We start from the raw sequence: 72089 nt of genomic DNA, 5'->3' as shown, positions 1-72089 counted from the left end.
GAATCAGAGAAAAGCGAAAAGTCTTGTTTTAAAACAGAAATGCTCTGTTTTTGTACCATGCCCATTCCTCGCATTTGTTTTCTTCTTACAGAATTGCAAGCTTTGCGTTGAAAACGATATTTGTGGACAATTGTATTTCACTACAACTGGTTCAAAACTCACCATTTTTCCTGTGCTGCTCGTTACTTATCCCCAGCTATTCAGCCTCCAGACAAAACTGTAAGTGGCGTTGGATTTGCACGCGCAGTATTACTTTAGCGTTTCATTGATCCCGCATCACTACATTGATAGGGCTATTCACCTGTATTAGCTAAATTCTTCCAAGGTATTAACAGACTGGACATATATTCTTTTATTTGGCAAGAATTTTAATTTCAAGTCTATGGAATGCACCGAAAATCACCAGTACAGCCTTTTTATGGTATTTAAAGTTTGCAATATTTGGCTACATTGTTTAGCAGGGGGCTTGCCTAGAAGAGCAGTGCCCCAAATATTGACCGCGTATCTGCTCACTTCCCTCAAAATGTCGCTAAAAGACTAAACTCTCTTGCCAGCATGGCGAAACATGTGTCTATACCCGGTTACAACTTAAGAACGGCACCTCGCACCTCATCACCGCAACCGGCTGTTCCTCCGCTCGGCGCAAAGAGTGCGTTACTGCGAATGTTTTTGGAAGCACAAAATAAAAGAACCACCCAAAACAAAACAAGTAAACTTAATGTTCTTGGGATTTTAAAATTTCAATGTGAGATACATTACCACAACTACCGTGTATCAAAACGTAAAAATATTATAAAAAAATGCCATTCCCAGTGAAAACCCGGTGCAAAAATGACAAAACAAAACATTATTAAGAAAAAAATAACAAAGTTCAGTTTACTTTTTATGGCTTACGTGTTGTATTTTACACACGCATGCATTATTCACTAGCTTTTAAATTACGATGTGTTAGCGTATAGTGGCCTCTTTGCTTCACGCATTGTATTTTTGTCCCCACATTTTACACCATCTCATTCTCCAACATGGACGTCTCGTACGAGGTCGATTTTTTGGCGGAGCATGACTACGCAGTACCACCTGCAGCCGCATTTGTTACTGTTTCTTCGACTCCAGATTCTTCGTCGCGTTTGCGGTCTGGATTGAGTTCACCGCCCCCTCAGAGCCCATCAACGCCGAAGCATCTGTACAGGAAGAACTGCAGCGGCATTGTTCTTTGTAGCCACGTTCAGCAGACAGTTTTGAACGTCTACATGAAGCTGCGAGGGGAGCACCAGCACGTTGGCGTGAAAGAGACTTGCCGCAAGACAAGTGAGTACACCGGTGTCAGTTTTCGGAAGGTTTTGGACATCAAATCCATAGCGAAGGCGACGGACGGGAAGCTGACAACACCTTCGCGGAAAAGGCCCGGAAGCGAGAACCGCAAACGCCGCACTGCGATGTATGACAGCTTCACTTTGTGCGCGCTGAGAAACATTGTGCACGACCTCTTCCGGAGCAACGAGCCTCCTACTGCACAGAAGATTGCGGAAGAATTTCGGAGGAGTGAGCATCTTCCCAGCCTTCGAACGTGGACCATCCGCCGCCTCCTGAATGACATCGGCTTCGTCTTCGAGAAACGCGAACGAAACTCGATGATGATCGAGCGTCAGGACGTGCTGATTTGGCGGCAGCGGTACCTTCGTCAGGTCGCTGAGTACAGGCAGCAGCACCGCAAGGTGTTCTACACAGACGAAAGTTGGGTAAACGCTGGCCACACCGTGACGAAGGCTTGGGGGGACGATACAGTGAAAACGTCTGAGGACGCTTTCCTGCGTGGTTTGACGACTGGGCTCAAACAGCCATCCGGAAGAGGAGCGCGGCTGATAGTCACCCACATCGGTAACGAGGACGGCTTTGTTGACGGCTGTCTGTCCGTCTTCAAAGGAACGAAGTCGGGAGACTATCACGAGGAAATGGACGGCGAGCATTTCGAGGCTTGGTTTGACTCTGTTCTCCCTAAGCTGCCCCAGGTTAGTGTTGTCGTCATGGACAACGCGTCCTACCATTCCAGGCGGCTGGAGACTGTCCCGACCATGCCCTCACGCAAGCCTGACATACTAGCCTGGCTGACATCAAAAGGTATCCCGTGTGATGCAACGATGACAAAGAAGCAGCTTCTTGAACTGGTGGCGCCAGTGAAAGACCAGTTTGTGAAGTTCAGGGTTGATGTCGCGGCAGAAAAGGCTGGGTGCGTCGTTCTGAGGTTGCCACCATACCACTGCGAGTTTAACCCCATCGAGCTGATCTGGGCGCAGATGAAAGGTGAAGTTGCTAGGCTGAACACTGACTTCAAGATTGACATTGTGCGGAAGCTCCTCATCACAGCAGCTGAGAATGTTTCTCCAAGCAACTGGGCCAAGGCTGTTGAGCACGTCATTGGCATTGAGGACAAGTGCCGAGAGGCGCGTGGGTTCAGTGACCATGTGGAGCCAATCATCATCAGCCTTGGGGAGGAGGAAGACGACGACAGCTGTGGGAGTGCAGATGACGACCTCTCCGGCATCGAGCAAATGGAGTGAGGCTTACCATGCTGCAGTCTTCAGCTCCGAAGCTCCAAACGGCTCTTTTAAGAGCCCACCAAATGTTGAATAGCGGTCTGGCCTACAGCGAGCTTGCCACCTGTGTATGCTCCCACTATGTTTGCTTTATGCAGCAGAATTCAACTTCTTTTCTAGAACAATACCAAGGTTGTTTACATGGCTGGTCAACAATGTAGGGCTGAGGAACATGAAACATAAAACTAAGGGGGATGGTGACACAATCTTGCATTATTGAAAAGACAATCTTGTATTATTCAGGCAACGCTCTGTAACTTTATGCTCGGCTGCCTTCGCCTACCTATCTTTGTGGCTACCCGCTCAAATCTTTCCTTAAAATATTTTCATGCGGCCACGTCTGCAGTGTTGGTTTCAAGGTTTCCAGTGGTCTTGTTTACCTTTTCAACGAGTTGGGGTTTGTGAACAGCGTCAGGATTCGTTATCCGGCGATTGCTGGTCTTTCTTTCCACACGAGCCAAACTGATTAATATGGAGAAAGACACTAGTCCATGGTCAGAAAAGACGTGTGACACCGCATCTAGCCACCCACTGCAAGAAGTCCCTGGTAACGCAGAAGCGGTCCAGGTGAGCTTGAGACGTGCCATGCCGCCATGTGTTGCGGGGCGGCACCCCACTGACGTCCCGGGTCCGCATGGATCCTATCACTGTCCCACAAAACGAGCATTAGTGTACAAGCTGAGAGTGTCTGGCTCTGCTCTCCCTTGTCACTGACACTTTATGCAGTTAATATCCCCTCACAAAGAAGAAATAAATTTCCCGTTACATTATGTGGTACTGTTTGTGGGGAAGCAAACAGGTCAGTACGAGCTTGCGCCTTGTCGGGGGAATGCACGCAAAGAAAACAGAAAACCTTCCCGCTCATTTTTACATCGACCAGGGAGAAACCACCATCTGCCCAAGCTTGCAGTCAACAATTTTAAGGAAGTCTCTTTTTTTATAAGAATGGCTGTTCTGCCTGCACGACTACATTTAGCAGGCTAATTTACTGTCGAACCAAGAAATTTGTTGACGTTGCTACCATGTGTGCCCTACCTTTCCACAATACACTCTTCTGCCCTTGGAACGAATGCCAACATATTGCAACAATGCACAAGATAAGCTGAATACCACCAGGGCAAGACTGTCAGATTAAGTTATCGGACTGCCTGAAACTTTCAGCGACAAACTTCAACGAGAGGACTGTGCCTCGCGGTAGTACAGAATTTTTTTTTAAATGGCTGCTACGATAAGTGGCTGCTGTACAAAATGTGCTCATGTCGTTTTGTTCTCTTTGCATCTAATTTGTGGCGTTGTGCCTGATGAATAGGAACCTTCTGCACATAAGCTTGAAATTGCCTTGCAGCATTATGTGACCTGCAACCATATTTCTCGTTGTTTGCTGATTTTATTTCATTTGAAACTGCTGGCAATGAAGAGTTGCCGAGGTACTGAGGCAAAAAACGATTTGTATAACAATCTCACTAAGCCCCTTTGCACCGGAAGCATTTGGAAGTTCGGTATAAGGGAAATCACTGCAGTGTTCTAAGTGGCATCATATGCTACTTATGTGCTTGAATGGACTTCTCATGGCAGCGCCACGTATGGGATGTTGTGTTTTCACTGAGGATGTGTACTTTTAACTCTGACTACAGGTGTGCTCTTATGTGATTTCAAGTCAAAGCTTGCAGTGTAATTCAATGTATGTAATATGTAATTAAAAAATTACAATTTACGGTGCAGTTGCAATTTCTCAACACATCCCTGGCTTGGTGTCGTGTTGAATGGTATCAAAAAAGCAGCCGTTGCTATTTTTGTGCGTGTAGAGTACACTGCTTATAACGAAAGCATGTATAATAATCTCAGGCTCATTGTAAGACACGATAAAATGTGACTCATATTACGGGCATTGGGAGGTCATTGAATGCAACTTTGTTTTAATGTGATAAAGAGGACCGAGTTTCAAGTTTCAACATCTGGACTGTAAAGCATACTTCAGAGAGAAATGTCAGATATCGAGGTTCTTAGCAGTGCGTTATTGTGATAATGTGGAGGAAACATTGAACAAAACTGTGTACGGGCACTGTTAATGTCTTCATACACCTGTGGTAGTGCCCTAGTGGTAAATCCAGATGGAAGGCCTGCAGGGAATCACCTGTCGCACTCTGCATTCTGTTGTTCAGTGAAGCTCCATGTCAAAACCACACAACACGTTTTAGCCCAATTTAGTTTGGGGGGGCGGGGAGGTGGAGGAAGCGCCTGCTAAGGTTTCTGGGTTCTAACCTTTTCATATTTGTAAATTGGTACCTCAAGCTCGTGTCCATGATACCTCAAGCTCGTACGCATGAGTATGCCTGCCAGTGAGACTGTCTGCATCATGCCCTTGTTTTGGCACTTGAATTTGCGTAGAAGACACTACAACTTTTCATTCATAAACATTTCAGCGCAAAAGGGAATAAAAACAAATGCTGTTTATAAGTGGCGGCTCTCTAGCCAAATTATAAGGGTGAATAATTCACTCCCACATATAATTAAGAGAAAAGCAAACTTTTTTGCTATTTGGCCTGCGATTTCTTTGAGCTTGCCCCAGCAGATGTAAATTCAAGCAAATGGGCATAAAAGGGTGAGCTGTAACAATGACGCCAAAAAATTTTCCCTGTACAGGCATTTTCCCCAGTTTCGTAAAATGATACTCCAAATGCCGTGTGTTAGGGCGTATAAAAATCTGAAAGAAGTGATCGAAATAGCCTGTTATAACCTACATTGGCGTTGTCAAAATCGCAATTACCATGGCAGCTGCGAAAGAGCATTTTTCAGGAATGGAGAATTTACCATCCATTTCGAGACTCGATCAGAATCGCAAAAGCGCTTTTTCCCAAAAATGTGCAGCACCGTGAAGCACGGTTTTTACGCGCAGACACTTCATGGTCGCTTCCTGTAAACCGCAGGCTTTCTTGTCAAGACTGCGTAAAAAAACGCGTAACAGTGCTATATTAAGGACAGTCGTAGAAATGACGGCAGTGCTTAGACAATGCACATGTAAGGAGCAATAACCAGGAAGAGACAGTAATAAACTCACGCGTAATAATGAAGCAGAAGCGAAGCTATTTTTCACGCGTGATCTGAAAGGAGCAATTCTGTTATTTTTTTTTTCCTTTTTACAAACAACGCGCTACCTATGTGCACCTCCGATTGGCGTGGCGTTTGTGCACACATTACTAAACACAAGAGTGTTTGATGCAATTGTTATTAACCATCAGCATAATCTAAAAATCTGAAATCGTTCTCCGCGTCGTTGTCAAACACGCATAATGTTGCGTACCTCGCGAAATTAATGCTTCAGCACATCGAGTACTTCACATACGCATAACTGCATCGATCTTTGTAACATAGTGAGTCATATAAATTAATGACGCACTCGCTCTTTTACGTCCTATATTAAAACCTATTTGTTCATTCGTATGTCATAATTACGAAATCTCGCGCCGTTCACGAATAGGTGGGGTGAGGTGTGGACAATCGATCAGTTCTGAAATGAGAGACGCAAGATAAACAACCGATAGCAATCACCGCCAGCGCACGCACACATTAACCACACCGGACACGAGTCGTTTCCATGACTTTTAGGACTTAATCTGCCTATAAATTACTGCAGTGACGACAAACAAACTCGGTGAGAAAAGCAGATGATGTCACGAATTTAGCGCGATCCTCTTTCAAAATGCGCGCGCACTGACGTCACGGGTCCGGAGCTTCGGCGGAGTGATACACTACATGAGGTGGTGCCGTTCTTAAGTTGTAACCGGGTATAGTTTTGCCCCAAACTATAGTACACGAGCATACCCAAATCTCATTTTTTCTTTTGAAATTATATTCTACTAGAGGGCTTTGTCTGAATAACAAATTTCTTTTCATAGCCGTAACCTAATGACTTTCCCTGTTCTTTCCATGGCCCACTGATTCGACAATTGTATGCATTTCAGTTGTTTAATAAGACAGCGGGTTTCGCTCCATTAGGATAAGAAAAAACTTTATTTTTGCCTGCAAGACGACTGTTTTTAAGCCCCGCGACGCGGGCACGGAGAAGTCCTAGGGTTTGCTGTTACTAGGCGCCGCGCCAACGTGTGCCGTGGCCGGGTCGCCTACTCTGTGCTTTTTGAACACATCCTGGATTTCCGGGACGGAGAAGTGTTCACTCTCCATGTCGTTATGTTGTGCTGCGTCGTGAAGCTGCAGTGAATAAGTCCTTGATTGAGCTCTGTTTGAAAACCGGGCACATTCCCAGAAAATGTGGCAGTGCTGTGCAAGCCCCACACCACACACTTGACAGAAACCCGTCAAATAAAACTCTGGATGAAACCTGTACAGCCACTGCCAAAGCGCAGACGGAAATGGTCTGGATCTGCCATAGTAGCACTGCATCCACCCGGCTCAGGCTCTGGTATGGGGGCGGCCTGACCGGCCCGCCACAGAAGGTCGGTCTCGAAGGAGCGGAGGGCAAGTGATCGCGTCTCCGACTCTGCCGTCGCGTTGTGGTTGAGAAAGTACCGGATTAGCCCCCGGGCGGCGGAAACCACTTGACACGAATTTCTCCTACTAAAGTCTCGCCTTGCCGTTGATGGTGGCAACCTTGGCAAAAACGCGACCTCTAGCTTAGTTGCGTACGGCTATGCTCGAGGCACACAGCCCTGTGCAGCATATGTCATCATGAAAGGACGCACTGGTGGTGTAATCTCTATAATATTTCTAGAGGTAGCTGGCGTTTTATTATTTCGGAGTATTTGCGAAGTCTCCGGAGCCCATACGTATGTGCGCCATCGCGCACGCTGCACCTTGTGTATGCAAGGTGGCAGCACTGGTGACAACGCAAACCCCTACGATCGCCCCCCCTGCATAGGCTGCACCAAAATGACGCAATTTAATCAAAGCCGATCATAACGAACCCGGATAGAGCTAATGATGCTATATATCGAGCACACGCAAATTCGTTACGAAAATGCATGGGAAGCATATTCCTTATAACAAAGTTCACAACCTACATATCGAACTCTTTGCGCCGACAATTGCCACGGAAATGCGCGGTCTCGGAGAGGCGATTGACATGCTGTTTCGCCGCGATTAGGACGTTCAGCCTCGCTTCAAGCGACGTGACGCCTGACACCTTTGATCTGTTTTCGATGCACGGGATTCGTGACGTGCACATTCAGTCACCGAGTCCGGACCTAGGCGGCATGATCGATAAACTGCGCGAAGAGCTCGCCAACGTTCCATGATATGTACAGAAAAGAGTGTCCGTTGAGGATTCCTGAGTGTCTTTTACCAGTCTGCGTGCTCTCCCGATATTACTCAGATACTGAAGGACCCGGTCTTCAGCTGGCGCAAACAACGCCTCCCTCAAAACTAAAGTGAAAAGAAAAATAACCGCGCTTTTTTGAAATAGGCATCTAAGACGGAAAGAAACATTAGCGTATGCAACAAATGGATTGTTTTGTGTGAGGTAAAAACATAAATTAAGGGTTAGTTTCTCTTCCTGGGGATGGCAGGGGGTCCCACGTGAATATGAACTCGTAACAGAAACCGTTAGAGACGAGTTCGGCAATAGAAATATTGGTTATATAAAACTTATAGCGGTGCATATTACAGTTGGTTATACCCTGGTTTGGCTGTATGTTGATGCCGAGATTACAATCCTTGAAGCTTGTCTGCCGGAAGCATTCCCAAGCTACGGCCACTCGACTCATTGTTTCCCTGCCAAAAAGAGGCTTTAAGATGTCGTTGGCCTCCGTATAAGGTCAGCGAAGAAGTACCCTGCCTCCCTGATATTTTCGTATTTTTTGTGGTAAAGCGGAACCTGTCACACGAAACACGATCGGCCGCTGAAAATTTACCGCACCAAATTATAATTTAGGCCTAATCTGCAACCATTGTTTCTAAGCCGGACACATATTTATGAATTATTGCGATCGAGCCAGTTGCAGAAGCATAACCTGTTTTTTCAGTGTCTATATTCTTGGTAGCAAAATTCATGAAAACCACCGTAGACAAAAAGTAGACCACCGTAGACTGAGCACGGCAGAAATTGTCGTCGAAGTGAACACCGGTAAACAACTAGTCAACCTTGTTGCCAACAGCCGCATCCTCGATTTGGACCACAAGATCAAAACTCATTGGAGCCTGCACAGTTCCTAGAGTGTCATCTCTCAGCCCCACCTGAAGAGCAAAACAGAAGCTAACTAGCCTGAATGGCAAAAGACCCTGCGATACAGTTGCCCGGTACATCACCATAGGAAGATAAAACATTATCTCCCAGAAACATATTGTTGTTAGACGACCTAGCGACACCGCGTGACAATTTAAATGTATGGTATTGTGGAAGGAAAAGAAGCACACTGAAGCCGGCTGAACAGCCATCCGTACATAGTTACGCTCGTGGTAACAGCGGTCAGCAATTCCTTAATATATATTTTGGAGCAGCTCAAGGGGATTGGCCATGGTACAAGAAGAATGAAGAAGCAGCGTGCCGGACAGTAAGCATCGTTGACGTGGACCGCAAGAGGAGCACGTGAGAGCAGCCGAGTGGCGCCCTTGTTCTCGACTGCCTCTTTTACGCACCCTGCATGATACTTTTGTGCTATAAACACAACCTACAGTTTGGTGGAACTGCGGGTCCTGTGTCTGAGCCTCAGCCTGTCGACCCACGAGCTGGAGCTCCGGAGTCGCACCCTGCCTTCTTTAGCTGAATCAGCCATTCCTGGTGATGCCCAACACACGGCGTGAACTTTTCGTCCTGTGGTCACCTGTTACGGAGCGACCCGCTTCGTAACAGCGTGACCCCCTGATGTTCAGTCACACAGACGACCGCCTTCTGAGATATTAAGCTCGGACAATCGGTGGGACGATGTCACGAAGCTCAGTAACGTTGGTTTCTCCTTGATGGGGTGGCCAAACAACATTATCAGGACTATTAACATGATACGTCATTCTGGCCGCATTTAAAGCGAACTTTTCGGGCATATTCTACCTCCCAGATGGGCAAAAGCTTCGTACGGAGCAGTACTAAAGAGAGCAGGTTCAACACGGCGGTGAGACCTTTACCAGATACATTAAGGATGTGGTAGATCTCTTCTGGTGCATGACCATGTTGATGCTTGAGCAAGACGCCGCCAAATACATCATCAAAGGAATAGACGAAGGCATGTTCCAGATGTTGCTTGCGAAAATTCCCCCAAGCATAGGCGTAGCTAAACGCGTGCGCGAATATTATGATGAGTTCCGCAGACAGCGCATCTTGACTCGTCGCTGACCATAGGACCGTGACGACTCACTCTGTTCCCGTACCTACTGCCTCGCATCAAGGAGCTTGCTCTGAGGACTTCGCCCGGCAGATCTCTGTCCTGTCTTGTTTATTATTGCAGTCGTCACAGGAACAATGTAATGCCCTGTCGACGCCGCTCATTGAAAATATTCGGTATCATGTCGCCGAAACCATACCAGCTGCTTCCGAGCCCTGCCATGTTGCAACTCTACTTTACTACGCTGAAGCTGCGGACCCGGTTTTACCTACCCAATACGTGCCTTTCTGCCACCCACAGTCGCTGCACACCTTATTGAGGTACCCTCGCAACCGCGCCAGGCCAAGCCATGGCGAATACTTGATACCAGGCCGATACATTTCTTGTGCAGAATTTATGGCCACGTCCTGTGCCATTGACGCCGTGGGGTTGCGCCGCCAGGAGACTCTGACCGACGGCCAGCATACTCAGTTAACGCGTATATTCCTAACCAGTAATAAAACGATGCCCCTTTTGAGGCGGCCTATCCTCCGCATTCTCCTGACAAATTCCCTTACGGCTCCCGTGAGTCCTTCTCTCCTCGACCCTGTTCCATCTCGCCACTGCGGCATCATCAGAATGCCGAGGAGCAAAAATGATCGCCGCAGTTCCTGAGACGAGAACGGCGGCGCCATCAAACTACCGAAGCACTTTTCTGTCTCCTTCAAAAGCACTTTTCTGTTTCCACTCGAGTTGAGGTATCAATTATGGACGAAGAGATTTGCCGTAAAATAAGAAAAGTAACAATCCCTATTTCCCGTTTCCATAACCGCAATGCCACGGCACATCACGTCGAGCGCCTCGCAGTTTGCACCGCCCGGATTCCAGCAGAAAAGGAGCTGTGTATTATGAAGTTTCTCGTCCTGCCCGATTGATCCCATCGCATCATCATAGGGTGGGGCTTCTTGCCATTGTCGTGGGCCGCGAGAAGAGCACGTGAGAGCCATCCGTGTTTCCCGCTTGCTCTGAGCTGCCTTCGCTAAGCACCCTGCTGCCTATTCTTTGGAAATAAACCCATCTGGCAGTATCTACAAAATGGGAAACCTATGACAGGTAGTGGCCTTTCAGACGGCGAGCTTAACTGAGCTTTGAGCGTGCTCTTCGTCATCGTTCCGAAGCCATCACACCATGCGCTTTAAACATTGTTGTTCCTATTATCGGCGATGTTTCCTCCGACAGGGTATGTTACATGAACCTCCGGGATGTAAATCGTTGTCTCGGCGCAAGCTATGGTCACGGTAGGCAGTTTTAATCGGGTCTTTGGACAGAAATAGTCTTAGATGTACGAAGTGGACGATGTCACCAGGCAGGTACAAATGAAGCCGGTGCTCCAATAGGAACAAGTTCATGCGTCATGGCAGTAACTTGGGGAACGATGCCATGAGGGTGAGCGTATCAACAGAGAAGCTTCTCAAAAAGGCCAACACGGCGGAAAAAGGGCACAGCAAGACAAGAGATCTAGGAGACAAGTGGTCCGGGCGGTGCTGTAATCGTATTACACTTTTCGACAGCCTATGATGCAGAAAGACGTTCCCGGGGAGCTTGGCGGGCCACGTCAGCTTTTGCTATGATTTGGAGTGCATACTCGGTGGATGGTGCAGTTGATCAGTAAACGGGAGGTGCATAGACAAACTTGGCTCTCAGCGAATGAAAGGTAAATTGGCGAGTCCCCAGCCGTATGGTGGCGTGGAGAATTGTTGGTGAATATCACACCTGGCTCTGGAGCGTCCCAGCCATGGTGATCGGACGATACACACAAAAACAACCTATTGGTGAGCACCGCTTTTAGCGTTTCCGTAAGTCTACTGGTTTTGGTATGACAGGCGGTGGTCTTTTTGTGTTTGACAGAAGCAACTGAAGAGGATCGCGCGATGACGTGAGAGAGGAATTAGCGACGACACTACTTAGGCAATTGTAAAGGTGCCCCGTGATACAGAACTGCGACATGTTGAAGAAATTGCTACGTTCATGGCACACGCAATGCGGTATGCCCGCGTAACGGCATAGCGAGTGGAGTAACCTGTAGCGACCTCGATCCAGCAATTTTTATATGTTGAGAAAGGAAAGGGTGCAAGAAGGTCCGAGCTAAAGAGATAAAATGGTTCTAGTGGTATCTCCATCGGTTTAAGAAGACTGGTAGGAATGACTGGGGCGTTTTCCCACGTGGCCACAGCTCAGAAGATTACACGCAATGGGGGAATGATGTGATAATACCTGGGGTAAAAGAGACAGTGACGCACGTGATCGCAAGTGCGAGCCACTCCTCGGTAACCAGCCGCGGGCTCGTCATAAATCTTATAAATGACGTCGAGACCCACATGTGCGAGAACCATGAGAAGTGGCGCCGATCAGCTGAAATGTCTCAATGGTATAACACACCATTGCGAAGAACGAATGCAGTATTGCTGGAGTGACATGACTTGACAAAGAGACGGTAAATAAATGAGCGTAGCGAAATCTTGCAGCATTGTTCGGCGATGATGTGGGGAAAATCAAAAATTGCAAGCACACAGGTGTGAATATCTGCATCGGCATTCTTCGGTGGATAGAGCAGATGTTGACACAAGGAGTCCGCAACCTTTAGGAACCGGATACACTTGTAGGCGACCACGAACGCATACTGTAAAAGGTGCCGCAGCAGTCAATTGGAGGTTTTAGCGATGAAAGCCAACATGCAACGTGGTGATTAGTCACATCGGTAAATGGCCTATCCTATATTCAGGGACACGATTTACTCATAGTAAACACATGGGCAATGCACTAAGGCTCTGTTACTGAATACTTGTGTTCCCGCGAAGACAGGAGACGAGGGGTAACGAGGCCATCTTTAGTTACAAAGGTTTCCGGTGGGTTGCCGTACCCGAAAGGCCTGACCTTGAGTTCATAAAAGAGCTCGGGTGTAATGACAGCCGTCATTTCTCTTTCCATGTCTTCTACAGTTATCTGCCTTAGGGCACATCAATCGACGATAAATATGTTGTGCATGCAGACACTCGAGTGCTTGTCGACCCTAGATAGTATATGATGATGACGTTTCAACTTTAATAATGCAAGGCTGACTGCGGGCAACGAGCACTAAACGATACTAATTTCATGAAAGCGGCATAAATACACCTAAAATATTTCAGTAAAAATAAACGTAAATGAATTGAAAAGAAGTGAAGATGACTGTTGCAAACGGCAAGGTTGTCAAAATACATATGAAATGATTTGTAAAAATGTAACGTCTTTGAGGGAAGTAAAGACGCGTTTGTTGAAAACGTGGGCTCCTCACTTAAAATGTACGACGAGTTTTGGGGCATGTACTGTCTGTGTATTTTATTTATTTCGTAAAGACGATAGTCACCGAGTTATTGCAACGGACAATCTCCTGTTTGGGGTATGCGCCTGTGCGGAGACAGTGCAACGGGCAATCTTCCGTCTATGGGCATACACCAGGTTCAGGACACTATCATGGTCCAGTTTTGGTCACGCCCCGTAGCACCCGCTTGTCTCGTGCTCACCCTGTTCCGAAGAGCAAAAACGACCGCTTGGTTTGGCCCCGCTCATCGTCGCACCATATCTATCGTCCCAATAAATACCACTTCGTTTGGTGGAGTGTGCGGGTTCACGCCATCCTGACCCCAGCTTGGCACCTTCGCGGTACACGCCACTCGATCCGCCAGCCTGGAACTCCGCAACCGGACACTACCAGCACTCTCTGCTCCCGCCATGCCTGATGACAGCAGAACCGCACCACCGCCTTCGCCACCGGCGATCGTCTGTTCAGGCGCTATTCGACAGCGTGATCCTGCAATCTTCAAAGGCACCGGCGACCAGGATGCTGAAGACTGGCTTACCTCTTACGAAAGGGTAAGTGCGTATAATCGGTGGGATGACGCGATGAAGAGATATAACGTCGGTTTCTATTTTCGTGAAGTCGTCGAACGTTGGTTTAATAACAACGAAGCCAAGATGAGCACGTGGGACGCATTCAAGACCGATTTTATGGATGTCTTTGCCCGGCCAGCCCTGCGCAAACTTCTCGCACAGCAGCGTTTAGGTGAACGGGCACAACAAGCTGGCGAAACCTTCACCAGCTACATCGAGGATATTGTCGATTTGTGCAGGCGCGTCAATGCCGCAATGCCCGAAAGTGAGAAGATCAGACACATTATGGAGGGCATTGAAGAAGACGCTTTCCAGATGTTGCTGAGCAAAAACCCACGAAACATCGGTGAAGTCATCAGCTTATGTCAGAGCTACGAGAGGATTAAGGACCTCGTGCGCGAAGAGGTAGCCCGGCAACTTTCACTTCTCTCGTGTACAATACCGACTTCGTGTGCTGAAGTGCCTGGCGTGGCTTCACCGCTTCATCAGATTATTAGGGAACAAGTCGCTGAGGCTCATCCTTCGACCTGTCAGCAGACAACTCTGACGGTACCCCCGTCTTATGCCGACATTACAAGTGCACCACGCCACCCAGGTTTGTCCACGGCTATTGCTTATGACGGAGGTATAGCCAGACCTCGTTACACCTTTGGTGCGCTGTACCCCGACCCCAGCACGTCCTCCACTTCTAGTCACAATGTCCGCCAACCCTAACCCCTGGCGCACTGCGGAAAATCGCCCAATATGTTTTGCTTGCCCCATCCCGGGTCACGTTGCTCGTTTCTGCCGCCGTCGTGTTCAGCCACCCGATTACGCCTACCGTGGTCCCCCCTACGACAGAAACCCCTATGTGACGCGCCAACCCTATGAACCCGCGTCTCCCGGGCAGCCGCGTAGTTCTTTGGCTTCTCACGAACACAGCCGCCACCGGTCGCCTTCGCCCCATCGCTGTTCCTTGTCGCCGATGCACCGTCGTCTATGTTCACCGCCCGAGGAAAACTGATGAGCGCAGTTCCGGACTCAAGAAATGCGGCATCGTCGAACTACCGAAGTCCTCCTGTTTCTCCTACGAATGCGATCGAATTCAATGTTGAAGGAGTCATTACGTATGCCCTTGTCGATACAGGAGCTGCCGTGTCCGTCATGTATGCGAAGCTCTGCCGCAAAATTCAAAAAATAACAACTCCGGTACCTGGCCTTCGTCTGCGCACTGCCAGCGCTCAACACGTGGCTCCTTTGGCTGCGTGCACGGCCAGTGTGGTAATTGAAGACGTTCTTTACATTGTAGAATTTTTGGTGTTGCCGTCATGTTCACATGATATCATATTCTGCTGGGACCTTTTGTCGCGTCACGAAGCCGTCATCGATTGTGCCCGCGCGGAAGTTGAACTGTTTCCACTGTGTACAGCGCCATTGGCCGATATGCCGCCTGTTATTCCTTCTAAGCTTGTCGCCGCTACGTATACAGATATTCCTCCTTTGTCTGCCGTTCTGGTTCCCGAGTCATGTGCATCTGTCACCGACTCAACGATCCTCTTCACGCCTTTCGAACTTTTTTAGTGACGCAAGAACCTGACACTTCCTACTGCTGTTCTTTGCCTCAAGAATGGGTTTTCCACCTTTCCCGTCTGCACTACTTCCGTATCGCCACTGACGTTGAGTGCAGGAGAGTGCCTTGGATGCGTCGAAGTTCTAGACCCCACTTTCATCGCGGACGTGTCTGACGATTCCCCTCCGGCGGCTGTCAGCGCTCTCACTACAACCTCTGTATCGACATCAAGTGTTTTTCTACCTTCTATCGACCCTGGTCTCTCCTCCTCGCAGCGCGATCGCCTCATCACGCTTTTGAACCCGTTTCTTGGATCACTCGACCATGAACAAACGTCATTGGGCCGTTGTTCGAATGTTCGTCACCACATTGACACTGAAACTCATGCTCCTTTACGTCAGCGACCATACCGCGTCATACCATACCGCGTCCTTTAAGTCAGCGACCATAGAGCTAGTGAGCGCAATGTCATTGAAGAGCAAGTGACCGATATGCCGCAGCGAAATGTTATTCAACCCTCCAGCAGCCCCTGAGCATCCCCGGTTGTCCTGGTCAAAAAGAAAGACGGCGTCATTCGATTCTGCGTCGATTACCGACGCCTCAACAATATTACGCGCAATGACGTATTTCCCTTACCGCGTATAGACGACGCTCTCGACTGCTTGCAATGCGCCGAGTTTTTCACATCCTTAGACCTGCGATGTGGCTACTGGCAGATTCCTATGCCGGACGCCGATCGCCCCAAAACGGCATTTAATACACCTGACGGTTTATACGAGTTAACGTCATGCCGTTCGGCCTCTGCAACGCTCCAGCCACATTTGAGCGCATGATGGACAGCATTTTGCGTGTGTTGAAGTGCAAAATATGTTTTTGTTACTTAGACGATGTTGCCGTGTTCCATCCCGACTTTGACACGCACCTCCAACGTCTGGAACAAGTTTTGAAATGCCTCCCTTCAGCTGGGCTTCAACTTAATCTAAAGAAATGCCACTTCGCTGCCCGCAAGCTTACATCCTTGGCCATGTGGTTTTTAGAGAAGGCATTTTACCGGATCCTCCTAATCTTCGAGCCGTCGCAGTGTTTTCCAAGCCGGGAATTATGAAGAAGCTGCGCAGTTTTATTGCGCTCTGTTCTTATTTCCGCCGTTTCGTTCGTGACTTTGCCTCTATTATTTCCCCATTGACACGCCTTCTCGGGAGTGGCACTGACATCACTGCTTGGTCTCCAGCCTGCGACAATGCATTTGCCCGGCTGCACAAACTGCTTACAACACCACCTATACTTCGACACTTCGACCCCTCTGCCCCTACCGAACTCCACACCGACGCTAGCGGTATCGGCCTCGGTGCTGTTCTCGCGCAGCGTAAACGGGAATCGATGAATGCGTTGTCGCATATGCCAGCCGCACTCTTACGAAAGCAGAATCTAATTATTCGGTAACCAAAACAGAGTGCTTGGGTGTTATATGGGCCATCAACAAATTCCGCCTGTACCTTTACGGCCGCCGTTTCGATGTGGTTACGGACCATCACGCCCTTTGTTGGTTGGCGTCGCTGAAAGAACCTTCTGGCCGGCTGGGCCGCTGGGCTGTTCGCCTCCAAGAATTTGACATTAACATCGTCTACCGCTCCGGCCGGAAGCATCACGACGCCGACGCCCTATCACGTTCTCCTCTATCCATTGATACTGCTTCGCTCGATGAGTCGGATGGCAACCTCAACACCCCCTCGTTCGAAGACATGGTCAACGAGCAGCGCAAAGACCGCTACATAGCTTCCATCCTAGCATATCTTTCATACCAAGCTACTGCTCCCGGGTCCAGGGCACTTCGCCGACAGGCCTCTCACTTTTCCGTTCCTGGAAGGCCTGCTTTACCACCGCAGCTACGTCCCCAGAGGCCGCAAGTGGCTACTAGTCATACCTCGCCACTTGCGTTCCACTTTTTGTGCTTTCTTCCACAACGACGCCCAATGCGCCCATGCCGCCATGCTGAAAACGTACCAGCGCCTCCATCTAAGGTACTACTGGCGCGGGATGTACAGCTTCGTCTGCAAATTCGTCCGCTCATGCCCTGACTCTAAGCGCCCAAGTGTCCGCCCCAAAATCAGGCCGGCCCATTACAGCCCTTGCCTTGCCCAGAGCGCCCCTTCGATCGTGTGGGCATTGACTAGTACGGCCCACTGCCTTGTACCGCTGCCGGTAACCGTTGGGTCATTGTCGCCATTGACCATCTCACACGCTACGCCGAGACGGCCGCATTACCGGCTGCCACAGCACGGGACGTGGCGTCTTTTGTTTTAACATCGCTTCATCCTTCGCCGTGGTGCCACTAGGGAATTACTCAGCGATAGAGGCTGCGTTTTCCTGTCCGAAGTTGCTGAAGCTCTCCTTACTGAATTGCGCATCGTTCATCGGACCTGCACGGCCTATCACCCGCAGACCAACAGTCTCACTGAGAGATTTAATCGCACTCTTGGTGATATGCTCGCCATGCACGTTTCTTCAGACCATACTAACTGGCACTCAGTCCTTCCATTTGTCACGTACGCGTACAATACCGCAACAGCGTTTACTACCGGCTTCTCGCATTTTTTTCTTCTGTACGGCCGTGAACCGACTCGCCCTCTTGACACCATTGTCCCGTACAGAGCTGACGCCGCTGAGTATTCGACTGTATTTCAAGTATCCTCGTATGCCGAAGAATGCCGTCAACTTGCCCGCTCATTCACATCCGACGATCAATTCACGCAAAAGAATCGCCATAACAAGGAAATCCCAGACGTCTCTTTCCTCCCCGAATCGCTGGTGTGGCTGTGGGTACCATCCACACCTTCTGGACATTGCAGTAAATTTCTCTCTAACTACCACGGCGCATACCGGGTCCCGGAGCGTACCTCGCCCGTTCATTACCTTGTCGAGCCAGTACAGCCTTCACCCGACCAACGCCGACGTGGAAAAGAGAGCGTTCATGTGCAGCGCCTGAAGCCTTACTACTACCCTCTCGTTTTATCATGCCCCTAGGCAGCCAGGGTGGCTGCTCTTCAGCGGGGGAGTGATTGTAAAGGAGATAGTCACCGAGTTATTGCAACAGATAATCTCCTGTTTGGGGTACGCGCCAGTGCGGAGATAGTGCAACGGACAATCTTCCATCTATGAGCATACAACATGTTCAGGACACTATCATGGTCCAGTTTTGGTCACGCCCCGTCGCACCCGCTTGTCTCGTGCCTACCCTGTTGCGACCAGCTAAAACGACCGCTTGGTTTGGCCCCGCTTATCGTCGCACCCTATCTATCGTCCCAATAAATACCACTTAAAATTATTTATTTATTTATTTATTCAAGCTACCTTGCATACCAGCAGGGCATTGGATAAGAGGGTTTGTAGAAGAAATCACAGCAAAATAACAAACAGAAGTTATAAAATAACAGTCATATCCTATACAGACATCAGCAAGTCAAGTAGGCTGTGCAAAATTAACTTCAACACGTCATCATAACATCGCCAAGAGAATTATACAAGAAAGGAAAGCATCAAGTAAAACACATTGCGAAACTAAGAAAAACCGATTAGAACGCCATCATTGCTGTTCAATCTGATAGATGGATCTGCAAGTGATGACGGAGTATTTTCGGGTTAGTCAGCGACGCGATGCTATTAGGAAGATCTTTTCACAAGCAGATACCACGTGAAAGAGCGGATGAATTATATGCGTTCGTGGTGCAGTGTATGCGTGTGTAGTTACGTTGGTTGAATAATTTGCGTGATTTAAAAACAGGGTAAAGTGCGGAATGGGGAATATCAGTGAATCTAGTGGAACATCGTGTTTTATTTTTGGTATGCTTATGCGGACGTCATATGGCCTTGTTGTAAACCATACCGCTCGATTCTGTTCTGCTTCTATTTTGTCGATTAAACAATTTTGTTAGGGCGATCGAACATATGAAGTGAATTGTAGCTGTGGTAATACGTAAGTTATATAGGATCGTTGGCGAATGTTAGACGTAGCAGCACGCAGATTTTGACGTAACTATCGCAATTATCGGGAAGCTTTAGCGCATATGGCATTAATGTGGTTGGACCATGAAACGTTTGCCGTTAAGAGCACGCCAAGGTATTAATAACTTCAACCAAGAGTAATAAAATGGTAGATTAGGAATTACGAAAAATTGGCGTTAAGTCCTTTTCGGGCGAACCACATTTTTTGACATTTAGACAAGTTCAAAGACATTTGCCACGTATTGCACCAGTCGCAGACAACATTTAGGTCATTTTTAAGCGTTACATGGTCACTAGGGTATTTATTTTCCCGTAGAATTTGCAATCGTCAGCAAAACGTCGCATGCAAGATGTTACGTGGGAAGGAAAGTAAATATTAAACATTAAAAAGTAAGGGGACGAGAACGCTACCTTGGGGCACAACCGAAGTGACAGGAGGAAGTCGCGAAGTAAAAAAATTAACTACCGTAAACTGTTCACGTATGGAAAAGTTACGAAGCCTAGACAACGTTAAAGAGTCTAATCGGAGGGCGGATAATTTAGAGAATATATAGGCTGCACTATCAAACGCTTTGGAAAAATCCAGGAAGATACAATCAGTTTGCTAGGTACTGTCCATGATATTGTGTAAGTCTGTGGTGAATTCAAATAGCGGCGAAGCACATAAAAAACCCTTCCTAAAATTGTACGGGTTAGCAAAAAAGAATATTTTGGTCCGAAGATGAAAGTAAATGTTAGAAAAGATAACGTGTTTTAGAATCTTACTGATTTTGCACGTTAGCGAAAAGAGACGGTATTTGTTTGGTGAGTTTGTATTTCACGATTTACGCATTGGCACGATTTTAGAAATTTTCAATTTCTAGGAAACTGCTCGGAAGATAATGACTGCTTATATATGTAATATAAGGTCATCCTTGAAATTGATTTCGTGCTTTTTGGATGTTTAAAGTTTAAGTTATATATTTCTGTGTACGTAGATTGTTTTTGGTTGCTTATTTGCTTATTACAGCTTCATTACCTTTCACAGTAATAGAAATTGGTTGCATATATGATCAATGAAGTACATCAAAAACGGGAATCTTGGAATAGTGTGGCCGAATACAAACTGACCAAAAGAGCGTGTTAGAGGCACTAGCCCAAGTAACTTCGCAAATGGAAATGTGGTTGTCACTATGTTCCAAACTTTATGACCATCGTTTCAGGGGCATATTTCTTGCCAAACTTTTCTGGGATTTCTTTGAGGGATTGACACAAGGTTGCATAAAAAATATTTATTTTTAGCAGCTCTTAAAGCAGAAACGTATTTTTGAAGGCATTCTTTATACTTTTCTTAAGACTTAGGAGTACCTGCGCACCTGGCGTATTTGTATATTCGCTTCGTTTTGTTTCTTTTTTTGTGAAGTACCCGATCAAACCACAGGTTTTTTCTATGGTTTGAGATAGAAATGAGCGGTACGTATTGCGTAAACACAACAGACATTTTGTCCCTGAAAAGCAATCAGTGGTCACCAATTGAACGACTCTCAAAGGAATGGATTAATATTGTGCTACAAAATATAAGTAGTTCTTCGAGACTTCAACGTAGTTAGCTATATTGTAATCGTAGATCTTCTAGACATAAAACCCGTGGATGTTAATTGTACGTTTAGGTTAAATATCACCATGTTATGATAGCTCAATCTATCGAAGTTTGATACAGACTGTGTGATTTATGGATTCAAATGTGAATACTATATCCAATATGTTAGAGCCACGGGTAGGTCAATTAACAAATTCGAAGATATTAAATTCCTTGTTATGTTGATTAGTTCGTCGGAACCATGACAAGAAGGTGTTAAGTTACCCAATCGAAATCTGAGAAGGTAATGTCGCCAAGCAGATATATTTTGTCTACAGGGCCCAATTAGTTTGCTGTTGTCACATTGGCACGCATGTCAGTCATAAAGGAATAAGGAGATCCGGGATACCGTAAGAAACACCTAACAAAATTTTTACACAACCAGTTGAAACAAGCGACCCATCAAATTTCGCCAACAGTGTGGCATGTTATCACGTATGACGAAATAGTTTTCTTGATTGACAGGAGAAGGCTACCGCGCCTTGTATTCGATGGTGATGATGATAGTTGAGTTTTATTGGCGCAAGGCCGACTATGGGCAAAGAGCGCCAAAGAAGAAGTTACTGAATTGTGATGAGACCGTACATACTAAAAGATGTGACTAAAAGTAAAAGTGATGCTAAACAAAAGACAATGGAGATGGCTGGTGTATAGCGCCAGGATGATTACACGTGATATGACAAGAGCTGCAGAAAGTTCACCTCAGCTAAAAACTTAAAAACACGCTGTCTAGAAAACATTGGTTCGTCGGCTAAAAAATATGATGGGTGCAAAGGGATGTGTCGTCTGTATAATTCAGGGAAATGTTTGTGTCGTGTTGTGTCAAGTGCCTTGCATGTGATTAGTATGTGGACTACGGATAGGCCCTTTCCACACCTGCTACACGTGGATCCCGAAGTTCCAGTGAGCAGGTGGGAGTGCGTCGCATGTGTGTGGCCTATCCGCAGCCTAGCCAGGGCGACTTCACTGTATCTGTTGTGTGAGTCAGTTATGTTGCGTCCCAGTTGTGGTTTTATTACGTGTAGTTTGTTGTCTGTTTGTTGACTCCAGTGTAATTGCCATGTGTTACGAAGCTTTCGTCTGATGTGTGTCTTTAGGTCGGTGTAAGGTACTGTTGTAATGTCAACCGTAGTCATGAGAGCAGCATCACCAGCCATTTGGTCGGCGGCCTCATTACTTAGGATTCCACAGTGCCCTGGTACCCAGCATATAGTTATTTCAAGATTTGAGGCATATGCAGACATTAGTACCTTGAAAAGAGCATTTATAACACAGTTTTTGGATGTCCTTCCTAATGACAGTGCCTGTACAACACTTTGAGAGTCTGTGTACAAAATGGACCTGGGAATTTTATGTTTGATGATGTGGTTTGAAACGAGTAAAATGCCATATGCTTCTTCCGTGTAAATACTGTTATGAAAATTGATTGTTTTGCTTACTCTAAAATTTGGTCCGTGCGCTGCACAAGATACTGTAGAGCCAGTTTTCGACGCGTCAGTATAGAATTCTGCACACCTGTACTTGTTCTGCAGGAACAGGAAGTGCTGCAGAATTGCATTCCTGGGCGCCCTATTTTTTTCTACAAGAGTGAATGACAGGTCTCATGATACAGAACGAAGATGCCATGGTGCGATGAAATTATGAATGGGTGTCTTGTGCGTGTCAGAAAGGGGGACATTGAGTGCAGAAGCCTCCTCCCTAACTCTGAGAGAGAACGGTAAGAGAATAGATGGCCTGTTTAAAAAGAGTTGTAAATCTGATGTATCGTTCATGATGGGATTAAAAGGATGGTTGGTCAGAGACACGATCTGGGATGCATATAACAGGTCAACATACTCCCGCTGATGCCCTAGGCACCATTTGTCGCACTCGACATAAAGACTTTCAACAGGGCTAGTGCGGAATGCGCCACATGAGAGGCGAAGGCCAAGATGCAGCATTGGGTCGACCATTTTCAGTAATGTTTTTGTAGCAGACCCATACACGACACTGCCATAGTCGAGCCGAGAGCCTACCAAGGCCGTGTAAAGGCGCAGCAGGAGTTGTTTGTCGGCCCCATAAGATTGATGTGAGAGGACCTTAAGAATATTCATTGTTTTTAAGCATTTGCATTTCAGCTGTCTGATATGCGGGATGAATGTAAGCTTTTCGTCGAATAAAATCCCTAAAAACTTGTGTTCCTTGTTCACAGGAATCGACACGCTGTTAAGAGTAATGTCTGGGTCTATATGGACCCCGCGCTTCCTAGAGAACACAACGCAGGAGCTTTTTACAGGATTCAATTTAAAACCATTCTTGTCTGCCCAGCCGGCAAGCTTCTCGACGCCGAGCTGGACTTGACGTTCGCAGATGGACATATTACATGATTTAAAAGATATCTGCACGTCATCTACATACATGGAGTAAGAAATTGTAGGCGGCAGTGCCTTCCCAAGGGAGTTCATTTTTACTATGAAGCGAGTGCAGCTTATAACTCCGCCTTGCGGCACGCCATTTTCTTGCACGTGTACCTTTGACAGTGCAGAACCAACTCTGACGCGAAAGGTTCTCTCCTACAAATAGCTAGCAAGGGTGTTAAACATATTACCAGAAACACCGAATGACTTCAGGTCAGTAAGGATCCAATAACGCCAAGTGGTGTCACACGCCTTTTCTAGGTCGAAAAACACAGTTAAACAGAACTGTTTGTGAATGAAGGCAACCTTAATATATGACTCTAGTGCCACAAGTTGATCATTTGTGGATCTCCCTGCCCTGAAGCCTGCCTGGCAGCTCTCGAGAAGGCCCTTATACTCCAAAAAGTACACGAGCCTCCGGTTTATCATCTTCTCGAGAAGCTTGCACAGGCAGCTGGTCAGGGCAATGGGTCGATAGCTAGCTGGAGAAGAAGGGTCCTTCCCTTCTTTCAAGAATGCTACAACTATGGCATCCCCCCAAGACTTTGGATTGTGCCCCGAAAGCCATATCTTGTTGAAAAGGTGAAGAAGTGTTACAAGAGTGTCTGTGTGTAAGTTCTGTATTATTGTATATGTATTGTTGTCTGGGCCTGGAGCTGAGGGTTTACACGTGCTCAGAGCACCCCTCAGCTCATGAAGCGTGAACTACGAGTTATAAGAAGTGGCTGACCTGTCATTGTCATGTAGATGCTTCTTTTCGGCCACGAGTTTGTGTTTTATTAAAGTGTTTGTGTAGTGTGCTGAACGGGAAACGTGTTGGAAGTGTTGTGCGAGTGTGTCAGCCTGGTCTTCGAGTGTGTCCCCTGTTGTACTGACCAGAGGCAGGCTGTGTGTTTGATGTCCCTTGAGTTTGCGTATTCGGGTCCATACTTTCCGTTTGTCTGTGTAGGAGTTAATTGATGCAATGAATGTACACCAACTTTCGCGTTTTCCTCACGGCGCACACGTTTTCCTAATGCCTTGGCCCGTTTGAACAAGAGGAGGTTTCCCGACGTGGGGTACCGACGAAGGATACCCCACGCCTTGTTCTGGGCCTCCCGCGCAGGCCTGCAGTCCTCATTCCACCACGGCCTCCGCTGGTTGCGCGGGGCACCAGAGGCGTGGGGAATGGACTTTTCGGTGGCGTCGAGGATGTGCGCCGTGAGGAATTGACCGGCTTCATCCACGTATAGGTGTCTGATGGTTGTGTAGTGTAGTTTCGATGTTTCTGTAAATGTGTTCCAGTTAGCTCGTGCTTCATTGAACCTACTATGGGAAGATGAACTGCTTGGGCCTTTAGCTATATATGTTAGTGAGGTGGGGAAGTGGTCACTGCCATATGGGTCAGTTCCCACACAAACTCGAGAAGAGGAAAGAGAACTGCGGAGCCAATAGCCAAGTCAAGGTATGAGTATGTGTTGTGTCCTATGTTATGGTATGTAGGCTGTTTATTGTTGAAAAGGCATGCTTCTGAAGACGTAAGGAATTTCTCTACCAGGCGACCTCGGGCAACCGTACGAGTAGAGCCCCAAAGACAATTGTGTGCATTAAGGTCGCCTGTTAGGATGTATGGTTCGGGCAGCTGGTCGACCAACGCCTCGAAGTCAGAGCTCGAAAGTGCAAGATCAGGAGGAATATGGAGCATACCGTTATCAACCTATTAGGTATTATTGTTCGAATTGCTACAGCCTCAAGGACAGTGTTCAAAGTGACAGGGTGGCATGCTAAAGATTTCCGGGAGAATATGGCCACACCCCCAGAAGAGTGTGTGCACCCATCCCTGTCCTTTCTGTATACCAGGTAACTATTCAAGAAATTTGTGTGTTTAGAATTCAAATGTTTCTTGAACACACATTACACTTGGCCAATTAGCATGCAGTATTTCATTTACATCGTCAAGATTTTTAGAGGCCTCTGCATTTCCATTGTACTATGTTCTCTCTTCCCATTATGAAGTGTTTGGAGCTACTGGACTGTGTTGTTTATGTGTCGTCTTTCGGAGCTGTGATTCTCGTCTTTTTTGGCTTGTCAGGAGGCTTTGGCGTCAGGACGCGTTCCTTGCGGTGCACCGCAGACAAGAACGGACCGACGTCCATTTCATCCTCGGTTGTCCTCGGAGCGCCTGAGGGATCAGGCTCCTTGGACCGCAAACCCTTTGGGGTGCGCTTTTCCTTGCCCGCAACCACCGAGGGATTCAGGAACGCCTCGGATGGTGCAGGCGGTGTGGTGGTGGTGGGAGCTGCCGCTGGCTCCCCAATGTCCATCTCCTCTGTGCCCTCGCCTGTGGTTTTGGACGGTCGAGTGGAAGTGGAGGATGCAGCATCGCTTCCACCAGACGTGGTTGCGGCCACAGCCGCTGCTGGCTCAGCCAGCGGTGGTGCGGAGCGGGTTGGGCTGCCTGAGGCAACCCCGTGGGAGGCGGGGGCGGGACCAAGTCCGACTCGCGGTACTGGGTCCCCGCAGAAACCAGACGCCGCTCCGCCCCCCGGCGAGCTGCGTCGGCGTACCTCCCCAGACTCCCCAGAGGGAAAGAGGCGAACCTCTTCCGCCCCTCTGGGAGGTGATGTTCTCGGTTACTTTCACGTGGATTATCTTCTTTTCCTGGTTGAATTCTCACATTTTCAAGAATAGGCGGCATGGGGTCCCTGGCAGTTGGCGCAGGTGAGGGTTGACGATGGACAATTGTCAGATGAGTGATCATGCTTGGCGCACTTTGCGCAGGTCAGACGGCCGCGGCAAGAGTTGGTGCTTTGCCCGAACCGCTGGCACTTAAAGTAGCGGCGGGGGTTAGGAATGTATGGCCGAACCGAACATCGAATGTATCCTGCGTTAATGAATTCTGGTAGTGTTGATCGATCAAATGTTAAGATGAGATGTTTAGTAGGAATTTCTTTGTCTTCTCTGTGTATCGTTATGCGCCTCACTGCTGCTACGCCCTGACTTTTCAGGCCCTCCAGCAGATCGGTTTCAGTTTCAGTCATGAGGTCAGGTTCTGAGATCACACCCTGTGAGCTGTTAAGGCTTCAGTGGGGCGTGACCGTGATGTCAAGATCTGCAATGCGTGTCTGGCTCAGGAGATTTGTTGCCTGCTGCTGGTTATTGACTTCGACCAACAGTTCTCCCGTTCTCTGTTTCTGTGCTTTGTAGGATTTTCCTTCTATGAACTTTGTGGCCAAGAAGACGGAAAGAGAGGCAACAGGCTTTTCTTTTTGAACGGATTGAATAATCAGGAAGCGGGGATAGTTGGCTGGCTTTGGGGTTGAGATCGTTGGTAAGGACGGAAATGATACTTCGGTGCGGCCCCTTTTCAGGGACCGATCACGTTTGGAGGGGGGGTTTGATAATACCATACAGCATGCATAGAAGCAGGGGACGGGGGTACTTTCTTCCACAACCTTACCCTGATAGCTGAGGAGGTCCCGGAGCTCCCTGCCTGGTAAACAGACAAGGAGCCCATCCGCCGGAGCTTGACCTGGGCTCCGACGGCCACCGTTCGTGGTTTCTAACCCTCCACCTGTAAACACCTTGGCACGGTTGGATCCAGCTTATGTTTGGGGGCTCGGCGTCCGCGGTATCGCCACTACCGTCACCAAGATTGCTCAAGGTGCCCCGTGCGGGGCCCCTTCTATTCGTCCTCTCATTCAGGCATATTCCATACTTGTCTATTCTGGCCGGAATGTTGTTGTCCATTATGTCACACTACAACCACGTTTCTCTTAAAGCAAGAATATGAATACTGCTTTCACCTAAAAAAGAAGAAAATTTCAGGTGCTTGTGTAGTACACTCCGTATCTTGGTATAAGGCAGTGATTGTAACATACCTGGATGGGTAAGAGTACACTGCATAGGATCTTGTTCTCGCGAACCGCTATTTAGTAATGTGTCAAGCAACACGATATTTTAGTTGTAGTGTTTTAAAGTAGGCTTTCTTCTTCATTTGAAGCTTGTCTGTGGCAAGCTTGAAGGGTTTATTTATTTCTCGTGCAAATGCTATCAATGTACTTCTATCAAGACGAGAAGTCTTCACCGTTGGAAAAATTCGTGCATTTCAGTTTGTGCGCGGAACCCAAGATATTATTCTTGTCTTTATACGAAGCAAACTTCGCAATTAATGAACGGATCTTATCCTCCGTAACTTTGCACAGTCTATGTACGCGTTTCAACTGTACACTGCTAGCTGGAATTTTTAAATTTTGGAGCAGAATGTGAATATTTTTCGGTCTGATGCCGTGGAATCTTCTTTTTATCGTCTTCTATTTCGAAAAACAGCAAAATAGAACACCAAATCCATTTTTCAGCGTCGCCACACCTTATTGTTTTTGTGTGAATCTGGGTTGTAATTCTTTGAAAGGCATTATCAATTGTAGCCCTGGAATAACAACTAGGTGAATAAGCATTTGCCCGAAACGCTGCAACCTGCAGTGTACGAGCTTCTATTTCGTTCCGTGTAATTTTCTAGTTATCGGTTACTGTCTCTGGGCCCGATTCGTGGTAACGTATCACTGTTAACGCGGCATCAAAGGCGTCGGATTCAATGTTGCCCAATAGTACGCGGAATGGATTCCACATCATCCGAAAGCATAAGTAGCATACTTGACGGAGCGGATGACCCACACGATGATAGGCTAAACACATGCTTTTTCACATTAAACAATTGTCGTGGACGGAATACTGCTGTTAAACGACGATTGCTGCTCTTTGCACAAGCGGCACATTTGAGGTAACTAACCTGAAACAACAGCCTGCGTGAGTATTGCATCGTCGCAGTGGGGCCGTGCCCGAACAGGGCAACCGAAGATCCCTTCTTGTATTCCGCTTCTCTCTAGACGAAAGTTGTAGTAGCGAATTCAGGTTTCCAGACGTAGGAACAGAGTCGCGTCCTACGTGGGCGGGAAGAGCTGGTAAGTATTCCTGTTCGAAATCGGTTCTTCGGATGCAGTCAGCCATACTCCAAGTGGCCAGAAAGAAGCAGTCCACAGCAGGAAAGCCTGAAACAACAGCCTGCCTGAGCATTCCATTGTAGCAGCGTTACCGTGCGCCAGAGTTCAGAAAAATGTTTGTTTCATGTTGTGGCGAGCGCCTTGTGTGGTACTAGGATGTGAACTACGGATAACGCCTCTCCGTACCTGCTAAACAGGGGTCCTTATTATGCCGTGAGGAGACACCAGCACGTTGTATGTATGCCCTCTCGGTAGCCTAGCCAAGGCGACTTCGGCGTATTTGTTTGCGTGTCAGCGGTCTATGACCCCAAGTGGGGTTTTATTACGTGTCGTTTCTTGCCTATTGGTTCACTCCAATGTATTTGCCATCTTTTACACACGTTGATGTGATGTGTTGCTAGAGGTCAGTGTAGTTTTCCGTGGTACCGTCTATGTAATATCTGCGTGCAGCAGAACCGGCCCTCTTATCGGCCAACTCGTTGCTTGCACTTCCACTGTGTCCCACCACCCAGCACAGGACCAGTAAATGTGTTGTGCATACAGAGACATGATGGTTGTAAAAACCAACTTAACTACGTGGTTTTTGGTGCGCTTGTAAGATCTCAGTGCACAAACACAATGAATGTGCATAGGTGGTCTTGGGAGTTTGGTTATAGAATGTGCTGCAAAAAAGTTCATACGCTCTTGCTGAGAAAATGGTGGTGCGTACGCTCATGGTTCTGCATGCCGATTATGATGGTTGCATTTTAGTGGCGCAAGACCAGCTAGGGCAAAGAGTGCCAAAACAGGTGGTTAGTTACCACAGAGTAAACGTGAATACTATAACTGAATACTAACAGGGGTAAAAACAAATAAAGTCAATGGAGATAGCTGGTGTAGAGGGCTAGCTTGTGATTATTTAGGATGCGATATGAGATTCAGAAAGTTAACTTCAGATAAATACATAAAAACACGATTCACAGAAAACATCGGTTCATCTCCTAAGAAGTGTAATGGGTGGAATGGGATTTGTCGTCTGTAGATTTCTGCAAATTTTTGCGTCATGTGGTGTGAAGTGCCTTGCATGTGATTAGAATGTGAACTACAGATAGGCCCTCTCCACAACTACCGCACAGGCGTCTCGAAGACCCAATGAGCAAGTGTGAATGTGTTACATAAGTGTGGCCTAAATTGTAGCCTGGCTAACGCTACTTCCGTGAGTCTGCCTCGTTTGTCTGTTCTATATCTACCTAAGCGGGGCTTTATAGTGTAGAGTTCGTTCTCAGTGTTTCATATGTTTCGGGACAAGATTTGCGCAAGGCTATCCATACGAGTGGCTTCAGGTCGAGGTAGGAACACATGGTATATCTACGCTACTGCGGAGGCAGCCACAGCGGCACTGTTGTCAGCAATTTTGTTCCGCAGAATGCCACTGTGACCCGCAAGCAACCACACATTTACTTGTAGTTTTGAGTTATCAGCAGAGGTTAGAGCTTTGGTTAGTTGCTTGAGGTCAATGTTTTTTGTAGGTTTGATGCAATGTAAGGCTGTTACCACACTTAGTGAGTCTGTAAAAATAACAGAGTTTTCTGTTCTGGTTCGTGTAAGGTGTACTGCTAATACGATGTCATGTGCTTCTGCCGCAAAAATGGTGTAATTGCTGCCGTTAAAGTGGTGGAAAACTGGTGCAGGAAAATTTGGGACCGTGTGCAGCACATGCGACGGCTGAAGAAGACATCGAAGCATCGGTCTAGAAGGCGGTGTGGGAGTATTTGTGTTGTAACTGAAAAAGTGCTGTAGCATAAGTTCTCTGGGCGCAGTTCGTGTGTCGATATGTGTAAAAGAAATATCACGTGATATTGCTGACCTCACCCATGGTGAAATTAGGTCAGCAATTGAAGGCTTCATGCTCTTCTCAAACGAATTCCCTAGTTCCTCATCGAGGGCTCTCACTCGTGTAAAGAAAGGAGCGGGTACCAATGACCGTGGCGCAAACAGCGGATCGCATGAGATCTTGTTTACGATCAAAGTACATGATCAAACCTTGAGCCAATAAGGCTGGTAAAAACGCGGGGGAGTATTTCATTGCACTCTCCGTAGGAGCAATGCAACAGAACCTTCAGGATAGTCATGGTATGAAGGCATTTCTGTTTCAGGAGTTTTATATAGAGAATAAATGTCATTTTTAATCTAGTACCACGCCTACAGATTTGTGTTCCTTTTTGGGAGGAATTGAGACACTTTTAAGCTTAATATCAGAATCAGCATGTATTCCGCGCCTCCTTAAAAATACAACACAAGTACACTTGTCTGGATTAGCCTAAATGCATCCCTGTTTGTCTAGGCAGCGAGTTTTTTTACACCAATCTGGGCTTTCCTCTCGTAAATGAACGAATTAAAGGATTTAAAGAAGATTTGAACGTCGTCTACATGTAGAGAGTAAGAAATGGTTGGTTTGAATCCTTTTCCAAGCGAGTTCATTTTTATAATAAACAGCGTGCAGCTCATAACACCCCGTTGAGGCACACCGCTTTCCTGGGCATGAACTAGGGAATGTGTATTGCCCATTCTCACACGAAATGGTCTTTGCGACATGTAGCTTGCAAGCGTATTTAACATGTAGCCGGAAAAACGAAAAGACAAACCAAAAGGTCGCTGAGAATTCCGTAGCACTATGAAGTATCATACGCTTTTTCAATATCGAAAAATAGTCATACAATACTGTTTATGAATAAATGCGTCTTTGATGTAGGGTTCTAAGTCACCGAGTTGATTATTTGTAGATCGCCCCGTCCTGAAGCCTGCCTGGCAGCTCTTGAGAAGTCCGTTGTACTCCAGGAAGTTGCTCGAAAAGCTTGCACAGGGAGCTTGTGAAGGCGGAGAGGACGGGTGCTCTTGCTTCATTGCACCTATTATGGGAAGGTGAACTGGTAGGGCCTTCGACTATGTGTGCTAATGAAGTAGGGAAGTTGTCATTGCCATACGGATTCGTGTCCACAGCCCATTCAGGAGATTGAAGAAGTACTACCGATCCTATGGTCAGGTGAACGTGTGAGTAAGTGTTGCGTCTTACAATATAATGTGTTGCTCGTTTTTTGTTGAAAAGGCATGCACCCCAAGATGTTAAGAATTTCTCAATGAATGACCTCGGGCATCAGGGTGGGAAGAGCATAAAAGATACTTACATGCATTGAGGTCGCCTATCAAGACGAAGGTTGCAGGCAACCGATCTACCAGCCCTTCGAAATGTGAGCTCGAGAGCTGGAATTCAGGCGGTATGTAAATGGGGCATACTTTTATTACTCTATTAAATACTGTTCAAGGAGATGGTATTACATGGAATGAATTTTTGAGCTGCAATAGCCACACTGGCAGAAGAGCGTGCTCTGTCTTTTCTTAATACCATATAAATATTCAAGTTGGTGCTTTTGCTGCTAAGATGAGTTTCCTGAAGGCAGTCTATACTTGGATGCTTAGTGTGCAGTATCTCATATACATCGTCACGATTTTTGGTGAGGCCTCTACAGTTTCAATGTACAATACATTCCCTTCCCATTATTTGCAACAGTGACTGCAAATATGTGACAATGAGTTTTTAGGTGTTGTCTTTCTGGTCTGTCACTCTTGTTTTTTTTTTTTTTGCTTATAGGATTGTTTGGACGATGGGACCTGATCCTTCCGCTGCAATGCAGACAAGTAGGGTCCAACGTCTATGTCTTCGTTGGACGTCTTCGGAGTGCCCAGCGGATTGGGCTCCTTCGACCTGGCAACCTTGGGGGTGCTCTTTTCTGAAACCGCCGCCACCAATGGCATCGGCACTCTCAGAAGAGTGGTATAGAAGGTGCGGGAGGGGAGGAAGTTGCCGCGGGCGCTCCCACCTCTATATCCTCCGTACCCTCACTTGAGCTTTGGGCAGGTGGAGAACACATGGTGGATACAGCGGCTCCCCCAACTGACTCAGTGTCCACCACAGCCGTTGTTAACTGGGCAGGCGGCTTGGTGGCGGGTTGGGCTGCAGCGCGCAACCCGTGGGGCTAAAGGCGGGACCAGGTCCGATTCGTGGTATTGGGTCCCCGCCAAAAGCAGAGGACCCCGGTTTGCTGCGACCTCCCCAGGAGAAAAGAGGCGAACCTTTTTCGCACCTCTGCGAAGGGGAGGTTTTCTGTTACTTTCACACTGAATATTTTCGTTTCTACTTTGAGTTTCTCACATTTGCGGGAGTGCGCAGTGTGTGGTCCCCTGCAGTTAACACAATCGAAGGTGGCGGAGTTGCAATTATTTGTCGGGTGGACCTACGCCGCGCATTTGCACAGGTCGTTTTGCCACGGCACGAGTTTTTCCCATGCCCGAACCAAAGGCATTTGAAACAGCGGCTCGGGTTTGGTATATGCGGTCGGACTGGACATCGTATGAAACCTGCATTACCAACTCTGGGAGCGCTGAACAGTTAAATATCATTGTGAAGTTTTTTGTACGGATGTTGGTGTTACTTCGAAGCATGGTTATTCTTCGCACTGCCGTCATGCCGTGGTCTTGAATGCCCTCGAGCAGATCCGTCTCTGTTTCGTTCATCAGGTCGGGACCGGAGATTCTGCCCTGGGAACTGTTGAGTGTGCGGTGGGGCGTGATCTTTATGTCAGTATCTACCATGCGGGTTTGTTTGAGTTGGTTGATAGATGGCTGCCTGTTGTTAAGTTCCATAAGGATTTCCGCTGTTCTGAGTTTCTTTGCTCTATAGGATTTCCCGAAAATGCCCTCAAGGAACATGGAGATGACCAAAATAGACTGTGCAGTGCCGGGCTTTGACTCGTCAAGAGATTTCAATATTAAAAAGCGTGAGAAATTTTTAGGGTTTGGAAATGTGAACTCTGGCAAGGAAGGAAAGGAGACTTCTCTACAGTCCCGTTTCGTAAGCCGATCACGGTCTGGGGAGAGGAGGGGGTTGAAGGACCCATATGGCATAGTAAAACGCAGGTAGAAGGGGGTAGTTTGTTCGTCAGCCTTACCCTGATATCTGTAGAGGTCCCGCAGCTCTCTACATTGTAAACAGACTGGGAGCACATCTACAGGAGCTTGACCTGGCTCTGACAGCCGCCTTTCATGGTTTTCTACCCTTAACCTTTAAAAACATCACCACGGTAGGTCACAGCTTACGTTGGGGCGGCTCGGGGTTCGCGGTGTCCCCAATACCGTCACGAAGATTGATCAAGGTGTCCCGTGAGGGGATGATTGTGCATGAATTAAAATTCGTACCGAGGTTTTAGAAGAGTCACTGGAAAATTGTACAAATGAGTATTTATACTGAAGCGAAAGAAAGTGTTGTAATATTGCAGTTCTTGGTACCCTATTTTTACCACCTATACCTATAAAATTGTGCCCGACTGACTGACTGACAGACGCATTAACTCCAAGCCAAAACTGTTTGGTCTAAAGACTAAATTTAGCGAGTGCATGGGCGTATTAGCGTAGAGCGGGACTTTCGGAGATTCCATTCCTAACCGATGAATAGGGCGAAATTTTCTTTTCGTAAATTCGTGATTTCTTCTGTCATGCATTCACATATCAAAGCGCTTTTTGCTGGTATGTTGAAGCTTTAAGAAAATCTAAAAAGTAGTTTTAGGATTTCGCATCAACCAACGCCATCGAGGTGATTTCGCAAATGGGGGGCTAACTGAAGCTCCCCATAAATCTTTCAGTGTATAATTTATCATATTCATTTTTGCTGTTATATGTTATTCAAAGAAATGAAGAAAACCGATATTCATGACTTCGTCCAGCGACGCCCGTAAATGGGCCAAATGTTTAGTTACATATGACACACCTGACGAGCCAAAAAGACCTAAAACGTGATGTCCACGCCTTGCGAACGGTCTGGTTCACACGGATTCAATTTCATGAGCAAATTGTGATTACGGTGTTGAGCTCATTATTGCGGAAAATTTAAAAAAATACACCAATGAGAGATTGAAAACCAGTGAAAAACATTTTGAGATAATTTTTTCTGCTGCTTGCCAATTCAGATATTGAACTGGTTTTTGTTCATATAAGTAACCTCAGGTAGCGTAAAACTACTCTATAACAATTCTTTATGACACCCACATATTCGAGACAATAAGGATTCCGGAAAACGGTGCTTTACACATTCCTCCATAATCGCTCAGCGCGTTGATATATCTAATTGTTTTTTGCCTGGAAATGGGCCCAGTACCAATTCCCGGAAATCAGTTTGAGAATTTTGCCCGCACATGCCAATAAAAAGGCAATTATAATTTCTAAATTTGCATCCCGTCAGAGGTAAAATTGAATTCAATTTTCCTGCGTTCACAAAGCGCTCGCCATCTGTTGGCACTCTTTGCAACCACGCACTTCCGTAGGAGCCCGTGTTATATATTATAAAACCTTGATCGGTGCGCCTCGTTCATACCTGCGTAGAGAACTCTTTCCAGGCGTAAAAATACTTTCTGCCACCCAGTCTGCCTTCATTGTTGGTTGCCAAAGCAACCTTGTGCCAAATGAAAGTTCTATTTACAAGCCGCCACTGCTCCTTATATCTTATAACAGTGCAAAAAAATCCCCAATCTCCCCTCTGTTCCATCCCCGTTCCCACTCCGGAAATGTATGCTAACCTGGTGACAAGAATTGGTATGGATGTCTAGACGGGTTTGGCCTACAGAGCAAGGGCTGCCCGCTTATGACGTGGCTGCCCGGAATATGGAACCAGCCCCGCTTCACCGACCTGTAAAACGGTGTAGGGTGCAGCCCTTTGGCGGCCGTCTCTGGGCTTAGCCGCGCTGTAGGCGTAACCGAGCGAACGATGGCAAGTGGGAGAAAACCCAAAATTTATCTTTCGCTTTTCACAAGAAAGCAAACGTGAGTGCTGCGAAAATAGAAGGGTACGTCAGTTCTCCGTTGCGGCGCGAGCCAGCGCTCTCGGAAAGTGTGCGGTGGGGAAGCGGAGGCAGCACTATGCTGTGCCCGCACGAGGCGCTCGATGGCGCGACTTTTGGTGAACAACCGAGTGGTGCCTGCGCGTGCGTTAAGAAAGGCGTTCGCTTGAGACGCAGTTCGCGGTCTCTTCCTGATTCTAACTTCGCACCGCGCACGCAGAGGCTGAAGATTGCTGCCGTCGAGAGAGCCCACGATTGAGGGCTGTTTCAGCACACTTAGTTGCGCCCAAATATCGTATGAAGGAGTATCGTAATCACCGGCCAATTTCTTTCAGTCACTCACTTACTCACGTGAGCGCACCATCATTGGGCGATTTGTTTATTATGAGTTGCTGTAAAGCACGAGCGCCGGACGTTTCCCATTACCACCGAACATCTCCGTCGGAGCCCACGTATTGACAGCAGGAAGGAGCTCAATATTGTGTAAAACTTCATGATGAAATAGCCTAATATGACGACTAACAAACATCTTAACATGTGTTATGCCTATTAGTGCCATTAGTGCAATGCCGCCACATCCCGGGCATCGCCGTGTATTACCGCGAGTTATTTATAAAGAAACGTCACAAGATACAGAGCGCAATTGCCAAGGTGCTAAAATGTCTTAAAAGGAGGATGTGTACACGTCTATAAAAGACATTCGGGTCCTAAGCTTACTCCCTCACTGTAAGCGAAAAGTCCAGAGGAACAGACCGGCGATGTAAAAACAGCGCAGATGTAGATGCGCCCAAAAAGCATGTGTAAAAGGATGGTTATTACCGACCAAATGACGAAAGCAGAATGTGCATGTACGCCTGTTCGTACTCAAGGCAGCACTTGTTGCATTTAGAGTACAGACTCCGGACAGCTAGTGCGCAGACGGACAGCTAGTGCACAGTGCTTGATACGCAAGGCGACAACCACAACACCTAACAACTTGTGATCCCTGTTCACAGGAATTGAAACGCCAATAAGAGTAATAGCATAGTCTGCATTTATTTCACTCTTCCTTGAGAACCTCACGCAAGTGTTTTGGATTGAGTTTATAAGCATTGTTTTCTTCCAAGCCGGCAAGTCTTTTGACACCAAGCTGTTCTTTATGTTCACAGATTGACATATTACAGAAAACTAAAGTTATGAGGACGCAGTCTACAATCATAGATAGGGAAATTGTAGATTCCAATGCCCTTCCAAGAGAGTGCATCTTACCCATGAAAAGGTGCAGCTTAACACTTCACCTTGTGGCACACCTTTTTCTGGAACGCGAAACATTGAGAGTGCACTACCGACACGAAAGCGGAACTTTCGAACCGACAAATACCTGGCAAACGTATTTACACGTTTCACTAATCACCGATTGACTTCAGGCCACTGAGAATACTGAACCGACAAGCGGTGTCATTATCTATTTTGATGTCAAAAAACACCGTAAATCAAAAATGTTTATGGACGAAGGCATCCTGGATATACGATTCAACTGACGCGAAGTGGTCGTTAGTGGATAGCCCCTTTCTGCAGCCTGCCAGCCCGCTCTCGAGAAGACCACTGTAGTCCAGAAAGCAAACTAGCCTCTAGTTTGTTATTTCCTCTAGCAGCCGCGCTGTAGGCGTAACCGAGCGAACGATGGCAAGTGGAAGAAAAACCGAATGATGAAAGAAAGCAAACGAGAGTGTTGTGAATTTGCGAGGGGAACGCTGTTTGCTCTGGCGGCGCAACATAGCGCTCTCTAAAAGTGTGCGGTGGGGAAGCGGAAGGGGAGTATGCTGTGCCCGCACAAGGCGCTTGACATTGCTACCCTTGGTGATCAACGGAGTGGTGCGTGTGCGTGAGTAAAATGTGCGTTCGCTTGAGACGCAGTTCGAGGTTTGTTCCTGATTCTCACTTCGTGCCGGCGACGCAGAGCCTGAAGATTTCTGCAATCGAGGGAGACCACTATTCAGTGCTGTCACAGGGCACTGATTTTGCGCACAAATATCCCATGAGGGAGTATTGTAATCGCCGGACAATTTCTTGCACTCACTCACTCACTCACTGGCTTGAGCGCACCATCTTGGCGCTACTTGTTGGTGAAGAGTTGCAGTAAAGCATGAGTTCCGGACGTTTCCCATTACCACAGAACATCTCCGTTGGAGATAACATAGTAACAGCAGAAAGGGGCTCTATATTGTGTAAAACGTCGTCATGAACTAGGCAAGTATGACAACTAACAAACATTTAAACATCTGGTATGCCCATTAGTGCCGTTACAGTAATGCCACCCCGCGGGTATCGCCGACTACTACGGCTAGTTTTTTATAAAAGATATGTCACAAAACACAGAACGATAGTGCCAAGTTGGCAACGCCTGAAAAAGATGATGTAGAAACATCTATAAAAGTCATTGGGATTCTATGCTTGCTCTCTCACTGTGAGCGAAATGTCCAGAGGAACGAACCGGCGATGTCCAAACAGCTCAGATGTGGATGCGTCATAATAAGCACGTTTAAAGGGAAGATTATTCACGACCAAATGATAAAAGCATAAAGTCCATATACGGCTGTTGGTCCTCAAGGCGGTACTTGTTACATTTACCGTATAGACTCTGAACAGCTAGCGCACAGAGCACATGATGCAAGGCGACAACAACGACACCTAACAACTTGCGCTCCTTGTTCACAGGAATTGAAACGCCGTTAAATAATGTCATGGTCCGGAAGTAATTCACGCTTCATTCGTGCAAGTGTTTCTGATTGACTTTTAAACCATTGTTTTCTTCCAAGCAGGCAAGCGTCTGGACACCAAGCTGTTATTGACGTTCACAGATTGACCTATTACATGAATAAAATGTTAGCAGCACACAGTCTACATTAATAGATGGGGAAATTGTAGATGCCAATTCCCTTCCAAGAGAGTATATCTTACCTATGAAAATGTGCAGCTTAACACTTCACCTTGTTGCACACCTTTTGCTTGCACGAGAACCCTTGAGAGTGCAGTGCCAACTCTAAAGGGGAACTTTCGCTCCGACAAATACCTGGGAAGGGTGTTTACATGTTTTCTGAAACACGGATTGACTTCAGGCCACTGAGAAGACGAAACCAACACGTGGTGTGATCGTCTTTTTCGATGTAGAAAGACACCATAAGGCAAACATGTTTATGCACGAAGGTGTCCTGGATATACAATTCAACTGTAACCAAGTGGTGGTTACTGGATAGCCCCTTCCTGGAGCCTGCCCGGCCGTTCTCGAGAAGACCATTGTACTCAAGAAAGCACACTAGCCTCCAGTTTGTTATCTCCTCTAGGAGCTTACCCAGGAAGCAGGTGAGGGCAATTGGCCGATAGCTCTCGGGATAGAATTTCTCCTTCCCCTTTTCTAGTAATGGTACAATTATAGACTCGGTTCAATACCTGATAATGTGGACGGAGAGCGATAAATTATCGTATAAATTAAGGAGTGTGTCAATTGTTTCTGCGTGTACATATTGTATCAGGCTGTATGTTATGTTGTCTGCGCAAGCATCTAATGGGTTAAACGTACTGAGAGGTCTCTTAAGCTCCTGAACCCAAAACAAAACATCATAAAAGCTGCTTCATTCGTTTTTGTAACGAAGTGTCTCCTAATGTAAGTATTGTTTGAGCTTGATATTCCGGTTGCTGTATTGCCCGGAGCTGAACATGAGTTGGAAGTGTAGTGCAAGTGTGTTAACCTTATTTTCCAGTGTGGCACCAGTTCTACTCAACAGGAGAATGCTGTGTCGTCCTTTCAGTTTTCGTACTGGGTTCATCCTTTGCGTGTGCCTGTGTACGGTTTTGATGTTATGAAGGAGTGCCAACTCTGTTGTTTTGTCTCATAGAGCACAAGCTTCCCAAAAGTCCCTGCTCTTTGAAGGAGATTAAGTTATCCGACGTCTGGTACCAACGGAGCATAGTCCACGCCCTTTTCTAGGGGTCTCTAACACCGCTGCTATCCTCGTTCAGCCACGACCTCCTTCGGTTGCACAGGGCACCATAGGCGCTCGGAATGAACCTTTGGAGTACTTCTTCTACCTGTAGGTATGTTATGCATGCGTACTGTATTTTAGACGTTTGTGTGTATTGGCAGGCTGAATTAGTCGCCAGGTAGGATACTGTATTTATGTTGTCACTGCACTTGGAAAGAGCCGCCAGAAACAATGCGGATGGCAATATCGCCGCCGAGATGAGGTATTTGAGATGATGATAGTGTGCACACCCAGAAGAGGGAAATGTTTGACATTCTCAAACATAGCCTCTAAAACTGCAAACACTTGTCCTCCCCATCCGAAAAAGCGGTCATCGGGTGGCTATATAGGGCGTGTTGCGTCGCTGCACGGATGTCTTCAGCCGAGAAACTTGATCAATTTTTCGACCACTGAACCGACGACTGGTCACGGCATTATTCGGAGCCATGCAATAATTCACCAGGGTGTTTCCTGAACCACAGTATAAGGACCAATTAAACGCAATAACAACGTTTCCTACACATCAGGATGGCGTACGAAGGTCGATTGTAAAAGTTCATTCTCGGGACGAAACGAGACATTGCGGTGAGTTGCATTGTAGTGAGACTTGCGGAGATGCTGACTTGCTTCGGCATTCGCACCGGCCAATTGGCAGCACTAGGAAATGCGGGAAACAAGTTGTCTGGAACCATTCGTCCTGCAGTCAACAGTTGGAAAAAAAAGAGGAACCGAGAACAAACGGGAGTCGACGACCATGAACAAGATAATACTGAAAAACCAGTAGTACGCTGAACTGCAGAAATGTACGCATATGTCACAAAGGAAGTGATACTATCTCAATTGCTGCAATACCGACGGATGTAGCCAGAAAGCGTATCATAAATTGTCCGATGAAAGCTTTCAGTCAGCCCCTTGGTTAAGGAATGGAACTTGAGGCCGTTTTACGACGGAGTCAGCGGGACCACGTACTTCCTCAAGGCCTGTTAACAGGAACTTCATCCCACGGTCGCTTAGAAGAGCGCGTGGTGGGCCGTGGCGCAAAGATACAGAGTGTAAGAAATACTCGGCAACCTCTAGACCGCAACCTGTACGGAGAGTCGTGGTTTAGCATAGCCGGTAAGGTGATCAACTGAGGTTCCTGCCCTCCAATGACCAACTCGGGGAACATGCAAACAGACGTATAAGTTGATGCGGACCACTACGAATGTCCCTGACGGACAGGGGTGTGGTTGCAGAAATCCAACAGGCACTGTGGTTGGCAGTTTTCGGTGCTTGCAGGGCCGGCAGGAAGGGCCATATTGGGAGAGACTGATTGAAAGCTCAGGCGAGCAGAAAGTCTTTTATCCTGTGGTAAGTCTTGTAAAAGCCTAAACTTCAAGCCATAGCGGTGTTGAAAGACTCTCAGTAGGCGAATGCCAAACGGGGGGAATCCTCCACTTGTCAATGGCTGGGTCGTAATTTTAACGACGTAGGGCCCCAATTAAAAGATAGAATTTTGGCAGTTGACAATGCAAGCGGTGGTGTGGTGTCTCTGGAAACCGTTCAACTTATCAATTTGTCTTCGACAGTAATGGTCTCCCCGTTGGAGTGCAACCAAGTCTTTCAAGCATTCGAGCTTCACGATATCAACTGAGGCCATGGCCACTCTGACTTGTTCCGCGGGCGATGGAGAATAACTTTTGGATGAGACAGGGCATCCGAATGCTTTTTGCGAGATTTGTACGTAGCAGTTGAAGTGTGCTCTTGTAGTCGCAAGACCCAACGACCAAGCTGTGCATTTCGGTTCTTCAGCGACAAGAGCATTCATAGAGAATGGTGGTTAGCTACCACAGTATTATGCCGTCTCTAGATATGGGCAAAACGTTTGTAGCAACAAGACAACTGCAAGACACTGTTGTTCAGTTATTGTAAAATTTCATTCGGCCGGTGTCAGTGACGACTTGAATAGGCCGCAACATTGTCCAGTGAAGATGAGGCATCTGCTGTAAAATATTGGCCGCCGTTTTGGGAAAATGGCGCGGCACCGGCGCAGACATAAGAGCATGCTTAAGATTTTGGAACACAGCTTTCCAGCCATTAAACAATGTGTATAAGGTGCCAGGTTCAAGACGTTTGTGGAGGGGGCGAAGAAAACAACGCGAAGGTTAAGATAAAACACCCAAAATAGGACGCTGTAGCTTGAAAACTGCGGATGTCTTTGTGAGTGGGCGCTCGCAGAAAGTTTTGTACGGCATAAATTTTTTTTTCAGTGTCCTTGCGAATTCCGTTTTTGCTCATAACGTGTTCGAGCACGTTGATTGGTTTGCAAGCGAGTGAACCCTTTTTATTTATATGACGCCCCGGCGTGTGCAGGGTACGCGATGACTTCCTGTGGGTGTTGTAGGTGATCAAGGAAGTAGACAAAAAACCACAATGTTTTCTAGATAATGTGGGCAGGCACTTCTTTTAGGCCCCAAAGGACAGAGTCAATTATTTTGTCAAATGAGGCCGAGGTTTCACCACCCGAATGGCATCACGTTGAATTTGTAATGACCATGTGGTATTGAGAAAACTGTTTTGTCTTTGTCAGCTTCGAGCATGGGAACCTGTCAATTACCAGACAGGTTATTTAGGCTCCTAAATTATTCTGTACCTACAAAGTTTCAATGGCATCACCAATGAAGGGCATAGGAGCCCTTACGAACTATTTTTTTTTCCAACTCCCGATAGTCGACACACATGCTTACGGAACCGTACTTTTTGCACTAACACAAAGGGTTAACACCAGCAACTTGATGGAGGCTCGCATGTCGTCGACCATATCGTGTAAAACCCCCTGTTCTGATGGAGTAACGCAGCACAGACGTCGGCGAACAACACAGGATTCATCTTTGTCGATGCGATGTTCCACATCACAAGCTTCTCTCAGAAAGGGCCAAAAACGTCGCAAGAGTACTGTTGTTTCAACAGCAAGACTCCTAATGCGTGGTTCTGGTATGCTTGATGATTGTAACTTAATGTCGTGTCCACAGCACAGGATGGTGTTGGCGACTTTGAGTCGTGCTGTTCTGTCGAAAGTGTAGACAGCGGAAGGGCAGATACCGAAGCGATCATGGCACCTTGAGTTAGGAAATTGCTTGTGCTGTATTCGCTGCAGCAAGAAGAGCTGAACCTGATAAAAACAGACGATAAAGGAGGCTAAATAATATAATACTATGTCCCCCAAAAATATCGAACACTATCAAACTCTATGTAACAACAGTTGAAATGAATGAGCACCAATGTAGCAATCGTCTGTTGCTGCCGGATGCGCGAGCGTAGTGCAAGCTGACCAAACGAAATGTCATTGTCGCCAGCTTGCAGGGGATGTAAAACGACTTTGCCGTTCCGTAGCGGCGACTTTATTGCAGCAATGAGGCTGCAGGAGTGCTCTACTGCGCAACAGCGAAGGCCCACACCCTGGGTGTGGACACTTTTTGCATTTGATAATTTGTTCGAAAAGGTCAGATCCCTGTAAACTGTTAATACTTGGCAAGTGTGACCGCAGGATCTTCTCAGTGTCTAACCCATTTGCTGCTGACGACAAGTGGCCTCGATCTCCCTTTCCTACTACCGTTTTTCTGAAGTACATGGACATCGAGAACGTCCGTGTGTCGAGATTTTTATCCACGTTTATTATCACCAGCTGGTTAAAATAAGTCTGCCAGCATGCAACATAAGCTGGGCCTCGAAACAAAGATATTGCACGGAGCATGAAATGCGTCGTTCCTTTTAAGAATGTGTTAATACGGAAAACAACAAAAAAGAAATGCGATCGAATCACGTTGTTCTAAAACATTAAGGTAAAGTAAGTAAAACCGAATGAGTAAAAAAAAGCACCGAAACGTGGATATTGCTCTAAACTTTCCTTTGCCCTGCCTTTCACAAGCAAACCTGTTATCAATGCAAAAGAAGTGAGTTCCGTCGTCAGTTTTTGAGGACAGGACAGTGGACAAGTTCAGGTTTTTACAGATACAAAGCACAACAGATATGTCAGGGAAAACGTTTAAGATTTACTCTTAATTCCTTGGCAAGAAACTGCAGCCCTCAACATTGTCGTGGAAGCAGAAACAGTAATAAAGCAGATGACACGTGCAGAAAGGCAGGTTGGTTCAACACAATGCCCCGTTTCACCAGCGATCATCTTTTCTGCTTGCTCTGCAGTTTTGTCTCTTTCAGGTCTACTTTTTTTCGAGGGAGCACTTTTACTGACTGCCGAACTCGCTACATTACTTCTAGTGCTACTCGTTCCTGAGTGGAGTATTGCTGTGGATGAAATAAAGCATCTACCAAAAATGTCCCATCAAATGCTCCGCGCGTGATATTTCCCATTCATTTTGGAACATCAGAATATAAAATTCCGCAATGTACCACACGGAACGATGGCCGGGGATCTTGCGGTCCAGCATAGCTATCGCAAAATAATTGCAGTGGTCAGAGCAATAATGCAGCGAGTGAGCGTTAACTAAAGCTTACTTTAACAAAAGTATGGCCGCGGAGCAAGCATAAGACAGGAGGCGAAACTAGGCTTCCTAACGCGGCCGGATAATGTCAGAAGCGCTCGTGATACATTACGCTAGTGCCATCTGCAGCGGGTGAAGAAACTGCACGGCTGCCGCAATCGGCAATTTCACTGCTCAGCCGCGGAACAAGTGTGGCCGCTATCACTTCATTCACAAGGTGCCGCTACTCTCTCTTTCGCCGTCGCAGCTACAAAGCTTTCCAGTTCACCCTGGTTTTCATTGAAACATTATCTGGTCGGTCGACCACGCTTGTCGCGATGGGACGCTTCACCTCCTATATATTCTTGCTCCGTGAGTATGGCTAACGCAACTGATAACGTGTGACCAAAATTTCTAATTTATTGTTAGTATTTATGTGCCTGTGGTAGAATTTTTCTGTTTTTTTACACATAATAAAAAATGTTCGCCATTGGGATTAGGCGCTGGCATTTCAACGCGCCAGTGTACGCCGGCCTAAACTTAAGGCTTCAAGCTCAGAGTGATGGGCAATTCCATAGCGACGATTGCAATTACAACAAAAAAGGAAAGGACAGAAAATATATCCCACCATCACATCTGTTGGTGGTGGCTCTACGAATAGTCGCTGCTAGGATAACATAGAGTTTGCGCGAGAAAGTAGGTCGTAAAGCGTACTCACTTCATCTGTTTTTGTAATATCTCGTCATTGTTTAAAGTTTGCTTTGCAATTGCGCCAGTGCCTTAAAGAACAGCAGAATTTCGAATTTTTGTTTGAATTTTTTTGGTTGTCGTTTTAAACACATAAATGTTTTGTCTGATATATATATATATATATATATATATATATATTGATATATATATATTTATATATATATATACATATTTATATATATATATTTATATATGTATATATGTTTATATATATATAGTTATATATATATATAAATATAGACAATCAGAATAGGAAATGAGAAATGAGGCGCTCGTAGAAATAACAAAAAAATAAGGATTGGCTGTCAAGAACACCTAAGAAAGCATCATCCCCTTTGTTTCCGAGGTTTTCTTGAAGCGTAACCCCACGTCAGGGACGTAACCCCATGACGTGTGGGGTGCGTGCGCCGAGAACTAGCATGCTTCCTTTGGCACACGTGCTTGCTTGATGAAACAGCGAACGAAACTTCTGAATTGGGAGCTTCGGGTTACTATAGATGTTGAGCAGGAATAGGCGGCCCTTGCGTTGCTTGTTCGGGATAATTTCAATGAAGGTGAATTGGGCCTTGATTCTTCGTGCTTGAATTTTTGTTCCACGAAGGTGAGCCCTTTGCGGATAACGGTGCACACACCCCACCCCTCTGCGAGACAGAGGTGTGCTTTGCACCTGGGAAGAGATGGGGCTGTCGTGACCGTTTCGGGCAGCATAATTACGTCATATTTGTTGTTGAACGCTGCTACGTGGTGTTTTACCACGGCTTTCTTGTTATCGTAGCTGCGGACAACCTACTGCCAGATGTCACTTCTCCCCGCACAGAGCACCTTGAGCAATCTTGGTGACGGTGTTGGCGACACCGCGGACCCTGAGCCCCCATACTCACGCTGTAACCGACCGTGGTAACGAGTTTTAAGGTGAAGGGCAGAAACGTCAAACGGTGGCCGTCAGAGCCCAGGTCAAGCTCCGGCGAATGGGCTCCCTTTCTGTTTACAGGCAGGGAGCTCCGGGACCTCTCAGGCTATCAGGGTAAGGTTTCAGAAGAAAGTAACCCCGTCCCCTGCTTCTATTACTTGCTATATGGTAAATCGTAAACCCCCCCCCCCCAAACATGATTGGACCCTGAAAAGGGGCCGCACCGAAAGTTCATTTCCGCCACTCCCAACCCCCAGTTTTCTGAAGCCCGAAAACTACCCCCGTGTTTTGGTGTTGGAATCCAGTGAACAAGAAAAGCGTCTTGCATCACAGTCCGTGTTCCTAATATCGAAATTTCTGGAGGGCATCATTGGTGACAAATATACGGCCAAAAAACAAAAACCTGGAGAAATCCTGGTTGAAGTACACAACCAAGAGCATACCAAGGTCCTCCTTGAACAAACTCGCATAGCCAATCTTGAAATCAGGGTGACACCCCACCGGAGCCTGAACAGTACTCAAGGTGTCATCTCCGAACTAGACCTGATGAATGAGACAGATGCTGACCTGCTGGAGGGCCTGAGAAATCAGGGCGTGACAGCTGTGAGGAGCATAACTATGAGAAGAGATGACAAAGTAGTTTCGACCAAGCACATTATCTTTACTTTTGACCGGTCCACACTCCCAGAGTACGTCAATGCAGGTTTTGTACATTATAAAGTCCGGCCCTACATTCCAAACCCGCGCCGCTGCTTCAAGTGCCAGCGGATCGGGCACGGAACCAACGCCTGCCGTGGTCGTCTGACCTGCGCAAAGTGCGCTCAGCATGATCATCCATCTGATAATTGTCCATCATCAACCCTCACCTGCGCCAACTGCCAGATACCCCATGCCGCCTACTCTCGAAAGTGCGAGAAGTTTAAGACGGAGAAGGCGATCATTAATGTGAAGGTCACGGAGAACATCACCTCCCCAGAGGCGCGAAGGAGGTTCCCCTCTTTCCCCCGGGGGAGGTACGCCAACGCGGCTCGCCGGGGGGCGGAGCGGCGTCTGTTGTCCACAGGGACGCAGTTCAGCGAGTCTCGCCTGGTGCCTCCGCCACCACCCCGTGGGGTGCCTCAGGCAGCCCAATCCGTCGCCACGCCGCTTGCTGAGGCAGCAGCGGTTGTGGTGACAACCTCTTCTGTAGGGACCGGCGCCGCTCCCGGCTCTACCTTCCCGCCATCCAGTGCGTTGGAGGGTGCCGACCGGATGAACACCGGGGGCCCCGCATAGGCTCCCACCGCCACCGCACCTCCCGTGGCACCTTTGATGTTCCGGACGCCCTCAGCGGTGTCGGCTCAAACGAAGGGCTCCCAAAAGGGGGCCAGGCCCGAGGGGCCTGGTCTGCCGAGCACCCTTCGGGCATGCGACGAGGAGATGGATGTCGTGCCGTTCCTGCCTGTAACGCAGCGCAAGGAGCGGCCTCCGATGTCCAACCCGACAGAAAGGCCTAAAAATCATAGAATAACCGCCCCGAAAGACGACACATGAACAAAAACCGACACACACTCCATTTATTTTTTAATTTAACTAAGGGGAACTGAAAACATCATCCAATGGAACGTCAGAGGCCTCTTTAATTAAAAATCTTGACGATGTGCATGAGATGCTGCATGCCAATCAGCCAAGTATCATGTGTCTCCAGGAAACCCAACTCAATTCTAAACAAACAAATTTCTTACATAGGTACATGGTATTCAAAAAGGACAGGGTTGGCTGCACACACTCTTCAGGAGGTGTGGCAATTGTCGCTTAGAAATCCTTAGCCTGCCACCCTGTCACTCTGAACACTGTCCTTGAGGCTGTAGCAATCCGTACGGTAATATTTAATAGGTTGATAACGGTATGCTCCATTTACATTCCTCCTGATCATGCACTTTCGAGCTCTGACTTCGGGGCGCTGGTCCACCAGCTGCCCGAACCATACATCTTAACAGGCGACACTAATGCGCACAACTCTCTTTGGGGCTCCTCTAGAATGGATGCCCGAGGTCGCCTGATAGAGAAATTCCTTACATCTTCAGGAGCATGCCTTTTCAACAAAAACCAGCCTACATACCATACCTTAGGACACAACACATACTCCCATATTGACTTGACTATTGGTTCTGCAATTGTCTTTCAATATCTTGAGTGGGGCGTGGGCACAGACCCATATGGTAGTGACCACTTCCCCACTTCCCTAACGTACATAGGTAAAGGCCCATGCAGTCCATCTCTTCAAAACAGGTTTAATGAATCAAAAGCAACCTGGAGTACATTCACAGAAACATCTAAACTACACCACACAACCATAAAACACCTACACGTGGAGAAAGCAGCCCAACGCATCACGGCACACATACTCGACGCCGCTGAAAAATTCCACGCCCCAAGCGTCCAGTACGTCCCGCAACCCAAGGAGGCCCTGGTGGAACGAGGACTGTAGGCGGCCGCGGTAGGCCCAGAACAAGGCGTGGGGTGTCCTTCGCCTGTACCCGACGCCAGGTAATCTCATTTCCTTTAAACGGGCAAAGGCTCTTGGGAAGCGTGTGCGTCGTGAGGCGAAAAGGGAGAGTTGGCGCACCTTCCTCACTTCCATCAACTCATACACTGACACTCAGAAAGTCTGGACACGAATAGGCAAGCTAAAAGGACAACAGACACACAGCTATCCCCTGGTTAGTACAACAGGGGACACACTCGAAGACCAGGCCAACACGCTTGCACAACACTTCGAACACGTGTCCAGCTCAGCACACTACACCAACACTTTCATTAAACACAAATTATCATGTGAGAACAAGTCCTTGCGAGACAGTAGTAAGTAGAACTCATCCTATAACACCCCGTTTTCACTTCATGAGCTGAAGGTGTAACTCAGTACTTGTAAACCTTCAGCTCCAGGTGCAGACAGGATTTCATACACAATAATACAACACTTACATGCAGACACGCTTGAAACGCTTGAAACACTTCTTCACCTCTACAATAAACTATTTCTTTCGGGGCACTTTCCACGCTCTTGGAGGGAGGTTATAGTAGTGGCTTTCCTAAAGGAAGGGAAGGACCCTTCCTCTCCGGCAAGTTATCGCCCCATTGCCCTGACAAGCTTCCTGTGCAAGCTCTTCGAGAAGATGATAAACAGGAGACTTGTGTACTTCTTAGAGTACAATGGTCTTCTCGAGAGCTGCCAGGCAGGATTCAGGGCGGGGCGATCTACCAACGATGAAATCGTTGCATTAGAGTCGTATATCAAAGTTGCTTTCCTCCACAAGCAGTAATGTATAACAGATTTCTTTGACCTTGCAAAGGCGTACGATACTGCTTGGCGGTACGGCATCCTTAGCGACTTGAAGTCCTTTGTCATGTCGGGTTACATGATAAGCACGCTTGCCAGTTTGAAAACCTGTCTGAAAGAGAAAGAACGTTTCGCATGCGAGTTGGAACTGCACTTTCTAGGGTTCATGTGCAGGAAAACGGCGTGCCGCAAGGTGGAGTTTTGAGTTGCACCTTGTTTATTGTAAAAATGAATTCTCTTCAGAAGGCGCTACCACCATCGATTTCCTGCTCCATTTATGTAGACGACGTACAATTATCCTTTAAGTCTTGTAACCTGTCTTTCTGCGAGCACCAAGTCCAGCTTGGTGTTAACAAGGTAGCTGGCTGGGCAGACAGCAACGGTTTTAAATTTAATCCAGGGAAGTGCACTTGTGTCTTATTTTCCAAGAGGCGTGGCATCCGGCCGGATCCAGACATTCATCTCAATGGTGTCTCAATTCCTGTCAAGAAGAAACAGAAGTTTTTAGTCATACTTTTTGACGAAAAGCTCACATTTATCACCTAAAACAAGTAAAACATAAATGCTTTAAAACAATGACTATCCTGAAGGTTCTGTTGCACATTTGTTTTGGTGCTGACAAACAACTTCTTTTACGTGTTTTTACGAGCTTGATAGGTTCACGACTGGAGTATGGTAGCGTTGTCTATGGGTAAGCCTCGAAAACATCCCTCAGAATGCTGGACCCTGTGCTTCATCTAGGGCTCCGCTTGTCGTGTGATGCCTTTCGGACTAGTCCAGTCGAAAGTCTGTATGTAGAGTGCAACAAATGGAGCCTAGAACGTCAGCGAGCTTACACAGACCTGCTTTATGCTTTTAAAATCTCATCAATGCCTCACCATTCTTTCACATCAGTTTTTTATGATACATCCATATCTCAACTTCTTATTAATCGTCCATCAGTCTCGGCTCCCTTCGCTTTCAGAGTAAGAGAAGAAGCGTCGCAACTTGATGTCATGTTCTCAGACACCATAAAAACCTCCGCTACTGAACTTCTAATATCGTGGCAGCTTCGCCCAATATCATGTGATGTATCTTTTATAAGTGTCGAGAAAAACAGACTGCATAGAAGCGCGATCGTGGAACATTTCTTGTCCCTGCAGCACAAATATAAGTGTGCTTAATTTTACACGGATGCTTCAAAAACTGCCACAACTGTTTCCTGTGCTGCGCATGGTGGCACCTTTAATGTCTGTAGAACTATGAATAGAAATACAAATGTCTTTACAGCAGAGGCCTATAGCATACTTCTTGTAGTTAAACATATTGTTCTAAGTCGAATTCCGAAATCTGTAATTTATACTGATTCTTTAAGTGTTGTGGGTACATTATCCTTACAGAAGTCTAAAAACCATGTGGTCAATGCTCATTAGTATTATTATGCCTGTGGATGCGTTAAACCTTGAGGTGACCGTGTGCTGGGTGCCAGGGCACTCTGGAACTCCAGGTAATGAGACCGCAGACCGAATGGCGGCCGCTGCTGCCCTTACAACTACAGTTGACATAACAACAATACCCTACACCGACCTCAAATCACTCATCAGTCAACACATTCGCACAACATGGCAAGCACACTGGAATCAACACACTGACAACAAACTACGCATTATAAAGCCACTCTTGGAAGCATACACCACTGACACACACAACAGACACAACGAAGTTACCCACATGCATAGGCCACACGCATGCAACACATTCCCACCTGCTCACGGGATCTCCAAGACCCCTGTGTAGCAAGTGTGGGGAGGGCCTATCCGTAGTCCACATAATCATGCAATGAAAGGCACTTGACACAACACGACACAAACACTTCAGAGAACTCTACAGGCAACATCCCCTACACCCATCGTTGTTTCTGGGTGACGAGGCCATGGTTTCTGTGAAACGCGTGTTTTAGTATTGGTCAGATGTTAAGTTTTTAAACCTCATCTCCTATTATGCATAATGAAATCTGGCCCTATACACCAGCCATCACCATTATGTTTATTGATCTTACTAGGTCCAGTTTACACGTTTTATAGCTAACTTTTGTGGTAATCACTTCTTTTCATTAAATAACTTCTCTGGCGCTCTTTGCCCTCGTTGGCCTTGCGCCTATAATCACTAACCATCATCATCATCAGATGTCACGTCTAACCGCGGATTTACTGTTGTTACTGTGGGGTTCGCAACCATAATTGTGCTAGTGTAAAACGTTGCTGCTGCTCTTGGGTATAAGAATGATTTATTGAAGATTGTTGCGAACGTCGGATGTGTAACTATTGGGAGTGACGTCTCTTCAATGAATTCAAATTTGGCTTCAACTTTCTGGAAGAATGTGCCGATGAGTTGCTCGAGTTTTCCGGGCCGTGCATCGGCCGCTGCAATCAGCGCCACCAGTTTGGTGAATCGGGCTTCTATTCGGGCTTTGAGTGTTGCCTCTAACTGGGCGATTTCACTTCCCATTCCAATCGACTCGACCGCGCGTTTCTTGGGGTTCGTCTGTAGACATTTCTGTTTTATGTATAGTTGGGGTGCTGGCGTCTCAGTCTCCGCTGGTGTAGTTGTCGACGCCAGGGCCGGGGCGGCCACGATCACTGAGTTTGTAGTGGTGCCTGGTCTTGGAATTAGCAGTATTTGTCGTATTTATGTATTTTTTTTGTAAGGTTGTTGATGGAGGTTTTAACCTCGGGGTTTCGCTTTCGCGGTTATTTTTTCATTGCGTTCAGCGACTCATTTGTTGGCTTGAGGCTATCCATTACTTTGTTATTGTTACGTCTCCTAGGGGGCGGTGCATTCGACGTGCTCCTGCCGCTGCTAGCGCTGCTGTTGGTACCGCTGCTGCTAGCCGAGCTCACGCCCAGCTCATGTCCCTCCAGAGAGAGAGAGATAATATTGTCACGAAGACAAGGACGAAGCAGTTGTCTTGAATGAGAAACACGTTTACTGGAGCGAACTTGTGCTCCCCTAACAACTCAAAAGAATACAGAGGCGGCGAAGCAGCGGTCAACAAAGTGACTTGCACAGGCGAGTGTCGTCGATTCGAATGCCCCGGCGTCCGCACTGCAGGCTTTTTATCTTTTGGCGCGCGTGGTTCTCGAAACGTCGATTCGCATCGAGAACATAGTAGATCCAAGAAGATTATTCTGGGCTGTTCACGTTAGATCGGAATGCTCTCCCTATCACAACAGATAACACATGCTGCACAGAAAGAAAGAATGGAACACGCGCTTCCCTTGGCGCAGAGATAACACAGACCGGCGCAGCCGGGCGGTAAAAGCAAAACACAAATAAACAATCCCAATGTATGGTTCGCGGCATTACCCCTCCGTCTAAGAGTGCATCGACCCGATGCTAACATAAGCGACAGTCCGAACAAATGAAAATAAAAGTTCGTCATCGTCCGTAGAACGGTTTTAAGCGAACCACGTGGACGACTTCAGGCCGCGTGCGTCGTCGTGATGTGCCGGAGTCACCATCGGGGATCACTTCGTAGGTAAGTTGGCCAACACGTCGTAGAATCTGGTAGGGTCCGAAATACCGTCGCAGGAGCTTCTCACTGAGTCCGCGTCGTCGGATGGGAGTCCAAACCCACACACGATCCCCTGGTTGGTACTCGGCGTCTCGGCGTCGGAGGTTGTAGCGGCCCGCATCCACCAGCTGCTGGTCCGTTATACGAACTCGAGCGAGCTGGCGGGCCTCCTCCGCACGTTGAAGATATCCGTGGACGTCGGCGTTGAGGTCGTCGTCTTCTACGTGCGGAAGCATGGCGTCGAGCATCGTAGTCGGCCTTCTACCGTAGACAAGCTCGAACGGCGTCAGCTGTGTCGTCTCCTGGATAGCCGTGTTGTACGCAAACGTGACATACGGGAGCACTTCGTCCCAAGTCTTATGTTCAACGTCAACGTACATTGACAGCATATCTGCGATTGTCTTGTTCAGACGTTCTGTTAGTCCGTTCGTTTGGGGGTGGTACGCCGTCGTTCTTCGGTGATCCGTGTTGCTGTAGCGTAATACTCCTTGCATCAGCTCCGCAGTAAATGCCGTTCCGCGGTCTGTGATTAGGACTTCCGGTGCTCCATGTCGCAGCACAACTTGGCTTATAAAGAACTTCGCTACTTCTTGTGCAGTCCCCCTCGGAAGAGCGGCGGTCTCTGCGTAGCGCGTCATGTAGTCTGTCGCTACGACAATCCACTTGTTTTGTGATCGTGACGTAGGGAACGGGCCTAAAAGGTCCATTCCAATCTGTTGAAATGGTCTCGATGGGACGGCGATCGGTTGCAGAAGTCCGGCGGGTCTTGTCGGCGGCGTTTTTCGTCGCTGGCAGTCACGGCAGCTCCGGACGTAGTGGGTGACGTCAGAGGTAAGGCCGGGCCAGTAGTACCTCGCCTTGATTTTTCCAATAGTGCGGGCTGTGCCCAGATGTCCGGAAGACGGGTCGTCGTGGCACGCTTCCAAAATTTCGTCACGAAGGTCCGCGGGGATGACGAGAAGGTAATTCGCTCTTGTTCCGGGGCTGAAATTCTTCTTCACAAGGACGGAGTTTCTCAGGCTGAATGCTGGTAAGCTGCGTTTGAAGGTCCTAGGAACGGCAACGTTGCATCCCTCGAGGTACTCGATTATGACGCGTAAGTCGGGGTCGGCACGCTGCTGGGCGGCTAGGTCGCTCTCCGTCACGATCCCGAAGAACGCGCTGTCTTCATCAGAGTCTTGTGGTGGTGGGTCGACGGGGGCGCGGGACAGGCAGTCGGCGTCGGAGTGTTTCCTGCCGGATTTATAAACGACTGTAACGTCGAACTCCTGCAGGCGCAAGCTCCACCGTCCAAGACGGCCAGAGGGGTCCTTCAAATTGGCGAGCCAACACAGCGCATGGTGGTCTGTTACAACCTTGAATGGCCTTCCATACACGTATGGGCGAAATTTTGAAATCGCCCATATAATAGCCAGGCACTCTTTCTCAGAGGCGGTACGGCGGGGCCTCTTGACGGCGTGTTGGGGCAGGGCGGGGTCGACGAACAGCCGCAGAGTAGGTCATAGCCTCGGGCTCGCGGGGTGCTTCGGACGGCACAGAAGTTCCCAAAGCCTGCTGTACTTCTTCCCGGATCACGTCGGTCAGTGAAGTGACTTGAGGTGGTGGTGTCGTCATCGGGAAAATTTTCCGCAGCTCCTCCCTTACCACTGCGCGGATAGTGTCGCGTAGTGAGTCGGAGTTAATAGTGCTGGCACCAATCGTCTCCGAAACCAGCGCATTGATTGGGCGGTCGTACTGCCTCGTTCGGATTTCGAGCGTCTTCTCCATCGCGGCGGCCTCAGACGCGAATTCGGACACGGTCTTGGGGGGGTTGCGAACAAGGCACGCGAAGAGCTCTTGCTTCACACCTCGCATCAGAAACCGTAGTTTCTTTTCCTCCGTCATTCCTGGGTCCGCACGGCGGAAAAGTCGCTTCATTTCCTCGACGAAGATTACGACTCCTTCGTTCGGGTGTTGCGTTCTAGTTTCCAGTAAAATCGCAGCTCGTTCTTTTCTCACCACGGTCGTGAAGGTCTTAAGGAACTCGCTTTTGAATTGCGTCCAGTCTGTCAAGGCGCTCTCGTGGTTTTCAAACCAAGTTCGAGCTGCATCCTCCAAGTAAAAGAAAACATGCCGGAAGGTTTCTTCATCGTCCCACCTGTTGAAGATCCGCACGCGCTCCAGCTTCTCCAACCATTCCTCTGGGTCTTCAGCGGGGGCTCCCCGGAACGATGGCGGTTCCCGGGGCTGCTGCAGCATGATTGGCGACGTTGTTTCTTGTACCATGGTGTTGGTTGCAGCGTTCCTTCTCTTGGGCCCTTCTGGCATCAAACCGAACTCGGGCGGTAAATCTTGCAGGCGGGGGCTGGCTCTTGTTGGACTGGCTTGGCGGCTTTTCGAGGTTGTAGTGGGCATGAAGGGTGCGTACCCAGCACCTCCACCAGATGTCACGAAGACAAGGACGAAGCAGTTGTCTTGAATGAGAAACACGTTTATTGGAGCGAACTTGTGCTCCCCTAACAACTCAAAAGAATACAGAGGCGGCGAAGCAGCGGTCAACAAAGTGACTTGCACAGGCGAGTGTCGTCGATTCGAATGCCCCGGCGTCCGCACTGCAGGCTTTTTATCTTTTGGCGCGCGTGGTTCTCGAAACGTCGATTCGCATCGAGAACATAGTAGATCCAAGAAGATTATTCTGGGCTGTTCACGTTAGATCGGAATGCTCTCCCTATCACAACAGATAACACATGCGGCACAGAAAGAAAGAATGGAACACGCGCTTCCCTTGGCGCAGAGATAACACAGACCGGCGCAGCCGGGCGGTAAAAGCAAAACACAAATAAACAATCCCAATGTATGGTTCGCGGCAATATTTTATTCACAGGTAGACAGTAAGGAGGAGTTAGGGAGCGCTGCGAGATTCAGAGCCCTCGGTCCAGGCTTCTGCTGACGGCTTCTTGAATGAAGTCAATCAGGCCGCGTTGCTCCTCTTCTCGTCTAGGTGAGATCAGCCACTCTGTAGTGTATTTTTAATCTAATTTGTATGTATTGGGGGCACTGCCAAAGAATGTGGTATGGGGTATTTGTAAATTTGCACTGTGAACATGATGGTAAGGTTGTTGTTTTGCCATGTCTGATGAGATGTAGCCTCGCAGGTGTTTCGAGTGTTCTGGCTTGTGCTTGTCGGAATAGGGTTTGCTGTTGTCTTGTTAGGTTATTGTGGGGAGCTGGGAGTAGTCATTTCGCTGTTTTGTATTCTTTAAGGTGAAGTTGCGGGTGAGTTGGCTACTGAGAGGTCGGACTTTGGCAGCTGTTGCTGGGAGCCCGGATGTATGCGTCTCAGGCAAGCTGATTAGCCTTTTCGTTTCCCAGTACCCCGGCGTGGCCAGGAACCCAGTACAGCTTCAAAGTTCTTTGAATATGCTTGAACAGGTGTTCCGCCGACTGGGATATATGACCGGAGTCTAAGAGTCGACATGCCCTCTTGTTGTCGGTATAGATATTGTCACGAAGCCAAGGACGACGCAGTTGTCTTGCAGGAGAAACAAGTTTATTGGAGCGAACTTGTGCTCCCCTAACAACTCAAAAGAATACAGAGGCGGCGAAGCAGCGGTCAACAAAGTGACTTGCGTCAGCGAGCGTCGCAGAATCGAATGCTCCGGCGTCCGCACCGCCGGCTTTTTATCTTTCGGCGCGCGTGGTTCTCGAAACGTCGATTCACATCGAGAACATAGTAGATCCAAGAAGATTATTCTGGGCTGTTCACGTTAGATCGGAATGCTCTCCCTATCACGACAGATAACACATGCGGCACAGAAAGAAAGAATGGAACACGCGCTTCCCTTGGCGCAGAGATAACACAGACCGGCGCAGCCGGGCGGTAAAAGCAAAACACAAATAAACAAACCCAATGTATGGTTCGCGGCATTACCCCCCCTCTACGAGTGCATCGACCCGATGCTAACATAAGCGACAGTCCGAAAATAAAAATAAAATTCGTTATCGTCCGTAGAAAGGTTTTAAGCGAACCACGTGAACGACTTCGGGCCGCGTGCGTCGTCGTGATGTTCCGGAATCACCATCGGGGATCACCTCGTAGGTAAGTTGGCCGACACGTCGTAGAATCTGGTAGGGTCCGAAATACCGTCGCAGGAGCTTCTCACTGAGTCCGCGTCGTCGGATGGGAGTCCAAACCCAAACACGATCCCCTGGTTGGTACTCGGCGTCTCGGCGTCGGAGGTTGTAGCGGCCCGTTGTAGCTGCTGGTCCGTTATACGAACTCGAGCGAGCTGGCGGGCCTCCTCCGCACGTTGAAGATATCCGTGGACGTCGGCATTGAGGTCGTCGTCTTCTACGTGCGGAAGCATGGCATCGAGCATCGTAGTAGGCCTTCTACCGTAGACAAGCTCGAACGGCGTCAGCTGCGTCGTCTCCTGGATAGCCGTGTTGTACGCAAACGTGACATACGGGAGCACTTCGTCCCAAGTCTTATGTTCAACGTCAACGTACATTGACAGCATATCTGCGATTGTCTTGTTCAGACGTTCTGTTAGTCCGTTCGTTTGGGGGTGGTACGCCGTCGTTCTTCGGTGATCCGTGTTGCTGTAGCGTAATACTCCTTGCATCAGCTCCGCAGTAAATGCCGTTCCGCGGTCGGTGATTAGGACTTCCGGGGCTCCATGTCGCAGCACAACTTGGCTTATAAAGAACTTTGCCACTTCTTGTGCAGTCCCCCTCGGAAGAGCGGCGGTCTCTTCGTAGCGCGTCATGTAGTCTGTCGCTACGACAATCCACTTGTTCTGTGATCGTGACGTAGGGAACGGGCCTAAAAGGTCCATTCCAATCTGTTGAAATGGTCTCGATGGGACGGCGATCGGTTGCAGAAGTCCGGCGGGTCTTGTCGGCGGCGTTTTTCGTCGCTGGCAGTCACGGCAGCTCCGGACGTAGTGGGTGACGTCAGAGGTAAGGCCGGGCCAGTAGTACCTCGCCTTGATTTTTCCAATAGTGCGCGCTGTGCCGAGATGTCCGGAAGACGGGTCATCGTGGCACGCTTCCAAAATTTCGTCACGAAGGTCCGCGGGGATGACGAGAAGGTAATTCGCTCTTGTTCCGGGGCTGAAATTCTTCTTCACGAGGACGGAGTTTCTCAGGCTGAATGCTGGTAAGCTGCGTTTGAAGGTCCTAGGAACGGCAACGTTGCATCCCTCGAGGTACTCGATTATGACGCGAAAGTCGGGGTCGGCACGCTGCTGGGCGGCTAGGTCGCTCTCCGTCACGATCCCGAAGAACGCGCTGTCTTCGTCAGCGTCTTGTGGTGGTGGGTCGACGGGGGCGCGGGACAGGCAGTCGGCGTCGGAGTGTTTCCTGCCGGATTTATAAACGACTGTAACGTCGAACTCCTGCAGGCGTAAGCTCCACCGCCCAAGACGGCCAGAGGGGTCCTTCAAATTGGCGAGCCAACACAGCGCATGGTGGTCTGTTACAACCTTGAATGGCCATCCATACACGTATGGGCGAAATTTTGAAATCGCCCATATAATAGCCAGGCACTCTTTCTCAGAGGCAGAATAGTTTTTCTCCTCCTTCGACAGACCACGGCTGGCATAGGCGATTACCCTTTCGCAGCCGCTTTGCTTTTGGACAAGGACGGCACCCAAGCCTATATCACTGGCGTCCGTGTGCATTTCCGTTTCGGCATTTTCGTCGAAATGAGCGAGCACGGGCGGTCTTTGCAGGCGTTTTTGCAGCTCGCAGAATGCTTTTTCTTGGTCGTTTTCCCAGCTGAAAGGGGTGCTATCTTTCGTCAAGCGCGTGAGTGGCTCTGCAATGCGTGCGAAGTTTGCGACGAAGCGCCGGTAGTATGCGCACAGCCCGAGAAATCTTCGCACGCCCTTCTTATCTTTCGGCCTAGGGAAGTTCGCGATAGCTGAAGTTTTTGCCGGGTCAGGTAGGACTCCCGCGGCGTTGACGACGTGGCCCAAGAACTTGAGTTCCTCGTATGCGAAACGGCACTTTTCAGGCTTCAGCGTCAACCCCGACGTACGAATGGCCTCGAGTACAGACTCCAACCTTGCAAGGTGTTCGTCGAAAGTCCGGGCGAATACCACTACGTCGTCGAGGTATACGAGGCAGGTGTGCCACTTAAGGCCAGCTAGCACAGTGTCCATGACTCTTTGAAACGTCGCTGGTGCTGTGCACAGACCAAACGGCATCACCTTGAACTCGTATAGGCCGTCTGGGGTTATAAATGCAGTCTTCTCTCGGTCTCTCTCGTCCACTTCAATTTGCCAGTAGCCGGTCTTCAGGTCCATCGATGAGAAGTACTTCGCGTGGCAGAGGTGGTCGAGGGCGTCGTCGATTCGGGGGAGGGGGTACACGTCCTTTTTCGTGATTTTGTTCAGTCGCCGGTAGTCAACACAAAACCTTAATGTGCCGTCTTTTTTCTTTACGAGTACGACGGGCGCAGCCCAGGGGCTTTTCGAGGGCTGTATAATGTCGTCGATGAGCATGTCGTCGACTTGAGTCCGGATGGCTTCCCGTTCGTGTGAAGAGACGCGGTACGGTGACTGTCGGGTGGGTCGGGCTCCGTCTTCGGTTATTATTCGGTGCTTCGCTAGAGGGGTCTGACGTAGTTTTGCGCTCGACGAAAAACATTCGCTATAGCGACGCAGCAAAGCCAATAACTTGTTCCGTTGTTCTTGCGGTAGCGCCGGATTCACGTCGAAAGGCTGCGGGAGCTTGAAGGTTTCTACGGGTGTGCGTTCAAAGTCGGCGACCGCGATCACGTCACTTGCTTCTTGCGCTTCTTCGAGGAATGCAATTGCCGCGCCCTTGTTTAAATGCTGGTACTCCTCGGTGAAATTCGTAACCAAAATGTGGGATTGGTGTTCCTTGAAGCGCGCAATGCCTCTTGCGACCGACACACCACGGTTGAGAAGCACCCTTTGATCGGTGTCTACGATAGCGTCGACGTCAGGAGCAGCATCTTCACAGTAGACTGCGACCATCAAGCTTGCGCGGGGTGGCAGGGTGACATGATCATCGGCAATCCTTACAGCAGCACGTCGTTCGGGGTTCGGTTCCGGCGTCATGGAGTGATTGGGGGAAAAAGTTATTGACTTGGTCTGCAGGTCGATTATTGCACCGTTGTCCATCAAAAAGTCCATTCCAAGAATTACGTCGCGGGAGCAGTTAGGCAAAATGACGAACGCCGCAGGGTACGTTGTGCCGTCTATGGTGACGCGCGATGTGCACGTTCCACTTGGCGTCACGAGGTGGCCTCCTGCTGTGCGTATGTGCGGACCGTCCCATCTGGTCATAACTTTCTTCAGTTTAGACGCAAATGGTCCGCTCATTACCGAATAGTCAGCTCCCGTGTCTACGAGGGCGACTACGTCAAAGCCGTCGATGGACACCTTGACGTCAGATGCAGTCTTCCTCGAGTTCCGGGTTCGTCGAGGCGTCGTATCTCTGCTTGTACGTGTTGACGGTCGGGCACTGTGCGTCGTCGTTGTCATCGTCTTCTCAGCGGACGTGTCGGTCCGGTCGGGTGCGCGTGGCGGCGTATAGCTGTCGTCGTGTACGGGAGTCTCGTCAGGTCTGGGTCGGATCGTCGGGATGGGGGTATGTTGTGAGTCACTGTCTTCCGCGAGTCGTTGCGTCGTTGGAGGGTTTTCATTTTTCCGCGATCGTGCAACACTTTACCTCCAGAAGTTGCTGCTTTTAGTTTCCCCCGCGTGGGCTGGGGGACCTTCCACGTGAGAACTCAGCATTGCTACGGCGGTTCGGCGACTGGTATGGGTAGGGTGACGGTGAACGGTTGAAGCGGGCTGGTCCTCGGTTGGTGTTGGAGAGGTATTCTTCGATCTCCGATGGGCGCTGGCCAGTTCGGGGGCGGGGTGCGTCGACGGAGAACCCTCGCAAACCGAGCCTCCTGTAGGGGCAGCGACGGTAGACGTGGTCGGCCTCTCCGCAGTGGTAGCACAGCGGACGATTGTCGGACGTTCGCCACATGTCGGTCTTCCTTGGGGCAGGGGGTTGCGCCGCAGGTGGTCGGGCCGGCGAGAGGGGACGACGGTACGGAGCCTCGTGACGATAGGGTCACGAACCATACATTGGGTTTGTTTATTTGTGTTTTGCTTTTACCGCCCGGCTGCGCCGGTCTGTGTTATCTCTGCGCCAAGGGAAGCGCGTGTTCCATTCTTTCTTTCTGTGCCGCATGTGTTATCTGTGGTGATAGGGAGAGCATTCCGATCTAACGTGAACAGCCCAGAATAATCTTCTTGTACCATGGTGTTGGTTGCAGCGTTCCTTCTCTTGGGCCCTTCTGGCATCAAACCGAACTCGGGTGGTAAATCTTGCAGGCGGAGGCTGGCTCTTGTTGGACTGGCTTGGCGGCTTCCCGAGGTTGCAGTGGGCATGAAGGGTGCTACCCCGCACCTCCACCAGATGTCACGAAGCCAAGGACGACGCAGTTGTCTTGCAGGAGAAACAAGTTTATTGGAGCGAACTTGTGCTCCCCTAACAACTCAAAAGAATACAGAGGCGGCGAAGCAGCGGTCAACAAAGTGACTTGCGTCAGCGAGCGTCGCAGCATCGAATGCTCCGGCGCCCGCACTGCAGGCTTTTTATCTTTCGGCGTGCGTGGTTCTCGAAACGTCGATTCACATCGAGAACCTAGTAGATCCAAGAAGATTATTCTGGGCTGTTCACGTTAGATCGGAATGCTCTCCCTATCACGACAGATAACACATGCGGCACAGAAAGAAAGAATGGAACACGCGCTTCCCTTGGCGCAGAGATAACACAGACTGGCGCAGCCGGGCGGTAAAAGCAAAACACAAATAAACAAACCCAATGTATGTTTCGCGGCAATATTTAGGGCACGGGCTGGTTGGGAGAGGTGGATAACAGCTTTGCCAACGGCGTATAGTTCCGCTTCTTCTGCTGAGTTGAATTGTTTGTTCTGTTCTGTATAGGATCTGTTGAGCACCGTCCAGTGCGCAACAGCCCCCGAGGTGCCTTTTCACGCCGCGTCCGTGTATACATGCATTTGCTGGGGTTCTCTTTCCGATTTCTTATTGAAATATTTGGCCCTGATGGCTCTTCACTCTGCGTGTCTAGTGCCGTCCATATTATCGGGAATGGGTGCTATCTTTACCTGGTGTCAGTCTATAGGTTCTATCTTGCAGTAGTCGTGAATCGTTGCTTGGGAATCATAGCCGATCGATTGCAGGAGTTGAATTCCGGCCTTGCTTTACCTCAGTCTCCTAAGTTGGTTGTGTTTGTGGACTGAGACAATTTCCTCAATGGTGGCTGTGGTGCCCATGTCCTCGATGACGTTATTACAGGTGGTTATCGGTTGTCCTAAAGATATCTTTGAGGCTTTTCGTAGTAGAGTGTCGAATTTCTGCATTTGGGTCTTGTTGACGTTTGTATAAGGAATGGAGTATCTTATGCGAGATGTGATGACTGCTTCCTTAAGTCGGAGTAGGTCTTCTCCTTTAAGTCGTCTGTGGCTATTTTAGACACGTTTTATAAGTTGGAGTAATTGTTCTCCTTGCTTTAGAATCCTGTTTACGATGGTGCGGCCCCCGCCATCCTTCTGGAAGTATTGGCCAAGAATCTTGATAGTTTGCGGGGTAGGGATGGCTGTACCCCGTAGCGTAAGCTGAATGGGCGGTGGCTTCCATCATCTGTTAGTAACCATGAGTAGTTCCGTTTTTTCCGTGGAGCATGTCAGGCCAATTGTTTAGGCTGCTTCTTGGACTTTATTCAGGGCCTCTTGTACTGGCGTTTGAATATGTCCAGGGAAGCGTGTCTTGATCCATATGGAGATGGCATCTGCGTTCATGAGGTATTGTATGTCTTCCACCTGTTTTAGCGCCCTGTGAATTTTAAGGGCTGCAAGGTTGAACAGGGTGGGAGATAGTACTGCACCCTGTGGTATGCCTCGTTGTGGATGGGGCAACGGTGGTGTCTCATGTTCACCTATGGAAATTACGAGAGAGCGTCCTCGTAAGAGATCCCTGACGTAGTTGTACACGCTTGGTCTACAGTTGCTGGCGGCCAACTCCTCCAATATGGCATCGTGGTCCACGCAATTAAATGCCTTCTTGAGGTCAACTTAGAGCATGGTCTTGAGTTGCGCCAAGCTTGGTTCAGCCATAACTTCTTCGTGGAGTTCTAGGAGGGCATCTTGTGTCGATAGATGTTTAAATCCCAGCATGTTGTACGGAATGACATCACGTTCTTCAAGGTGATCGTGCAAGCGCTGTAGCACCATACGTTCCATAAGTTTATCGACGTTTGAGGTGAGCGTTATAGGGCGTAGAGTGCTTGCAGCAATGCTTTTGCCTGATTTAGGTATGAAGATCATTCGTCCTTCTTTCCAGGCTAGATTCAGTGGTTTTCTCCCCGTCCACACTTGGTTGATTTCTACCATTAGTGTCCGGCGGTCCGTATCCCCTTAATTACGTAAACAGGGTGTCGTCATCTTGTCTGGTCCTGGTAGATTGTTTCCCGCGCATTTGCTTATAGCTGCATTGAGCTCGGCAAGATTGAACTCTGCATTCATACAGGGATTATTTAGCCCACTGTATTCCCATTAGTTTGGTTGTACACGGGGTGGGATATAGGTCTCTTTCACGGTTTTAAGATGTTCTTGGTGGTCGTCGTACTCTTGGATGAGTCGGTGTATTTTCTGTAGGGTTGAAGTTTTGGTCGTGGTTGGGTTAATAAGGGCTCAGAGCAGCGACCAAGTTTTCTTCACACCCATCGTTCTGTGAAGTTGGTCGCAAGTTCGATGCCATTTTTCTGTATAGGCTTGCGTCGTGTACTCTTGAATATGTTTTTTGAGCTTTACAATGCGTTTACTAAGATTGCGGTAGGTTTTGCATCGCTTCCTACGCTTGACAAGACCGTTACGGGATTCCCATCAGTGGGCTAAGTGTCTGTCTATTGGTGGTTCGTATTCGTATTGAGTGAAACTTTTGGTATGCTTCTGTACATCTCTAATTAGATGGGTAGTCCAGATTTAGATATCCTCGTACGTTTTTTCAATACGCATGGCACGTACCTTGTCCCACTCAGTAACACGTGCAGTTTTCCATTTTATGCGTTGTGGCGTGGTGGAGATTATTAGGCTGATAATTGCATGATCACTGTTAAGGTACTCTTGCGTGTGCTGCCATCGTATGCCAATGCCCTTTGAACCGAACGTGAGATCCGGGGTTGTATCTCTCTCCACGGAGTTGCCCAGTCGTGTGGGCTCTTTCAGGTCATTGTGGAGAATGTACTGGTGGTTTTGAATCATCGTCAGGAGGCGCTGACCTTTTTGGTGTTTTTTTAATATCCCCATGCTGTATGTGGCGCGTTGTCACCCATGAGAATGTGTTTTCGCTTGGAGTTGAGGGGATGCAGACAGGTACCGATCGCGCTGAGATCGTCTTTTGGGGGACAATATACATACGTAACGTATAAATGCTATTTTCAACTTCCTAACCTTAAGATGATGCTGATATCATTCGCGTCCTCCTGTGGCGGCAGATCTTTCCGGGTAAGGCAGGCTGTTGTTGGACTTACTTGATGTGTAGTGTAGCCATACAGTTTTGGGTTCTTCCCTGGTTCTTGAAGGGCGATTATGTCTTGCCAGATTTCGAGCTTTTCTATCCAGGAATTGAGTTCTCCAGGAACAGAGTTCTTAAACCTCTGCAGTTCCACTGTAGCACAGACAGTGTATTGTTACTATCCATTGAGTTTCTGCATGATGGCATCGAGTTGGACCTTCAGTGCGTGCATTTGATGTTGGATGGGTTGGTGGAGTTTCTTTGCACGAGTTTCTATTCTTAATTCCACCGTTTGCTTGATTTCTGTTATTTTTTGTTTCATAAGCTGCATTTCTTAACGGATGTCTTGCATGAATGCCTGGAAGGTGCGAGTGATCTCTTCGGAGGGTACCTGTGCTTCATCGTTGTCTGTACGAGTGCGTTTGTTTTGGGGGGCGGTATCTTCTCTAGCCGCGGATGTTGTATCCATAGAAGTAGTTTCCATGGGTTGTGCGCTAGGGGGAGGTGCCGGTTGTGATTCTACGTGTTGCTGGTGGTATGCTTGCGAGTTATATATTGAGATTGTGGGAGTTGTACGTGGAGTAAGGGCGTCCCTGTATGTACGTTGAATATGTTTTTGAGAGAGTGGCTGACTCACCTTTGGTGGTGAGGGCTTATTGGGCCTTGATTCCTTGTGTTGTGGTGATGTAGATTCTCGCCAAAGGTTGGGGAATGGGTCTTCAAGTTGTTTTCTGGATTCCTGTGGGCCTCGGCTGGGTACTTTCTTGTCCAGTGGCGACAGGTCCCCTCTGTGGCAAGCTCGTTCCAGTGTTGCCGTAGCGTGCTTGCGGATGTTGAGGCGTTTCAGAAAGGCTTGTTTTCCGACGACACCGTGTGCTTCGAGTTTCCTGGGGCAAGTAGCGTCATCCGATCGGTGTGGCGCCAAGCAGTTGACACACTTGATGATGCACGTGTGAGCCTCGTCCTTGTTGGAATGGCCGCAGTTGGGGCACCTGAGCGGGTACACACATCTGCTCTGTGTACTAATCGTGGACATTTATACCATATCTGAGCTTTGGGGTGGTGCGGTTTGCAGCGGTGGACTGCACCACCGAGGCTGACGGTGAAGGGTACATAGGTTCCTGCAAACGTGATTATCGCGGCTGTGGTATTGCCCATCATTCTTGCGGAGAGTATAGTATATCCTTGCGGCGCTGTGAGCAGCTGCTGCAGGGTTGCTGGGTCCGTGCCGCGTACCACTTGGTGAATAACCCCTTTGCAAGTTTCACGAGCCGCTGGGGCATACACGCTGATGGTGTGGTTCACTTGATTGAAGCTTAGTTGAGTAACACTAAGTATCTTCCTGATTGCGTTAGCGCTGTCGCTAGTGATGATCAGGATATTCTTGACGGGCTCGACCGTCGTCATTATGCCCACTGTCTCTTCAGATGTGAGTCCTGTTGTTAGACTTAGTACTCGGTGTAAAGCCTGGGGCATCACTTGACGGAGTTGGAGACTTCCAGCCGCTCGGAGAATAAGTTTCCGGTGCTCACCTTGATTGGGTTGTTGTGCAGGGTGATTTCATTCTTCCTCCATCAGTTGGTATCGCATGGTAGGGTCTTGAACCAGGCCAGCGCTGGTCGGGCGGGTAGAATTCGGCGTTAGGCTTAGGTCAGTCTCCCACGCTGCAAGATGACTTTCGGCCGTAAAATCCCAAAAAATGGTCCCAGGTCACCCAAAATTGGTAGACGGCCTTCGGAGATGATCCGGCATTTGGTCCAGTCCAATGGAGAATATCTCAATGAGATATGTTGTGTTTGAGAGGTATTTCAACGGAGCGGTGTGCATGCATGGCGATCATGCCAACCGAGAAAGAAGTCCTCATGTCAGTCCAGCTCACGCAATCGGGTGATGGCAACCTTTGCGGCTGCTGCTCCGCTTCCTCTTGTCACAGGTGCTTTTTTCTTCTTGATGAGTCGCGGCTGTGGGATGGAGTCCACGATGGGCTTGGTGAACGTGCCCTTCCTACCCGCGGAAACGAGCCTGGCAAGGGTAGCTGTTGCTGCTCCTCGTCGATGCGACGCTCCCATCGTCGGCGGCTAACGACGTACGGAGTCTTGTATTTCCCCTTGCAAAAACAGTCGACCCTTGGGCCCCGCCTCCGCACAGCTTGCACTCAGGGGTACAGCCATAATCCTACTTTCGGTTGGTTGCGCCGATTGTGAGGCATGTTCGGATGTATGACGTGGCACACACGTGCGCAGGTGGCCAACCTTGCCCCACACTCTCCAGAAGTCGATCTGCTATCACTATATGCTGCCAGAGATCAGGGCTACGAAGTAGTGCAAGAACCTCGGAACATTGGCGCCTTGAAACACTACGATTACAATTCATTGTGCTGCCGATGCGTTTGGCTCCTAGCGTACGCGGGTTGACATCGTTCACAATGCTTCCGTCTGTTTTATTGGCGCTCTCCTCTGTCGGTATGCCACGTATAACGCCCTGGAAAGTGTCGTGGGTGCCGTGCTGTAAGCGCCGACTTTGTGAAACCTGCTTTTTACTTTATTCGACGGGTTTTAGGTATAGTTCACCACTTTCTCTTCGCTAGAAGTGCTTACAACCATGATATTCCGCGGGGTGTTCGGGCATATCGTATCTTGAGTCCCCGCCACGTCCTCGATTCCTGCCACCGCCACTATGGCTGCGGTCATGTTGGTAGTACCAGACTTGACACTATCAAGAACGCCTCTTAGTCTAACTGCAACCTTGATTTCTTGTGTTGGCATGCCGGGAATGGGTGCCCCGTGTATCGCCGGAACGCGAGCGCTATTCGTAGACCTCGCTTTCGAAGAGCTCGGAATAAAGTCTCGATGGGAAGACTCACCGCTCGAAGCACGTGGCCGAAGCCTTGAATTACGTTCGCCGGCCTTGGACCATCCGGGTGCCTTGTGGTACTCCTCGGGCAAAATAACCTCGCCCAGCACTTGCACACACTTCTGGGAGAACGATGTTCCAGGCGTCGACGCGGCGGAACCCTCCATGTCATGGGCGAAGAGCACTTGGCTATGCCCAGCGAGCCCTGGGTTCGCTCAGGATTAGCCAGTCCTCGTGGTGATGAAACGAGAAAGTGCAATAAATGGCGAGAAACGCATTTTTCTTATAACAATTTGTATCATTCGATGCCAGACACTTTCATCGACACATACGTAATGATATATCCAAGGTTGCAGCTTATTAGCACTGCGTATTTGGGCATAAAAAAGGATTCGATTAGAACACGTCGGCTCACCTCGGTGACTGCAGCGCCACCTAAAAAAAATCAAACAATTTTTTTGTACAGTGAGTGTTAAATGTCTTCGCTATGTACGTAGGTAACGTTTGTGAAGCGTTTTGCAGTAGTTATTTTTTGTCACTTTTTTCTTGGCATTGCAGTTTCTCCGATATTGTCCTTGAGGTGTTTGGATCTTTGTGCGTACGATTCCCAAGGACCCAATTTGCAATTAGGGTTTCTGCTTAGTGACGCGGACAAGGCATGTGTCGTTTACACTCGCTTTCGGAATGAATAATTCTCTGTACATATGAAGTGTGAAGAAATATTATTACTTGTAATAATATTATGTATAAAAGACAGGGCAAAAAGAAAGGCCAGTACGAATTATGATACAAAAGAAAGGCCAGTATGTCAAGATGAATGATAAGAAATACGATGTGAAATCTTGATGTCGGTGAGAAGCTCAAAAACAAGTTCATGTAAAGAGGCTAGTCTAGTACAACCATAACAAGTGTAATGAAGTGTGGAGTCGGTATTGTTGCGGAAAGTGTTTGCGTCTTCTTTTTTAAGTCATCATCATCATCATCAGTAGCAGAAGCATGCTCAGCACCACTGCCGGACGAAGGCCTCTCCATTCGACCTCTAAGAGCTCCTGTCCGGTGCTGATGTCTATGTGCTGATGTCCCTCGTCTATCCCAAAGGTCTGCATTTCATCCGTCCATACTCTTATTGGCCTTCGCCTTCTTCAATACCCGTATCTTGGTATCAACTCTGCTACCCTTATTGTCCAACGGTTGTCTGTTGGCCTCACTACATAGCCAGGCGAGGTTCATGTTTAGTTGCGGAGCATCTCAAGCTTGGGGCTGTGTCCTTCCCTTTCTTGTCGTGCGCCGTCCACATTCTACCGCGCATGCACGACTCTTTCGCCCCGTCAGCGTTCAGGGGGACGCCAGCGCAGTCAAGTATAAAAAGAAATAGTTATGTGGCGCGCGGTTTTGATCCCACGACTCTCTGGCCGCAACGGGAGGTACGCGGCGCTCTTCTGAGTGCGCTACATACCGAGACGAGAGCATGTGCTACGAATGCGCTTGATGTCCTCTACTTATTCAAAGTACGCCAAGAAGCTACTGATACAACGAAGGCACGCGAAGCTGAATGTCCACGGAAAAGAAAGAACTGAAAATAATGCCAACTTCAGCCGACCCCATGGCTGCTTCACATACTGATCCATGTACCTCATTCCTTGTCGGTTAATATCCTTAATAACATAAATCTTTCCATGGCCTGTTCCGCTATGGAACGAATTGGTAAGTTTAAAGTTTAGGTTAAAGGCAACCAGTTTCAGCTTGCCGATGGTTCTTTAACCTTCACCTCTTCTGTGGTGGATGTCTCATTCGTGGTTGGGATCAGCAATAAGCATTGTTCCGAGGTTAATCGACCAGATTTAGGGGAAATCCCCAAGGTGGAATAAGTTTCCATAAAGAAAAGTTTGACATCAAATAAATGTAGCCATACGGCTACAAAGAAAAGCTATACAGCTTTCTCGGAAACTTCGCAGTTGAAGAAAAATTCATCCTGGCCTAGGATTCAAACCCGGTACCACTGCTTAACCGGTGCCGTCGCTATACCAACTGAGCTAACCAGGAGGCTAGTCGTTAATACTGCGAAAGCGAATTGATCAACCACTCGAAGTGAAGGACAGGTGCTTCTTCATCTTTCACCCTAAGAAAAGTCACTGGGATGGCCTTAATGCAAGATCTCGGAAGGCTTACCAAAAGCATTATCTAGCTTTAGAACCCTAGAAATGTTTCAAGTTTGCCTGTGTGTAAGTGTTCTAATTAGTGGTTGTAAAGTTGTCTGCACGGGGAGCTGAAGGCTTACAAGTGGTGAGAGGCACCTTGCGGTCATGAGGCGAAAAGGGAGAGTTCTAAAAAGTGTTCTAATTGTTCATGTCACGTAGGCATTTTTTTAAGATAGTTTGTGTTTGATCAACGCATTGGTGAAGTGTGCAGAGCTGGAAACGTGTTGTACGTTTTGCAGAAGTGTGTTAGCCTGGTCTTCGAGCGCGTTTTCTAGTTTTCTAACAATATTCTGTGTATGTGTCTGGTGTCGTGTATGTTTTCGTGTCCAGATTTTGTGAATGTCTGTGTATAAGTTCATTTTCCTCATAAGCCGCACCAACTCGGCATTTCCGCCTCACGGCATACCTGCATTGAAAGTGTCTTTGCCCGTTCAAAAGAGACGAGCTTATCCGACGTGGGGAAACCCCCCACATTCTTCTGGCCTCTCATGCTAGCCTACAGTGCTCATTAAACCACGGCTTCACGGCTTTGCACAGGACATTACAGGAATGGTTAACAGACTTTCCGGTGGTGTCGAGGATGTGCGCCATGGCGAGTTGGGTTGCTTCCACACTCGTAGCTGTGTTATGGACGTGTTGTGTAGTTTGGATGTTTCGGTATATGTATTTCAGTTCGCTCATGCTTGAACTGTTGGGGCCCCCACATATATACGTTAGTGATGTTGGAAAGTGGTCACTACCACATGGGGCTGTCCCTATGCGCACTCAAGCATTGGTAAGAGAACTGCAGAGAAAATTACCAAGTCAAGGTATGAATAAGTGCACTGTCCTACAATATAGCACATACACTGTATCGTGTAAAAAGGCATGGTATCAGTTATATTAGAAATTTTAATGAGGTGACTTCGGGCATCTCTGCGGGTAGGCACCCACACCGATTTCTGAGCCTTGAGGTCTCTTCTCATAACACAAATGGTTCCGGTATACGGTCTATGAGAGCATATAAACTGGATCTCAATAGGAGTAACGTATACCATTATTAGCTTGTTAAATATTCTAGTTCTAACATCAACATCCTTGAGGAGAATCTTTATATTGAGAGTAATACATGGGATGGATTTCCATGCCACAATCTCACCACTCGAGGAATGCGCGCAGCCATCTGTTCTTTATACACACCATATAATTAAACAGAAACTTTCGGCATGTTCTGTTTAGATACCTTCCCCGCAGGCACACTACGCTTGGCTGATTAGAGTGCACTATATGATATACATTGTCGAGATTGTTTCGGGGCCTCTACTGTTCCATGGTATTATGTTTATTTTTCTCATTAATTTTGTGAGGGCCACTGGAGAGTCTATGCTTACGTGTAGTATTTTGGAAGAATGATTCTATGTTTCTGGAGGCTTTTTTGATGGTTTGGCCACCGCAACTCGTCCTTTCCGCTGGGATGCTGTCATGAAAAGTGGAACATCCATGTCGTCGAGGGACGCCCTCGTTGTACCCAACTGATCGGGCTCCCTGAACCACGCATCTTTTAGGCTGTGCTTTGCCTGCGCTGCCACCACCGACCACGTCAGGAACCCCTAATGTGGCAACTGCCGTGTTGCGGATGTGGAAGCGGCCGCGTGTTCCTTTGTTCCGTCTCGTCGCTGCCGTCATGTGTGCTTTGTTTGGAGGTGGTCTTTGGAGGTGGTCTTTGTGTCATCAATCCCAACATGCGCGTTGGCCTCCAGAACTTGAGCTGAGTAATCAAGCGGCACAGTAACTGGCTGGCTTGGGTTTGTGGAGGGACGAAGCCCCACTAGCACGATTGAGAACCTGCTAAAATGAGACCGCTCCGATACCCGGCAAGCTGCGGCGAGCTGCTCGGTCTACCCTGTTTCCGACGAGAGAGTTACCGGAGCTCCCTCCATGGTATATTGACCGGGAGCCTGTCGGCAAGAGCACGACCAAAGCTCCGACTGCCAGCGTTTAGGGTTTCGCAAGTTCAACCTATAAACACTTCGCCACGGTTGGCCACAGCCTATGTTTGCGGAGTCGGGGTCCGCGGTGTCGCCAATACTATCACGTAGAATTCACAATATGTCCCTTGGGGGCTGCCCAAAACATGTGACGTACCCAACGTAAAGTGGTCTGTGGCATGAGGTGTCAAGCTCACGGTTTCGATTCCCACAAACTGCATTAAATTTTATACAGGCGATTTTTTACTTAGAAGGCTGCTGATGTTTTACCAACAGACTCCTGCCGCAAAACTGCATAGCAGTCTTACATGAGCGGCTCGTAGCCACAACCAGCGGTTTTCATTTCGACTTGTGTACTTTGAGAGATTAGACACCGGGTACCTATGCCTGTTGGTACCTGTTCTTCACTGACTAAAGTTACACCTTCCTTAAATTGAAGTATTATAACGCCACTAATTGCGACATTTTACGGTATATTTGTTTTAGTGCCAGGGAAGAAATTGATCGGAGTTGTGTATATAACGTAGTTCATTTTTCGCATGCTTGCAGATCATAGAAGTAAGTTTTTTTATGCATCAGTTAAGCACTATATTCGCAATACACAACCCTGTCACAGTAAAACACCGTTTAGCTGGTGTTTGATCAACGAAGCCTTTGCTATGTAAACAGCGGTTGTCAAACAAGCTCTCTACACAGAAGCAATTTATTTCAACGAAAGTATTGTCACTGCTGGAGTATTGTGTGGTATAAGCTTGTTCTTACAAAAGGGACCTGTCCAATTCACACGTTTTAGTCGCTGACATTTTGTAGATTGCACACTTATTCTTAATATTATCTGGTTTTGAAGCTTTCTTTGCTAGAGAATTATCCCCTGCACTTTCATTAAAATTATCTTTAGGTTGCGTAAAACACAATTGCCTTAAGATGAACATTTTAAAAAGCCGAATGCAAGTGCAGTAATTCACGTGCGCCAGTAACGAAGAAGCGAAGTAAAGAAGAAAAGGCTTAGCGGAAGTGATCACCGCACTCATGCACTTGTGTAAGCCTCATTGGGAGTATGGAGGTGAGATCGGAGCGCGGAGGTCAAGGAGAGATGAGAAGGAAGGAGGTCACACTGGAGAAGGAGTGCTTTGCAGATCGAAGCTCGACGGCGGGCCTTCCACGCCTGGATTCAGGACGGCCAGGTGAGCTGCGGCCGCCGAAGTAGATGGGGAACCACATCACCGGCAACGTTGGGCCGTGGCGGAATTTTCACCGCCACCGATCTCCAATTGTCTTCTTTGTACTGCCCACTTTGCGCTGCTCAGCACCCCTCCAACAAGCAGGCCTGATCAGCGCCGCTGCA

Source organism: Haemaphysalis longicornis, unplaced genomic scaffold, assembly GCF_048455015.1.
Source record: "Haemaphysalis longicornis isolate Haplotype H1 unplaced genomic scaffold, Haemaphysalis longicornis Haplotype H1 scaffold_11, whole genome shotgun sequence".
Lineage (NCBI taxonomy): Eukaryota > Metazoa > Arthropoda > Arachnida > Ixodida > Ixodidae > Haemaphysalis > Haemaphysalis longicornis.
This window is presented reverse-complemented; position numbering follows the sequence as displayed.